Below are 72,089 nucleotides of genomic sequence, written 5' to 3' on the forward strand. Positions count from 1 at the left end.
GGGAGGGGAGGGGAGGGGGGATAGGAGAGGATAGGAAGGGCAGCAGAATACAACAGACACTAGTATGGCAGTATGTAAAAAAGTGGATGTGGAACAGATGTGAATCTGCAATATGTATACGGGGTAAAAATGGGAGTTCATAATCTGCTTGAATCAAATGTATGAAATATTATATGTCAAGAGCTTTGTAATGTTTTGAACAACTAATAATAAATATAGGGAAAAAACAAAGAGCTCATAGAATCAACACCTAAAAAACACAAATAATCCAAATGAATAAATGGGTCATGGAACTAAACAGACACTTCTGAAAAGAAGTGTCAAATGGTCAACAAATATATGAAAAAGTTGTCAAATGGTCAACAAATATATGAAAAAGTGATCAACATTTCTAACAATAAGACAAATGCAAATTAGAACAACATTGAAATTTTATTTTATTCCAGGAAGAGTGGCAATTATCAAGAATACAAGTAACAATGTTGGTGAATATTTTGGGAACAGGGTACTCTGTTGTTGTTGGCCCTGCAAATTGGGACATCCGCTCTGTAAAGTATTATGGGGATTCCTCAAACACTAGAAATGAACTACAATTTGGCCCAGTTATCTTACACCTTGGCATCTATCCAAAAGATTTAAAATCAGTATTCTAAAATGATGCAGCCATAGCAGTGTTTATAGCAGCACAATTCACAATTGCTTACTATTGTTTTCGTCACCTTTTTCACTCCCATTACTGAGAATGGGCCCAAAACAACAATTTAAGGGAGGAAAAGTTTATATGAGGGCTCCTAGTTTCAGTGTTCTCAGTTCATCATCAGCCAGCCAGCTCCATTCCTCAGGACTCCAGGTGAGACAAAACATCAAGGCAGAAGAGTGTGAAGGAGGGAAGCAGCACACATGATAATCAGAGAGAGAAAGAAAGAGAGAGAGAGAGAGAGAGAGAGAGAGAGAGAGAGAGAGAGAGAGAGAGAGAGAGAGAGAGATCTCCACTTTCCAACTGCAAATACCCCAATGCTATGCCCCCAATGACCCACCTCTTCCAGCCACACCCCACCTGCCTCCAATTACCACTCAGTTAATCCCACCCAAGGATTAATTGATTGTTAAAGCTGTCAAAATCCAGTCATTTCCCCTCTGAATGCTCTCACATTGTCTCACCCATAAACTTAAAAGTGTCACCTCACATCCAAACCATAATAGCTATGGAGTCAAACTAGGTTCCATTCAACAGATGAATGGTTAGAAAATGTGGTATATATACACAGTGGAATATTACTCAGCCATAAATAAAAATGACTTTAAGACCTTTGCTGGTAAATGAATGTATTGGAGAATATCATGGTAAGTGAAAGGTCAATCCCCCAAAGCCAAAATTCAAAATTATTCTCTGATATTTGGAAGCTGACATTCAACAAATGGTTGGGGGTAAAGATTAGTTCAGTAGAGTAGACAAAGGGTAATAAAGAGAGTGAGAGAGAAGGGGGAAAGGAAAGACAGTACAATAAATCTGATTTAAAACTTCCTTGTACTGATATGAATATACCACATTGAATCTCAATATCCTGTATATCCATAAGAACTTAATTTAAAAAATAACTATGGGCAACTGGCAGAAAGTTCAGTGAAGGCAACAGAGGAGTTGGGTAGAGGGAAGAGGAAGGAGAGGTACCACATTCTAAATTACAACAAGATATATTCCATGCCTGTATTATTATGTTAACATGGATTCTGCTGTCATGTATAACTAAAAGGAAGCCATACAAAAAGATATAATATGTTTCAGTTGTGCCAGCTTTGCCAACAGTGATAATAAGGGAAAGTACAAAGTGGCCAATAGATAAAAAATAAATAAAAATTTAAAGAAAAATCAACTTGGGGAAACCCGTGGTTAGGAGAAGAAGGCTGATTTTAATTGTCAGCATCAGCTGGGGAAGTGGCTCAGTGAAAGCAAATCCAAAAACCCTTAACCCTGTGGGTAGGAAGAATTCTGTAGATGGAAAACCGTCTTTAATGGGGAAAGTGGCTGCCACATGCAATGTAGATGCAAGTAGAGACATGTAATTGGGAATTCATAAAGGAACTTAGCAGCAGATGACTATAAAAAGTTCCCAGAGCTTGCCTGAACCAGAGAGATTTCTGTAGGTGCAAAGGAAATTTTACTTGGATAATTCAGACTCTGGATCATAAGAGAAGTTCCCATTGATACTGGCACCCCATAATAGCTTTTGGGACGATGCCTACTGCAGCCACAAAGGAGCATCTGAACTCCAAGGCAGATAGATACTCAGTATTTCATATTGATAGCAGAGATGGTGAACCTGTGCATCTTTTGTCTGTATAGCCTAAAAGTTAATTTTATCAGAGGCCCTAGAGATCCAGATGTTCTCTGCAGGAAGCGGGTGGGAGGCATGTGACTCACTTCTCAAACTCAAACTCACAGAATTCTAAACCTGGGTCAAGACTAAACCCCAATAACTGGAAATTCTAATATAGATCTGTGTATTACCCCTGCTACAGAAATACACAATTTGTCAACACCCCAATTGTGCTAAGCCACCCTATACTGAGAGAAGAAAAAACTGAGATCTTCTACAACGAGCTTTGCCTCCCAACCACAATAGCTGGAAGCTAAATGAGAAACACAGTCGTTGGACTGAACAACCCCCAACCCTCAACCCAAGGGTTACAAGTTAATACAAAGAATGAAAATCCACCTCTGCCAATTTTTGACTACTTCAGTGGAAATAAGCCCTTTATTTCTCAATAAGATTTCTCTCTCTCTCCTCTCTCTCTCTCTCTCTCTCTCTCTCTCTCTCTCTCTCTCTCTCTCTCTTCTCTCTCTCTCTCTCTCTCTCTCTTATATTTGCCTTCTTTCATTTCTTTTCTCCATACTCCCATTTTTATTTTTTAATTCTTTTAAAAATATTAACTTTGTATACTTTTTCTAACATCACTTCATCATATTTTATTAATTTTTACCATTATATATGATTTTGTTGATTATGTGGGGTGGGTATTCTCACTTTGTGGATCAGTTCAAACAAATGTATGTATATTCATGTAATTTCAATTTCACTTTAATAGCTTTCATTTGCACTTATTTATTATTCAAACTTGATTGGGCCAAGATGGGGTTCAATTACACCTGTGTACAAATTGTTTTGTGCCTACAGTTACTGGTTAGTTCGTAGCTTGGTTCATGTCCCTTGTATCTCCCTTGATTTTCACTCATTCACTCAAAGAGCCAATTTTCTTGTTCCCACTTTTTTCTTTCTTTTTTATTACTTTCAGTTTACTTTTTATTCCTTCCTTGTAAAGTCATCATCTTCTACCTCCTGCCTCTTTTCTGATAACTTCTAATAATAATTCAAATTCTCTGTCATCTTCTCCATCCTATTTTTTCTTAATGAAGTATAATTTAAATAAAAAGTAGAATTATATAATTTGTGTAATTCCTACCCCACCCATGTTGCTCTGATTATTTTTTTTAAATATTTATTTTTTAGGTGTAGATGGACACAGCACAATACCTTTATTTTTATGTGGTGCTGAGGATTGAACCCGGGCCCCACCTGTGCTAGGCAAGCACTCCACCGCTGAGCCACAATCCCAGCCCCTGTTCTGATTATTAATATAGTCAATGACATAGTAAACACAGGATGCTGAATGTCAAAATTAATGTATTTGAGAATAAAAAGACACAGGATCAGTGCAATAAAGAGCTGGTTATTCTAAAAGATAAATAAGATTGATAAACCATTTTCCAAGATACCCAAAGAATGATAGGGAGGACATAAATTAATTAAATTAGTGATGAAAAATGTGATATCACCAGAGACACCTCTAAAATCCATAGGATCAATAGCAACTATTTTGATAATTTATACACCAATAAACTGAAAAATCTAGAAGACATTGACAAATGTTGAGACATATATGATTGCATATATGAGCTGTGAAGATAGAGGAAAACTTAACAGACCAATATCTATCAAGTAATAAAATTGAAGTGGCAATTAAAAGCTTTCCAACAAAGAAAAGCCCAAGCACAAATGGATTCCCAGCTGATTTCTACAAGATCTTCACAGAAGAACTAACACCAGTCTTTTTCAAATTATTCTATTAAATTGCATGTGAAAGAACACAGTGGAGCGGGGCCGGGCCTGGGGTTGTGGCTCAGCAGTAGAGCACTCGCCTAGCACATTCGAGGCCCTGGGTTCAATTCTCAGCACCACATAAAAATAAATAAATAAAGATATTGTGTCCAACTTAAAAAAAAAAAACACTGCCAGTTACAGTCTTTAAGCCAGCATAACCCTGATATTAAAAGTATAAAAGATGCATCTAGGAATAAAAACCACACGCCAATATACTGATTGAACATAAATGCAAATGTCTTTAATAAAGTATTAGTAAACTGATTTAAAACCATGTTAAGAAGACCATACACTACAATCAAGAGGATTTCATCCCAGAGTTGCAAATGTGTTTAAACATGCAAATTAATAAAGATAATTCACCACTTTTTATGGTTTACATGTGAGAATTCTTCAAAAGTTCATGGGTAAGACCATGCAAGAAAGTTTTGATGTGAAATGATTGTGTTATGAGAGCCTTAACCTAATCAATGAATTAATCCCCTGAAAAGGATTAACTGAGTGGTAACTAAAGTCAGGTAGGATGTGGCTTAAGGAGGTAGATCACTGGGGTGTGTGCACTATGGTTATATATTTTGTCCTGAAGAGTGGAATCTTTCTTTCTGCTTTCTGGCCATGGTCTGAGCCACATTCATCCACCACACTATTCTATCGTGATGTTCTTCTTCACCTTGAGTCCTATGGAGTGGGGCCAGCTGTCAAAGGACTTAGACCTTTGAAAACATGAACTCCCTAATAAACTTTTCCTCCTCTAATTTTTATTGTCAGGGCTTTTTGTCCAAACCGTGGGGAGAAAAAAAACAGCTAACACACCATATAAGTGGAATTAAGAACAAGAATCATAAGGTCATCTCAATAGATGCAGAAAAGGTCTTTGATAAAATGCACTAACCATTCATTTAAATAATGCTAGAGAAACTAGGGTAGAAGACATTCAACCTCGACATTATAAAAGCTATATATGACAAAGGCAAAGTCACTATCACACTAAACAAGGATAAAAATTAAAAGTTTTCCCTCATATATCAAGAACAAGAAAAAATGTACACTTTACCATTTCTGTTTGATAGAGTTCTCAAAAGTCAAGTTAGAGAAATCAGGCAACAGAAGGAAATTAAAGGGATATAAATAGGAAAAAAAAGTCAAATTACCTATGTTTGGTGATGACATGATCCTTATTTAGAGGATCCAAAAAATTCACCAGAAGAATTCTAGACCTGATAAATTTAGCGATCTAGCAGGGTACAGGATCAACACTCATAAATCAATAGCATTTCTATACCCCAACAGAGATTCAGCTGAAATAGAATTCAAGAAAACCATCCCTTTCACAATAATCTAAAAAAAAAAAAAACCTGGGGATTAATCTAACCAAAGGGGTGAAATAGTTCTAAAAATAAAACTGACCTGTGGAACACTGAAAAAGAAATTGAGGAAGAACAAAGAAATTGCAAAGACCTTTAATGTTTTTGGATAGGCAGAATTAATGTTGTCAAAATGGCCATACTACCAAAAGCAATATCCAGATGTAATGCAATCCCCTTCAAAATACCAATGAAATTTCTTAGAGTATTCATTTGGAATAATAAGAGACTAGGAATTGCCAAAGCAATTCTGAGCAAGAAAAGCAATATAGAACACATCATAATACCCAATCTCAAATTATACTACAGAGATGAATAGCAAAAACACTTGGTATTGGCCTCAAATAGATACAAAGATCAATGGAATAGAATATAGCACAACCCACATAATTACAACCACCTTATACTTGACAAAGGTGCTCAAAATACATTAGAGAGGAAATAATGGTTTAAACAAATGGTGCTGAGAAAACCGGATACCCAAAGAAATACTGGCAAGGATGTGAGAAATAAGGTACACTGACACATAACTGCAAATTATTACAATGAGTCTGTAAAACAATATAGATATTCCTGAAAAAAACTACAAGTGGATCCAGCTATTCCACTATTTTCTGCTTATTCCAAAGAACTTAAATCAACATACTATAGTGATGCAGTCACTTCAATGTTTATAGCAGGCCAATTCATAATAGATAAATTAGGGAATTAACAAAGATGTCCATCAATAGTTGAATGCACCAAGTGCACACAACTAACTGGTAAATAGATCTTCATTTTGGAGATATAACATTGTTGATTGACTCAATGCACATAAATTTGCACACACCAAACAAAAGAAGAATTGCAATTTATTCAGAATCATTATTGAAGAATGGACACAATGACTGGATTTCCACAGTACCTTTGTCTGACTGTTCTGCAGGGTTCACACTATTTGGTTGCCAGAGGTAGACTCCTCTGGCCCAAGGTCTGTGGAAGTCTTCAGGATGTCTTGATCTCTTAAGAACCTTATATGGGGAGCAACATCCTGGGAAATGAAATAAAATAGAGTCAACTGTTGACAACTTGCTGAAAAAAGCACATAAGGTCACCAATAATAATTGAAATAATAGTTCAAACAGTTTTAATTGACATCTGATAAATGTAACTATCCAAGAGTACAATTTGAGCTTCAAATTCAGATATACATTATACAATAATAGCATACCCAGCAACTTAAATATTGTTATTTTTTTTCCTGGTGAGAATCCTGCCATTTTTGACAACAAGGACAATCCTAGAGGACATTACATTAAATGAAATAGATCAGGCACAGAAGCACAAATGCTGCAAAATCTCACTCCTTGGTGGATGTTGAAAAATTTATCTTATAGAAGTGGAGACTAGAATATCAGTTGCCAGAGGATGGGAAACAATGTTACAAATAAATATTAGGGAAAAATTCTGGGGTATGTTTTTGCAGTCTGTCACCAGAGTTAAAAATAACACAATCATGTTCAATAAAGTTAGAAGAAAGGGATTTGAATGCTATTGGAATTCACACTTTTGATCTCATTTTTACCATTGGGGCACCAAAGCACTTGAGGCATATTTGGGCATTAGCATGACATTGCAATGTAATGAGGTCTAAAACCCAATAGACTTTTGTGTGCACAAACAAAGGGTGAAATCATAGAAAGGCAGAAATAACAGTGACCAAAAGCAGAGTCTGTGGTCACTTGGCTTATGTTCAAATCCTACCTCAAAGCTGTACATACCTGTGAGAGTTAAATAAACCTCTCTGTGCCTCAATTGCTTGTTTGTTGATACAGAAGTGTTCATCTGATCCATGTAATGTTATAAGGCTGACAATGATCACATGCAGGCAGCCTTAAGAAGACTGGTGCTTCATATGTGAGCTAAAGTGTCCTGTCACCAAATGTGTGGAAGAATAAGCTCAATCTTTGACAGTGTTTGAACAAAGAGATATCAAACAGATGTCATCCTCCAGGGCAGTGGATGAAGAAAGTCTATTCTTTATTCTTTACAGGTGGATATCTGTAAAGCTCATGGAGAATATCTGTTATTTCCTGTGGCCCCATATCAGCCTGGAGGGATGAGTGGAGCAGAGTCTGTAACCTACAATTTTTTGAGTTTAGGCCTTTGAAATTTGGAGATTTTATGTGACTTCTCAGAATCACAACAGTGATGAGCAGTGAATGTGCTACAGTAATGTAGCTGTTTACCTGGGATTAATTGATACCTTAGGACTATGAACCCAGAACTCTTCTCACTCTTTCTCAAATGCTCCTCCCCTAAGGCCTCCTTGGTAAGACTGATATCCCAGAAGGGTTGACTGAGCCAAGAGTAGGGCTCAAGTCATAATCCAGTCTCCTGCCTGTTTATTATAATTACTGACCAAATATATGATTTCATCCAAATGAAGCCTATCTAAAGGTCAAGGGTAAGGTCCACACTTGTGGCCATCATCCCCCAGGGTCTTTTCGATGTCAACTACCTCACAGTGAGCCTTCCTGATGAGCAGTTGAACACCAAATGATCAGAGCCCTGTGTGGCTGGTAAACTGTTCAGAACTCAGGACATTCTAAATCAACTGCCACTGGATAGCTATGCCCAGAGTTACATTTCCATCTGATGTTCACCACTGGATGAGCTGCTATTGTGAGTTAATTGAGGAAAAGAGATACCCTGGGCTGATGCTTTGGTGGATCACTGTAGGAGGTGACTTGCCCCCATGTTTACAGACTAAGCACCTGGACCTAGGTCTGTCTAAAAACCTGTTGTACATTCACCAGTTCTGAGCAGGTATATTCTTTCTCCTGAATTTCCCCATCCCTTCTTAGATCCTGCAGGGCCAGTGTGACAGAAACTTACCTGCCTTAGAAGGGACTACCCATAACCACAGCCTGTGAAACCGAGGGTCCTATGTGGACTCTCCCTGAAGTCCACCTAGGCCCTCATTTCCTCCATTATTAGATATCCACTCCACTTACCTCACTGCACTGTCCTTTGTTGTGTCCTTGCCAGTAGTTCCCAAATACCAGGGATCATTTAGTCATAGACCACTTGGAACCAGGCCCCTAAATCTCAGGCCTTTTACCTTTCTGCAAATGTCTTCATTTAGATTTCTCTAACATTAGTTTTAAAGGTTCACATATTTATTCAGAAGAGTTTGACCTTTTATTTCCTTTCATGGGATATCTATTGCCATCCTTTTTTTTCATCTCATGAAAGCAAGGTGAGTATCTTCCCCCTAATTATCTATTCACTCAAAGATTGCACATGATATTGGCATTAGGAAATGTCCATTTTACTTAATTTAGGAAATCATTTAAGGCAACCACCTGGATAGAATAATCAAATATACAAATTGAGTGGTAAAACAAAATAATTAAAACTCAGAAGAGAAGATTGAGTGTGGGAGATGAAAAATATCAAGAGGAAAATATGTTCAGTAGAAGTTAACTGACCCTTTGAGGAAACAGCCTTCAAAATAGCCATATCAATATATCTGCACCACAGCAATTCAGGTTTCCCATCACAGACTACTCTAGGTAAGAACCTGAAAACCTCACCACTTCTCTCAAATTTCAACCACTCAGCACACCAACTGACAGTTGGTATGGAAGGTAAGATGTGCATCCCACATTACCATGATGACTGGTCATTTTTAGAATTTTCAGTGATCACATGCCACATAATGGGATGCTGCTATTCTCTAAATGTGTATTTTACGTACCCAAGTGTTTTTAATAGTGTATTTTTACTTCAACAACTGAATCCTAGACCTACACATTAATGTATTCTGTTTATGAAAACAAATCAGCAGAAATGTCCTACCATCCCCAAATATTTTTATTGATCATAAAAGCCTAGGGTGGGCTGGGGTGGTGGCTCAGTGGTAAAGCACTTACCTTGCATGCATGAGGCACTGGGTTCAATCCTCAATACCACATAAAAATAAATAAATGAAATAAAAATATTAAAAAATAATAAAAATAAATAAATAAAATCCTAGGGTGAAAGGGAGACATAGGTACAATTTTGAGAATCAGAAGAGATTCCATTCTTGGTTTGAAACACCAACCCTACCCAATTCTCAATCTTTATGAATATTCAGACATTTCAGACAGAAAAATTTTTAAATTAGTTTTAGATTCAGAAAAAATATATATTAAAAGAACTATCACTTAATATGTGAGAGATTTTCAAGTGGGGTAAATTTTAAGATTACATTCCACTTATTTTAAATTTGAAAACAAAACTATTTTCTATTTAGTACACTTTAATCCAATGATTAAAACTAGATAATTAAAATTCATTAGAATTATTGTTGGCCTTCCATGACCCCTGATGATGAATCAGTTGTTTTACTTATGGTCTGAATCTGTCATCTCATGCCACAAGAAGTCATGGTTGAAGATGACCATGATTAGGTAAAAAAAAAAAAAGTATGCAAAAAGAGGAAATTGATTTAATATGTGATACATTGTAAAAAGGGAAAAATAAGATCACATTCAATTTACTGTACCTTTTAAACAAAGCTCTGAAGATGCCGGGCTCAGAAGGGGATTAAAAGGAAAAGACTCCTTGGCAATTTAAATGAAGAAAGCACAATTCATAACAGTGAACCATTTGCATGTGATCAAATAGGCACCCTGAGAAAATGCTCCTTGGTCTACAGATCAGCTCATTGCTAGGAATCTGCAATGTGCCTGCAATTTAAACATCATTCTTAACCATGAATTCTCAAAAAGTTTCAGCATCAAAGATAAACAAATGTGACACAGCGGACACTCCACCGAGGCAGTCAGCGGCCACCATCCGGGAAAGCTGAAGGATACACCGCCACTCTCCTTCAGAGTGCGACATCAAAACAGGTTGGTGTCATTCAGCTCACCCCCCAGACAGCGGGAATTCGCATAAAATCTCTCCTAGGCTTGCCGGGAGAGGGAGTATCAAGCTGAACCTCCATAAAGACTAGGGGGAAACCAGAGACACCTGACCTCCAACCCCTCCTCCCAGTAGCAGCCAAAACGAAACCTGGCTAGCCGGAGCTGGGGGAGGGGCAAGCAGAAAAAATCAAAGTGATAGAGTGCCAGGGATCCCAGCAGCCTGCAGCAGGGCCCCGGAGATCCAGGCCAACTGATTCGCGTGGCCTGCCCTGCGGCTACAGAAGGCGTGGCACCTCAGTGAAGCCATTAATTGGCAAGCAGGGAGGTTAGGGAAGGCCATTAGGTGGAATCCCACCAGCCAAGCCCACACGGACCCTTGGGCCAAGCACGGGATCTCAGAAGGGGAAGGAAGCGGTACAGTCCCATCCCCCACAGCGGACACTCCACCGAGGCAGTCAGCGGCCACCATCCGGGAAAGCTGAAGGATACACCGCCACTCTCCTTCAGAGTGCAACATCAAAGCAGCGGACACTCCATCCAGGCAGTCAGCGGCCACCATCCAGGAAAGCTGAAGAATACACCACCACTCTCCAACAGCTTGCAACATCAAAACAGCCAGCAGCAGGACCCCGGAGATCCAGGCCAACTGATTCGCGCGGCCTGCCCCGCAGCTACAGAAGGCGTGGCGCCTCAGAGAAGCCATTAATTAGCAAGCAGGGAGGTTAGGGACTGCCATTAGGTGGAATCCCGCCAGCCAAGCCCACCGCCCACGCCCGGAACAGGCCCAGCGACCTGCCAGCATTGTAGTCACGACACCCCAATTGGAATAGGGACAGAGCAGAGCCGCCTTCCACTCCCGGAACAGGCCCAGAGAGCCGCCAGCGTGGTAGACACGTCACCCCAATAGGAGTAGGGGCACAGCCGCCGCCCGCACCTGCAAGGGAGACTTTTCAAGTATACAAGAGCAACATAAATAAATAGGGGGTAAATTTCAAAACACAACAGTTGCACCAAGCAGAAAGAAACGCGAGCAGTATGAAAAGACAAGGAAAGAAAGGACCACAAGCAATGCAGGTCAACTCAACTTTAGAAGAGGTAATAGCTGCAACAGATGGAATATCAGATAAAGAGTTCAGGATATATATGCTTCAGATGATCTGGAGTCTTAAGGAAGACATGAGACAGCAAAATCAGACAATGAAAGATCACATTGACAAACAAATCCAGGAAGTAAAAGATCAATTTCATAGGGAGATAGAGGTAATAAAAAACAAACAAATTGAAATTCTAGAAATGCAGGAAACAATAAACCAACTTAAAAACTCAATTGAGAATACTACCAGCAGAGTAGATCACTTAGAAGAGAGAACATCAGACAATGAAGACAAAGTATTTCAACTGGAAAAGAACATAGACAGCTCAGCAAGTCTGCTAAGAAACCATGAGCAGAACATCCAAGAATTATGGGACAATATCAAAAGACCAAATTTAAGAGTCATTGGGATACAGGAAGGCACAGAGCTCCATTCCAAAGGAATAAACAGTCTATTCAGTGAAATAATACGAGAAAACTTCCCAGAATTGAAGATTGAGACAGAATCCCAAATCCTAGAAGCCTACAGGACGCCGAATGTGCAAAATCATTAGAGATCCACACCTAGACACATTATAATGAAGATGTCCAACATACAGAATAAGGAGAGAATTTTAAAAGCTGCAAGAGAAAGAAAGCAGATTACATTTAGGGGTAAACCAATCAGGATAACAGCTGATCTCTCAACACAGACTCTGAAAGCTAGAAGATCCTGGAATAACATATTTCAAACACTGAAAGACAATGGGCTCCAACCAAGAATCGTGTATCCGGCGAAATTAAGCTTCAGGTTAGAAGATGAAATTAAAACCTTCCACAATAAACAAAAGTTAAAAGAATTCGCAGCTAGAAAACCATCTCTTCAAAAAATCCTTGGCAAAACATTACAGGAAGAGGAAATGGAAAATAACATTGAAAACCAACAATGGGAGGTAGGACAGTAAAGGGGGGAAAGTAGTCAAAGAGGATAACAAATCAGGTTTAGTAACATCAATAAACAAATATGGATAGAAGAACAAACCATATCTCAATAATAACCCTAAATGTTAATGGCTTAAACTCACCAATTAAGAGACACAGGCTAGTAGAATGGATCAAAAAACAAGACCCAACAATATGCTGTCTACAGGAGACGCAATTGATAGGAAAAGATATACATAGACTGAAGGTGAAAGGTTGGGAAAAATCATATCACTCATATGGACCGCGGAAACAAGCAGGAGTGTCCATAATCATATCTAATAAAATAGATTTCAAGCCAAAGCTAATCAAAAGGGATATAGAAGGACACTTCATACTGCTCAAGGGAACCATACACCAACAAGACATAACAATCATAAATATATATGCCCCAAATAATGGTGCAGCTGTGTTCATCAAGCAAACTCTTCTCAAGTTCAAGAGTCTAATAGACCACCATACAATAATCATGGGAGACTTCAACACACCTCTCTCACCACTGGACAGATCTTCCAAACAAAAAGTTAAATAAGGAAACTATAGAACTCAATAACACAATTAACAACCTAGACTTAATTGACATATATAGACTATACCACCCAACATCAAGTAGCTACACTTTTTTCTCAGCAGCACATGGAACCTTCTCAAAAATAGACCATATACTATGTCACAGGGCAACTCTTAGACAATACAAAGGGGTAGAGATAATACCATGCATCTTATCTGATCATAATGGAATGAAACTGAAAATCAATGATAAAAGAAGAAAGGAAAAAGCAAGCATCACCTGGAGAATGAACAATAGGTTGCTGAGTGATCAATGGGTTTTAGAAGACATCAAGGAGGAAATTAAAAAATTCCTAGAGTTAAATGAAAACACAGACACAACATATCGGAATCTATGGGACACATTGAAAGCAGTTCTAAGAGGAAAATTCATTGCTTGGAGTTCATTCCTCAAAAAAAGAAAAAACCAACAAATAAATGATCTCATACTTCATCTCAAAATCCTAGAAAAAGAAGAGCAAAACAACAGCAAAAGAAGTAGAAGGCAAGAAATAATTAAAATCAGAGCTGAAATTAATGAAATTGAAACAAAAGAAACAATTGAAAAAATTGACAAAACTAAAAGCTGGTTCTTTGAAAAAATAAATAAAATTGACAGACCCTTAGCCATGCTAACGAAGAGAAGAAGAGAGAGAACCCAAATTACTAGCATACGGGATGAAAAAGGCAATATCACAACAGACACTTCAGAAATACAGAAGATAATCAGAAATTACTTTGAATCCTTATACTCCAATAAAATAGAAGATAGTGAAGGCATAGATAAATTCCTTGAGTCTTATGATCTGCCCAGATTGAGCCAGGAGGATATAGACAACCTAAACAGACCAATAACAATAGAGGAAATAGAAGAAACCATCAAAAGACTACCAACTAAGAAAAGCCCAGGACCGGATGGGTATACAGCAGAGTTTTACAAAACCTTTAAAGAGGAACTAACACCAATACTTTTCAAGCTATTTCAGGAAATAGAAAAAGAGGGAGAACTTCCAAATTCATTCTACGAGGCCAACATCACCCTGATTCCGAAACCAGACAAAGACACATCAAAGAAGGAAAACTACAGACCAATATCTCTAATGAACCTTGACGCAAAAATCCTCAATAAAATTCTGGCGAATCGGATTCAAATACATATCAAAAAAATTATACATCATGATCAAGTAGGATTCATCCCTGGGATGCAAGGCTGGTTCAATATACGGAAATCAATAAATGTTATTCACCACATCAATAGACTTAAAAATAAGAACCATATGATCATCTCAATAGATGCAGAAAAAGCATTCGACAAAGTACAGCATCCCTTTATGTTCAAAACGCTAGAAAAATTAGGGATAACAGGATCATACCTCAACATTGTAAAAGCAATCTATGATAAGCCACAGGCCAGCATCATTCTGAATGGAGAAAAATTGAAGGCATTCCCTCTAAGATCTGGTACAAGACAGGGATGCCCTCTCTCACCACTTCTGTTCAACATAGTCCTCGAAACACTGGCCAGAGCAATTAGACAGTCAAAAGAAATTAAAGGCATAAAAATAGGAAAAGAAGAACTTAAATTATCACTATTTGCAGATGATATGATTCTATACCTAGCAGACCCAAAAGGGTCTACAAAGAAGCTATTAGAGCTAATAAATGAATTCAGCAAAGTGGCAGGATATAAGATCAACACGCATAAATCAAAGGCATTCCTGTATATCAGCGACAAATCCTCTGAAACGGAAATGAGGACAACTACTCCATTCACAATATCCCCCCAAAAAATAAAATACTTGGGAATCAACCTAACAAAAGAGGTGAAAGATTTATACAATGAAAATTACAGAACCCTAAAGAAAGACATAGAAGAAGACCTTAGAAGATGGAAAAACATACCCTGCTCATGGATAGGCAGAACTAACATCATCAAAATGGCGATATTACCAAAAGTTCTCTATAAGTTCAATGCAATGCCAATCAAAATCCCAACAGCATATCTTGTAGAAATAGATAAAAGAATCATGAAATTCATATGGAATAATAAAAGACCCAGAATAGCAAAAACAATACTAAGCAGGAAGTGTGAATCAGGCGGTATAGCGATACCAGACTTCAAACTATACTACAGAGCAATAGTAACAAAAACAGCATGGTACTGGTACCAAAACAGGCGGGTGGACCAATGGTACAGAATAGAGGACACAGTAACCAATCCACAAAACTACAACTATCTTATATTTGATAAAGGGGCTAAAAGCATGCAATGGAGGAAGGATAGCATCTTCAACAAATGGTGCTGGGAAAACTGGAAATCCATTTGCACCAAAATGAATCTGAATCCCTATCTCTCGCCGTGCACAAAAGTTAACTCAAAATGGATCAAGGAGCTTGATATTAAATCAGAGACACGGCATCTGATAGAAGAAAAAGTTGGTTATGATCTACACGCTGTGGGATCGGGCTCCAAATTCCTCAACAGGACACCCATAGCGCTAGAGTTAACAAATAGAATCAACAAATGGGACTTACTCAAACTAAAAAGTTTTTTCTCAGCAAAAGAAACAATAAGAGAGATAAATAGGGAGCCTACATCCTGGGAACAAATCTTTACTCCACACACTTCAGATAGAGCCCTAATAACCAGAATATACAAAGAACTCAAAAAATTAGACAATAAGATAACAAATAACCCAATCAATAAATGGGCCAAGGACCTGAACAGACACTTCTCAGAGGAGGACATACAATCAATCAACAAGTACATGAAAAAATGCTCACCATCGCTAGCAGTCAGAGAAATGCAAATCAAAACTACCCTAAGATACCATCTCACTCCAGTAAGACTGGCAGCCATTAGGAAGTCAAACAACAATAAGTGCTGGAGAGGATGCGGGGAAAAGGGCACTCTTGTTCATTGCTGGTGGGACTGCAAATTGGTGCAGCCAATTTGGAAAGCAGTATGGAGATTTCTCGGAAAGCTGGGAATGGAACCACCATTTGACCCAGCTATTCCCCTTCTCGGTCTATTCCCTAAAGCCCTAACAAGAGCATGCTACAGGGACACTGCTACATCGATGTTCATAGCAGCTCAATTCACGATAGCAAGACTGTGGAACCAGCCTAGATGCCCTTCAATAGATGAATGGATAAAAAAAATGTGGCATTTATACACTATGGAGTATTACTCTGCATTAAAAAATGACAAAATTATAGAATTTGGAGGGAAATGGATGGCATTAGAGCAGATTATGCTAAGTGAAGCTAGTCAATCTTTAAAAAACAAATACCAAATGACTCCTTCGATATAAGGGGTGTAAACAAGGACAGGGTAGGGACGAAGAGCTTGAGAAGAATATTTACAGTAAACAGGGATGAGAGGTGGGAGGGAAAGGGAGTGAGAAGGGAAATTGCATGGAAATGGAAGGCGATCCTCAGGGTTATACAAAATGTCATATAAGAGGTAAGGAGGGGTAAGTCAAGAGAATACAAATGGAAGACATGATTTACAGTAGAAGGGGTAGAGAGAGAAAAGGGGAGGGGAGGGGAGGGGAGGGGAGGGGGGATAGTAGACAATAGGACAGACAGCAGAATACATCAGACACTAGAAAGGCAATATGTCAATCAATGGAAGGGTAACTGATGTGATACAGCAATTTGTATACGGGGTAAAAGCGGGAGTTCATAATCCACTTGAATCAAACCGTGTAATATGATGTATTAAGAACTATGTAATGTTATGAACGACCAATAAAAAAAAAACAAAAGATGAAACATAATCCCAGATTTCATTAAAATGAAAAAACAAAACAAAAAAAAAAAAACTCTGCTTTTCCTTTTTCCAAGGCTACAACATCACCATCAGTGCTCTTGTCCATGCAGAAGACAATTTAGCAGATCCTGGGGATCAGTATGAGGATAATGGGACCAGAAATCTGCAAGTAATTTATTTCCTATCTGTCTCTCTTATTTATTCTTTCTTATTTATAAACTCTTTGTAGCTCTTCCAAATTTCCTCTTTCCAACTCTTATGACTTTTCTAAAGGTGATTTTCTCATGCAGATCTTTGTCACAAACAGAATGTTACAAAAGAATGCTCAAAGTCAGTAGGTCTACTAACTCTTTTTCCTATGTCATCAAACTATAAAATAATACATATTTTCTGTTTATTTATATTTCATACCCATTCCTCAATGTTTGTTAAATCTTTCTGCACTATCTTTCTTAGTCTTGCCCTGGTTTCTGACATCAGGCTGCACCACTGAATCATGCTGAGGAGACCTGCATGGCCATGCATTGAGTTAGGTTGGGGCCTCAGAAAAACTGCATTCTTCCCTGGTGCATGGGACACAAACAAGCCTGGCTCTTCTCTAGCCAACTCTGCACAACTGGTTTCTCCTGCCCTTGCTGGCTCTGAGCATGAATGAATGTACCCTTCTTTTCCTATGTCAAGATTACACAATTAGAAAACAATTCTCCTAATAAAAATCTGGTTCCAGAAATCCTGTCCTGACTAAAATGTGGGTTCAAGGAAGCCAGAAGGATAGGAAGAGGAAATGTGAGTGTGGAGAGAATGGGAGAGAGAGCAGAAATCAAATAAGTGCAAATATTCTCCATTGCTTTCTTAACTTTTTTTGTTGCACTTTATTCAATCCATCAGAAGCAAGGAGGGCACTGAAGTGGCCCCTATTGCATGTGACCACGACTATGCAAGGCGAGGTAAAATTATGGTTAAAATCATTGCAGGAAGCTGTCTGAGGATGAAGCTACAGAGGGTAGGGCTGGAGGAGCAGGGTCCTTGCTCCACCCTGTGTCATCACAGGTGCTGCTCCTCAGGGTCCCAGATGTGTGCTACTCAGCCTTTATACCCAAATGTCCTAGAGAACCCTTCCAATTGCTTCATGTTCACTCTCTAGGGGAGCAGCCTCAGAAGGTTCTGAAGGTGAATGTCCATGGGAATTTGCTCCCGAGGACATTCATAGACACTCTCTGCCCACAGACAACACCTCAGCTTTGAGCAGCATACCAGCCTCAGTGCTCCCTGACCATTTCTAAAGGGAGATCAGGGCCCAAAGTCATATTGCATAACCTGGGGAAAATTGTGTTCCTGGCCATTCTCTGTGACCAACAACTCTTCCCAAGTGACCCCTCACCTGGTTCTGTGTTACAGATTGTTCTAGGAACACCTGAGAGAACAGCAATTTTTGGTTCAGGGGCTCAGAAGAGGTGAAGCTTACAGTACAAAGAAGCTGGAATTAGCCACCAGGACATGGTGCAGAAGCTGCTGCCTTGCTGGTTTTCCTCTCTCACAGGGATAATAGTCTGTATTATATAGAACTGTACAGATTTATGCTTACTTTGTTAAATAAATTTAATGATAATATTTAATGTTAGATTTTTATATTAAATAACATTTACTTGGTAACAGTAGCTACTTAAACCCATTCTATAAAATAGAATACTTCACAGGAAAACACACTAAATAGAGATAGTTTTCCTTGAGGTTGATCTTAATGAATTATAAAGCAGTTACCCTAGTGTATCCCTATCAACATCACTCCTGTCCTCCCATACCCTCATTTTCCCATTTTATTTTAAAATTTATGTTGGTATTATAGCATTTATTAAACAAATGCTATGGGTTAATGGAAACAACAAGGAATCAAATACTTAAAATGCAAACTATCAAAATCCCAACTAAAACCCAAAAATGTTTAAGTAATGTATTCATTAGCTAACTAAAAGCCCAGAAATTCAAGACACCTAATAACAATAACATACTATAAAACAATTGGCAATTTTCAGTTATCAAATTGTGGATTTTGCATATTGTATCCTTTTCTCAATTAAGAAAAAAATTATTTGTAAATGTTATATTGCATACATATAATGTAAGATGGAAAAATACATTATAAACTCATAATCATGACTATAAATACATTATTTTACATGTTTCTCATAGGCAATAGTTTGGTTATGGTACATATAGAGCATAAAAACTACTAAGATAATAAAGAATAACAAAAGTAATACTGTCAGAAAAAAGTCTTAAAAACTACATACTTTAATAAGAAATAAATTAAATAAGCAATGATAATACTGAGAACCATTTTTTGCAGTCAGATTTCAAAATCATACTACTTTTCAGTTGATCCAATATGTTAACTAAATGTTCAAAAGTTTGTTCACAGCCAACATTACTCTTTAATATCACACATCTATTATTTCATACATTTACTTCCTTCCCCATAAAAGCCCTTTGATAAACATCTAAAATGTCCAGGTTAACATAGTTGGAATGAAGCTGGATCAAATACAGTTATCATTTTAAAATATCACCTCAAGTGTTTGAGTGTCACAAATTTATTCAACCAGCCAAACAAATGAAAATCAAAGTGGCACAACATATATTGTAAATAAATCAAAACAATGGCATGTATAACAGAAAGACAGAGCAGTGGCACATTAAACCAAAGCTAGCTGAATACAAAGTGACTGTCTATTGCAGAGGACATAAACTGAAAATGGTTCCAAGTGAAACAACCTGATGGAGAGGTCACCATGAAGCTGCCAACTGAGCTTCTGCTGACACTGACTGTGAAGACAAGAAAGTATTAAAGAGGGAACGAGTAGATGAGCTGGAATTTGTCACTGGAGATTTGCCACCTCTGATACTGAGCAGTTAATGATTTACTCAAGTGTTTAAATATAGGCTTTATATGCAAATTGTTTCAACTATAAAACTGTACTTCGTGAGACATTGGAAGCTTAACCTGAAACATAGTTCAGTATTCATATGCACAATGGTGCTCCTTTTTCACATTCTTTTAAAGTTAAAAAAAGGTGGTAAAAAGGGCATATGTGGGAAGATGGAGGGAGATTGTTGAAGCTAGCAAAGATGGACTATGCAAGTTATCTGGTATGCTATCAATAAGTCTGACTGAATTTGGGTCATTTAAAAACACTGTTGTCCGGAATGAAAATCACAAAAATTCATATTTGTGAAAAAATTTGATATGTGTAATCATTATCTCCACTATGAAAAACTCAACACATTCCCCCTTCTTCTAACAGAATAAGGCTCTAATTTTGTCTGTCAACTGGTATTCAGATCACACATAATTTTTATCTCAAAATTCTTTGGGTTAGCATTGAAGTACAACTGAAAGCACTCAATTATGATATGTTTTTAAAAACTTACTAGTCAGATATTAGAAAAGTTATCAATTTTGTTACAGTATCATATTTGGCAAATTCACATCAAGGTAATGTGGCCCAAATCATATAATTCAAGCCCTCAACTCATTTGTCCCCTCACATCTTCTTTCACATATGGGCAACTGAATAACATGCATCATTAACTTTTTTGTTTTTAATTTTTTTTAGTTGTATATGGACTCAATGCCTTTGTTTGTTTTTATGTGGTGCTAGGATTGAACCCAGTGCCTCACACTTGTGAGGCAAGGGCTCTTTACCACTGAGCTAAATCACGCATTAACTTTTAATCTGATCTTATAAGACACTGGACTAAATGACCACCAAGGAAAACAAGGCACATTTTTTTACACTTATTCTAATACTTAAAAACTAAAAATGATGAAAATGTTCTTTTGGTCTTTTCATTTAATGAAATAAAGGTTTTCATTATTCTTTTTCTTGTTTAATAACACTTGAAAGTATAAAATGCTACCCCTCCAAAAATTTATATATTTTATTCTTCACCAGCACCCTTGTATAGTAAAAGTATCTATTATATGTTCATATGTTTCAGTGCACTACAGTTTTATCTACAATTTAATTACTTGCACACAGCAAATATGCAAGCATGGATTTTACATTCTTAATAATTTTTTTCATATAAGGGAAGTTTAAAAAAATACTTGAACAGTTTGCCCAGTAATGTGACACATAATGCATGTACCTTATTCTCAAACATTTTTGAGGTGATGTAAAATAAAACTTCTATAATTTTAACTTAGATATTCATCTTTTAAAATAGTATTGCAATTTTGTTCTTTGCATTACTTTTCAAAACTCCCGAGGTTTTACTGTCATGGCACACTCTCTCTTTTAATACTTCAAATTTGGCAAGCAATATAAAAAGGCTGCAACTTCTGCCCTTGGAGGGCACTTCAGTGACTGAACAGTATTCAGAAATCAAATTTAAAATACTTTTTGAATCATTTCACCAATGACTTACCTGACCAAAGAAGATTCATGCATGATGCATCATCACACAGTTTGTTCAGAGAGAGTGTGACTTCACTATGAGAAGAAAAGATTCCTAGAAGTCTCTCACAGTAACTGCTTCTGTCACTGAGTTAGGGGCCATCTGTTTTCCTCTTTAAGGAGGCCTTCTTGCCATTTGCTTGGCGGTGGCACATTGAAAGATGATGAGTGCTGTGGGATGAATTGGGCCTTATTGCTTTACTTCTATTCTGTGCAGTTTCTAGAACCACTTTCACCCAAACAGAGGAAAAAAAGCTGAGTTGGAGGACAACAATTTGTCTTGTTTTGATTAGATGGTAAGGCAACCAGACAAGTGCCTCAGCTCACAACACTGATCACAGGTAAGCAAAGGCAATTATCAGTTAACTGATCAGCAGGCAGCCATGGTAGAGTCATCACTGGGTGAAGAGTTCAGAGGTTAGTTGCCAGTTCAGAAGTTCATAGGTTAGTTGCCAGTGGCAATACATTTTAAAAATAAATAATAAATAAATAAATAAATAAAGCAATTGTGTCCATCTACCACTAAAGAAAGAAAGAAAGAAAGAAAGAAAGAAAGAAAGAAAGAAAGAAAGAAAGAAAGAAAGAAAGAAATTAAAAGGAAAACACTATAGGGATTTTTTTTTTTGACTGATTACATCATGCCTTGGAACTTTAGTAGCCACCGCACCACTGGCTACAATAGGGTACTCAAGGATTGATGTAGTGGGTACCAACCTTGTAAGGGTATTTATAGGGTGTGTAGATGGAACCCAGGCTCAGTCGTGGAGGGACTATTGCAGCAGTATAGTGAGGAGTTCACTTTAGCATGATAGAGGTCTGTATTTGTCCCATCACAGGCAGTATAATAGGGCCAGCTGAGTAGAATACTCAGGGCAGCTGGTGGGAGGACAGGCACAGTCCCTGTTATAATGCTTGGGGCAGACTGGGCTGTTGCCACAAGAGAAAAGGCAAGGGCTGGTGATTTCATGTTGTCATCTCTGCAGGTGCCATTCAGAATCAGGAGCTCAATAGTTGCATCTTCTTCAGGCTGTCTTCTCCTTCTGCTGCAGACAACAGAAGTTTCTGCACTTCTTCAACTGCTCTCTTCAGTTCTATTCATGCTCTGTTCTGAGCATCTTCCACAGTGATTAGTACATGTAAATGTTCAGTTAGATGCTCTCAATTGGGTTTGCATCTATTTTGCTCCTCTTCCTTTTTCGCATTGAACCTTTGCATCAGACCATTATTTTACATCCAGTTTCTGCTTCAAGCTGTTTAGCTGTAAATTCTCTGGGTTCAAAGAGTCTCCTCCCAAAATTAAAATCTGGGTATTCTTTTATAGGTACATAAAATTTTCTTGTAATTGAACAATTGGTCACACAACATCAGGTAATTCTGCACTCCTTTTCTCTGAACTCCCATGTACTATGTCATTGTACATGCCTTCCTATATTTCCTATATAGTTTTTTCGTCCAACCAGCTGCTGGATGGCGTTGAAGATCCCACGGAAGTTGAGCAGGCTGCTCAATTGCTTCTTGTTGTTCATTAGCTGCATCAGGTAATCTGGGGTGGGTTTCAGCTTCTTTTCTATTTCCATTTCCCTACCGTATCCCAGGATGAGAAGTTCACTCTGCCTGCAGCCCCCGCTGCCAGCGCTGGAGCGCGAGAATGTGGGTGGGGGTGAGCCCTGGAGACTTGGCGTCCAGATCTGTGCAAGCTCCAGCACAGGGCCCAGCGCTGAATCTGCAGCAGCCGGCTCTGTGCTCCCGCCAGCAGCCCACACTTTCCTCTGCCCTAGGTGCTCTGGCGACCCTAAGCCATCTGGGCGGAGTTCCCTTGCGAGGCCAGCTGCAGAGGATGGCCACTGCAGGTGCAGGACCAAGCTGCTTCCATGTTGTGTTCAAAATCCAAATATAACATTTAATATTTTTCATGCTTTTACAAAAGTAGACCCTAAATTAGCTTTGGCCACATGTAGTCATACTTTTGAAATTATTTGTCATATATTAAAAATTCCCTTCAATTTCAATCAAGATGAAAATCCAAATACTGGAACCAGTAGTATAAAGCCCCAAAATAAACACAATCAAAAAAGTTCCTATCCAAGACACACATTTTTTTTTTTTAAACCAGGGATTGAAACCAGAGGGGCTTTACCACTGAGTCACATCGTCAAGCTTTTTCCTGTATGTCTCTTTTTTTTTGAGAGCAGCTGAATGATTTGGTGTGTGGGTGGAGATATGGTTAGTATAATACAGAGAACATATGGGAAAAGTATAAAATGGTATTTAATGGCAGTACTTATCTCATTAGGGCAATAATCAAGGATATTGCTAATGTTTATGGTATTTGCTTTTCTATAGAACATAAGCCAAAGCCATAAACTTGAACTTGAGTTATATACATAATACATTAACAACCTTAAGAAAAATACATTTTTTCATAAGTAACATGGCATTTTAAAATATTGGAAACAGTATCTGTGCTGATTTGTATTTTGACTTAGTGGAACAAGAAAAGAACAACATTCAATTTGGGAGGGGTATATTAAAATAAAGCTCTTAAAATTCAAAATATCTTCCTCTCCCTGTGTACTTACCACAGGCTATATATTGTCTTGAGAAGATTCATTGAGAAAAATGTCAAAAAAAATCTTTTTTAAAAAAAATATTTATTATTTTTTTTTTAGTTTTCGGCAGGCACAACATCCCTGTTTGTATGTGGTGCTGAGGATCGAACCTGGGCCGCACGCATGCCAGGCGAGCGTGCTACCACTTGAGCCACATCCCCAGCCCTCAAATACATCTTTATAATTTGGAAGGAACTAATGTGAAAGCAAATTGGAAGGTGAGATTTCATCTTGTTTTAAAATAAGTACTCTTTTTTTCTTATAGAAAAAATTAAATCAGTTTATTACAAAAGTATATCTAACCTATACTTTTTGCAGCTTTCAGAAGAAGTCCGGTACTTTGTTTATACAAAGTCTATGAAGTCAATAGAAGTCATCTAATCCTAAATTGTGATATATTCCATTCAAGTCCTTGGCATAATCCCTCATCATTAAGAGCACAGCATGCCTGCATATGCTACTGATGATATTTAATAGAAGTTAGCTTCAAAAACTGGGAGATTTCTGCTACAGTCATGCATTCTTTATCATGTTTAAAAATTAGTAATCCATTTTTCTTACATCCTCATTCACTAATATTATGTAGAGTTCTTTAATTACAGAAATCCTCTGTATTGTCCACAACTACTATTACAAACTCCATGTTAGTATAAGTATTCCAGGAAGAACAAAGAGATTCTTGGCCACCAATATTCCACATTAGGGAATCTCATTACTACTCACTATCTCTTCTACCTTACTTCCTATTGTAGGGGATGTATGTACAACTTCCTTCATAGAAAACTGTTAAAGGATGGTAGTTTTCCCTGCATTGTCCAAGCCTACAATGATAATTTTATTACCCTGGCGATTGAATAGCCTCCATTTTCTGTTGAAAAGAATTCTCATTCTTGTGCAGCAGACTCCATCTACCTGAGTCTGGCCTGGCCTCCCCTGGCTGAGGCTAAAGGGTAGAGAGAAGCACTGGAACATTTGCCTCTGCTGCTGTTGCCATTCCCACACGGGTCACTGATCTACTTCCAGGGAACCAGAGGCAGGCTAACACCCAGGACACTCTGCTCTGAGCAAGGCTCTGCTACTGCTGTTGCCACCTGCACCTGGACGTTGCAGCCACTTTGTCTGCCATGGCCTTGTGGGCCCTGGTACTCCCCTAGCTCCTCTTGGGCGACAGCAGCCTGGATTTTCTTCTTGTTCCTAAGGTTTGGAATTTTTTTCTGATTACTTCATTGGGAATATTGTGCATTCCTTTAGTTTGTATTTTGGAAACATCAATGATTCTTAGATCTGGTCTCTTAATGTTATCCCAGATTTCTTAAATATTCTGGTCATGGTTATGCAACATCTTTTCTTTATTGTTGACTCCATGTTTAAGATTATATACTTGGTCTTCAAAGTCTGACATTATGCCTTTAAAGTGGCCTGATCTATTGTTAATGATTTCCATAGGATTTTAAAATGATTTATTGAGTCTTTCATCTCCAGAATTTCTATTTGGTTCTTTTTAAGAATCTCTCTCTCTCCTTATTGAAATGATCTTTCACTTCCTGTATTTTCCATCTAGTTCATTCCTTACATATTCTTTTAGCTCACTGAACGTTTTAACTATGAACTTTCTAAATTTTTTCTCCATTATTTCCTCTATTGTGATGTTAATGGGATCAGATGTTGAAGTACTGTGGGCTATTTGGAGATAGTTTGCTCCTTTGCTTTTTTACCTATATGTCTATCCATCTGCCAGGATGATTATTGCTTCTACTTTTATTCAAGGGACTATTTAGTGAGCTACTTTCTCTTAAGAGAACCAGGTTGGGCGAATATCCAGGTGTTCATATCTACTACACCCAATGTATATCCTCTGCTATTCTCAGCATCAGCACCACTTTGAGAGAGGTCACTAAATTCTGTTTATAAAATCACTTCAGAAAATATCTAATCAACTATGATATCATACACTAATCAACCTTAGGAGAAAAAAAAAAACTAGTTGAAAATGTTCTTCACAGTTCTTCTAACCCCAGGTACAAAATCGTAGTAATGATCTGGAATTTGTTGATAAATTAACTATTAAAGATTGCAAAATTAGTATTACCTGACATAGTGAAGAAGAGGAGAGGAGAGGGGGAAAAAGTGAAGAAGAGGAGAGGAAAGGGGGAAAAAAGAAAAGATCCTTAGGTGAATCTTCATTACTAAGCATTTATTTGACTACAAAATAGCTTGATCTCAGTGCACACAAATTTTTCTGTGAACAAGTGGTTTTCAGGAATGTCCTGAAGCAAAGAGTGAATAGATACTCTTTACATCTCATCCTCAAGGACTGAAGGGGCTAATAGTGAAGCTGACACAGGTGGCCTCAATCCTTAGCACCAATGTGCACTCACTGAAGGATGACAATAATTCTGACACAGGGAGAAAGGTGTGAGGTTCCCAGAGGGAAACAGGCAGTTACATCTCCATGAAAAAGAACAGGATGTGTCAGCCCAATCTTGCAGATTTCATTCCCCCTGAGAGAGAAATGACATTGTGAGGGGGACCCCAGAGGAGTGATGGGGTAGTGAACACCCCTAGCCCCTCTTCCCCATCAGCTAGAGAAAAGCCATGGGGGCCACCATAGCAAACAGTGCCAGAAGACTGGGTTGAGCCCCCTAGTGGCCATATTGTATGCTCCAGACCAGTTTAGCAGGACCTCTTAGCAGGCCCCAAGACCATCCCAGTCTCAAAGGAGAACCTCTGAGGTCATGTGGGATGCCTACTAATTTACACACCTGACTCCACCTGTCCAAATCTACATTATGGCTAAAGATCCTTTGTCATACAATCGGTATTATCTGACTCCATCCTCATTACTCATGGGAACTTGAAAACTGACAGCAAAATAAAAACTCAGACACCAATCTGAGCATTGAGAAATGAGTATTATTGAATCATGCATTTATTCAGTGAAATGCTTGTAAATAGTTTAAGTTTCACAAGAAATGACTAATCAATTTAAAATGCAGGTAGTATTGAAAGAGAAAAATCTGAAGTGTGTGATTAACTTGTTCATTATTCTTCATGCAATTAGTTGTTCTTCCCAATTATTGCCATGTCCACAATACTATTTTGCCCTCTTCAGGGTCAGTGGATGATTACCTGGAAACTATGTATAATAGTACCTACCTCAGTCCAGGTCATTGAACTCAGAACCTCATTCTTCCTGAATGTATGACAGAAGGCAGAACTCTGGGGCATCTTCACAATGACCTGAATGCCTCTGCTCTCCCTGTCTGCATGAGTACCAAACCCAGGCCCTGTAACTAGATTCATCTCTGTCCCCAAAATACCAAGCCTGTCCCTGACACTGAGTTCCACCCTGAGAATGCTTCAGGTGGTAAAGCACCAAGAATGAGCTTAAGAATCCTCACCATTTCACTCCTGGGATCTGCTAAGTCTCTTTTTTTTTTCTGAATTAGAGGTGTCACCCACATCAACAGAGAGAGAGAGAGAGAGAGAGAGAGAGAGAGAGAGAGAGAGAGAGAGAGGAGCAGGCAGCACTACAGAGAGAACCAGCAGGAGCCAGACCATCCCTGAAGACTAGAGCAGCTTTTCACTCCCCACAGATTCTCTGACTCTAAGCTGGTCACAGACCCTAGAAATTATCACCTGCAGGATGAGCTGGGCTCCTGGAGAACCCCAGACCATGGTTAGGGACAAAAGTGAGCTGTGTGGGACACAAGCCCTGGTGCCCAGCCTGGCCCAAACATTACCCTTCCCATCCTAGTCATGCTGTGCCACAAAGAGCTCAGAATCAAAATTCAGGACACCTGGATCAACTTCTGCCCTTGATTAAGTTGGTGTCTGTCCTCATCAACAATTGAGGCTCTCTGGGCTTCAGTGTTACCTGATGTGAAATGGGGACACCTATTGACCTTAGAAGAATTATTTTTCAGAAATAAATGACACAATGCATGATAGAGTCTTACTGATTATATCTGGATTTTCTTTCTTTCTTTCTTTCGTTCTTTCTTTCTTTCTTTCTTTCTTTCTTTCTTTCTTTCTATTTCTTTTTTGGTATCAGGGTTTGAACCCAGGGACACTCAATCACTAAGCCACCTTTCCAGCTCTTCTATGTATTTTATTTAGAATCCAGTTCTCACTGAGTTGCTTAGGGTCTCACTAATTTGCAGATGCTGGCTTTGAACTCACAACCCTCCTGCCTCAGACATCTGAGATACTATAATTACAGGCGCATACCATCATGCTCACTTCTGTTATTTTTAATTTGTTCTTTCAGAAGAGTTGTAGATAGATCTGTCTCTCCTTTTCCTGAAGAAAACAGCACTAAGGAGGAAACTGTGAACCTGGGATAGAGTCACAGGAATTGCACTTGCTTCAACTGCCTAAACATCACAGATTCTATCACTGGGTGTTGTGCTGGACAGGGCTGGGTAGCGGCAATTGACACAGAGTAAGGGTGTGTGAAGCTGAGAGGGAAGGACCCAAAGAGTCTCCTTTACCAGAGGATATAGCAGAGCTAAAATAAGGAGAAGCCAGGAAAAATGCTAGAGTTGTCCAGAGGGTCCCAAGAGGGAGGCCACCCCAGGGATCAACAAGTGTCTAGGGACAATCCTTTGACTGGAAGCAAGGACAGGCCATTCTATGCCTAGGCTGAAGTGACCATGTTTTGAGGGTCAGACTTACAAAATGTCAGTGTCATAGCACCAAGAGCACTTGTAGGAGTTGGGGTTCTGTTGGGAGCCGGCGACCGCACCCTGAAAATGGCGCTGGCTTCCTGCTTCTGATGACTTAGTGGTTAGAGTTGTTAGAAGTAAACAACTCCTTGTAAGGCTGTGGGGCTGGGCTCTTGCCTGCTTCCGCTGCGCTGTACCTATTAGACTTTTCCACGTAGTGCTAGTTCATTGGCGAGGCTGGGTACTTAAGCTAGGGCAGACAGACCGCTTGCTCTCTTGTTCCTGTTTTCTCATCATGATTCAAAGGTCCTGAGTAAACTGCTGAAAGAAGAATCCTGTGTCGTGTTTCCCTTGCTGGCGAGGGGTCACGACAGGTTTCAGTGAGGGTCTCACCAGGGAAATGAGCTAGAGGAGTCTGACATGTCATCCTGAGCAGCTCCAACAGGGCTCTGAGTTACTGGGGTGAACACCCCAAGTTCAGGTGCTCCAGGAAGGTGCTCAATGTGAGAAGGTGGTGATCCCACATCCCTGTGTTCTTCATTTAGGATGGCTGCCTAGGTCTACTGACCACTCTTAGGGTATTGTTCCTTACTATGTAGCAGTGGTCCAAGGCCTGAATCCTATTTTCAGGGCATGTTTGGGACACTTGCCCACTCCTTCCTAGCTTCTGTCCCAAAGTCCAGGCAGATTTGGCATTAGAGCTGCAGCTCAAGTTGGGGAAGGGCCTCTCAGGATCTTGTCCCTGGATGAACAATCCACAGCCTCCTTTAGAAGACTCTAAAGAGTGATGGAAAAGCTTTATCATATGAGTAGGAGCACAGTATGATGTGAACTCTCTTCTGCTTCTGGTTAAAGCTCTGATCATGAGGCCTCTTTGGTTCTGTGACATTGTTCTCCTGACTGGAGGGACACCTGACTGTTCTATGTGACCCCTAATGCTGATGAAATTCACTGAGACAATTGGGACTTAGTGCATTTGTTCAGACAGGTCTAGTTTCTGGCATTTTAAGTACATTTTGTACTACAATGAAGCAATGAGAACAAAAAAATTTACAGTGCCCGTTGCCAGTCTACCGTAGAAAGAAGGTCAAAGATGGGAGCAAATATCACCTATGAAATGAAACTAGATGTTGTGGAGAAACTACCAAAGCAGGTGATTGCTTAAAAACAGACTGCCAGATATTAGCTCATTTCACAAAAATCGTAATAACAGTGTCACATTATAATGAAATGACAATGAAAGGACACAAGTGAATTGGGTGACAGTAGGAACACTAGGTGAGAGGTCCATGGTCCACCTTCTGCTGAGTGAGGTGTTATCAGTGGTCTCAGCAGGACCACCTCAGTTCAGGCCAGGATATTGGAAGGTTAACAGCCTTAATGAGGTAGGCCCAGGAAATATCATACTGTGCTCCTACTCAAATGATAAAATTGTCCCATCAGCAAGAACACACTAGCCTATCCCCAAAAGAGCACAAGAGTTTTTTTTTGTCTTCCAGAATGTTCATTTGCTTACTCTGTTTTTATCCCATTACCTTAATATTGAGATCCTCTTAACACATCTTTTATCTTAGAGAATGCTGTGATGAGATAAGAAAGAAAACAGAACAAAAATTTGATTAATACGTATTCAATGATATTTATGTAGAAAAGGAAAACATACTTTTTACCCATACATTTTTCACCTCTGAAAGGATTATGTGATTAACACTTCTGTTTAACTGGCCTGTGTTCATTTTCTTTTTTTAAAAATTTATTTGTTTTTTATTTTTAATTGATTTTTTAAAAAAATAAATGATAGCAGAATGCATTATAATTCTTACTACACATATCTACCACAATTTTTCATATCTCTGGTTGTATATAAAGTATGTTGACACCAATTTGTGTCTTCATACATGTACTTTGGATAATGATGTCCATCACATTCCATCATCCTTGCTAACCCCCTGCCCACTCCTTTTCCCTCCCACTCCTCTGCCCTATCTAGAGTTCATCTATTTCTCCCAAGCTCCCTCTCCCTACCCCACTATGAATCAGCCTTCTTATATCAGAGAAAACACCCAGCATTTGTTTTTTTGGGGGATTGGCTAGCTTCACAATGCCATCCATTTACCTGCAAATGCCATGATTTTATTCTCTTTTATTGCTTTGTTCATTTCTGTATTTACCTGCATATCCATGGAGTACTAGAAAATGTTCTGCAGTCAATAATGCTCCTCCTCACCCCTATTCTGGAGTGACCACCCAATTCCTCTTTCATGGTCAAGATCAGTCAGTACTCTAGCTTGAATAATGATTCCCAGTCATGACTTGGCAAAAGGAGACACTGTGTGATTTCATCACAACCACTGAGAATCTCCTGGGGACTAGTCCTCCTTCTGGAATTGAGACTCCACACTATAAGAGCTTAATGTAAGTTACAGAGATGAGAGGCGAACATTGTGTTAGGAGGTCACTAGGGATAATAGTGGGGGATAATGGAGGGTGGAGTCACTCCCATTTCTACACCTAAATTGCTGCTGCAGGAATCCTGACTCTAGGACAAAAAGCACTATATAGTAGACACTGATTTAGAACAATTATAACACCCTGGAGGACATTGTCAGTTCTTTGAAGTGTGGCAACATAGCTGGCTTTGTCACTGAGTCCTCAAACATTCTTCAACTTCATGTTATATCCAAGGCTGCCTGTCAGTTTCCCTCTGATCACTGTAATAACTATCTTCATGTTCTTTCACTAACATTATTGTGATTAATTTATTTGTCTTAATTATTTCCCCCATTTCAGTGTGTTTCTTTTTTAAACAAAATTCACATTTTGTTTAGATTGAAATAAAGTACACAAAACAGATTTTATTCACCAAAAATAACAGCAATATTTTCTGTATCATTTCTAGATAAATCATGAAATATTTACTTTGTATGTATTTCAGGTTTTGCTTATAAATCTAGATGAGGTAGTAGATATAGTCATGAAGAAAGATAAGTTGCCCATATCAGCAGCCTCTGATTCTGTCTTGACTGCGAAGCAGAAGTGTTCAACATTTACCTGCTAAAATGAAGGAGTAGGGTTATGAAGATGAAGGATCAATAAAGGAATATAAATAGCAACCACCAGATGTGGAACAACTAGGGCAGGCTCTTGTACTCAAACTTTAAGTGTAACTTGTTCTTTAAGTTTATTTAATAAAGACAAAATCTATACTGAAATATCTTTGGGGAGCTCATGAATCTCTGGTTAATTCCCTTAATTATCCATTACAGATTTTAACATACTTAAAACTCCTAATAGTCAAAGATCAACAGTAGGCCTCATTGTAACATTTCATAAGATGTATTCTTTTCTTATATCGCCTCAAAATTATTTTTTCAAAATTGATAACAATACTTGTCAACTAGATCCATGGTAATAAAGCATTTTATAATCTAAAAGATTTACTAAAACAATTCTAGAGTGCTACATATGAGCAGAGGTAACACAGAAGTGAAATGTGATACTTCCAATGGGGTTTTCTGGAAGAACAGACAAGTTTTCAAAGCATGAGAGCTCAAACAGTTGCCATGTATATAGGCAGAATACTAATGGCTAGTGTATTCATGAAAGGCCTGTAGGCAAATATATTCTTTGTAGGCAAAGATACATTAAGTGACTTACATATACCTTAGGCCTCCCACAGTGAAGCTCTGCTAAAAGCATGTTGGGATTAGGAAAGTCACTTCTGTACATGTCAGCATGGCATGGTGCTCCTCTGATGAATTGAATTTGAGCTGTCCCATGACTGAGTCAATACCCATAGTAAATCCCCACTTGTCAGTTAATGGTAGTTGAAATTTCACAGCCAAAATTTGTACATCAGCTTCATAAGGCAAGAAGCCCACAAATTCCTCTCTCAAGTTAGGAGAGTCGTCTACAAACCTCACCAACACGGGAAAGTGCTCTTCCCCTGCTATGTCCACCACATCATCAGTGATAATGGAAAAGAAGTGTGAGTCTCTCACTTCCTGAGGATTTCTTCCCTAATGCAGCTCTCACAGATCTCCAGCATCAGCTTCTGCTGTGTTTTTGAACAGAACAATGTGTTAACTGCTGTGATCTCAAAGCATTTTCTCAGGACCTCTTCACCAGAATTTATCTGACTTTCCAACAGGGCCTGAAAGTTATCAGGAGTCAAGGGATGTTGAGGGAACTGCCCTTCTGGAATTGACTGTGGGGAGCTTGAGGATGCAGAGAAACCCCTCCTGAATTGTTTCAGAGAACTGCATCTACTTTATTGTGCAGCAAAAATAGCTTATATAGTGAGTATGTGCCAATTTACATATAACAGTCATGATAGGCCAGAGTTGATGTATAACATATCATTTTACAAGGGTCCAGACACCAAGAGTTCAGAAAATGCCATTCAGGCTGAACTTGTACCAATAGCGGAGTAACTTCCTGTCAAAGGAGCATTTCTTCCTGTCAAAGGAATGGCGCTTGCCAGTGTTCTGACAGCACTCTGTCCCAAAACATAGCGTTCTGTTAGGAATTCCCTGTTGTACAATGAGCAAGATAAGCATTCCTTCATGTAGGTTCAAAGTTAGGCCCTGCAAAAAGGGACCTTCTGAGATTTCATCAGCTTCATGCCCATCCAGAAGTATATTTTGTTTTCCCATAAGAATCAAAATTTCAAATAAAGACTTTAAGTATTCTTTGTTTTCTTCCTCTTCAAGGGTTAAAGTTAAAATATCTTCATCCTGTTCATCAGCCCCTTCTTCTGCACTGGGGTTCTGAGCATTGCTATTGTCTGTTTCTTTATGTTTTTTTTTTTTTTTTCCTGCTCAGAACAATTTTTTTTTTCTGCTTCAGTGTCCTGATTTCATCTTCACCCATTTCTTTTATTCACTTTCTATGTCTACTATGTGGATTGTTCAAATGTGTGGTAAGATAAAATATTGTTTGTATTGCATTATCTTGAAGAACTGTCCTATGAGGATTAGTTCTACAGATCATGGAGGTCTCACAGTGTTTGGCACATAATCAATAATGTTTATATTTAGTCGATCAGGTGTTTTATCTTCCAAGTCAGCTCTCCTACAATTCTCCACTAAATTCTGACATCTAGTCAGACCCTGAGGAAACCTGAAGAAGACTAGGTCTGACTGAGAGCTCTTCTGCACGCAGTTGGGGCAGTGCAGAAGTTTGGCATCAGCATCATCACCAGCCTGCCAGCTGCCCAGCCTTCCCCTCCCAGCCTCCTCAGGGCAGCCACCTGCCTGTCAGGGTCCCAAAGAGGAGCCAGGCCAGCAAGCCGGCTCAGCAGGGCCAGCGTGAGGGGAGTAGCTGAGTGTCAGGGTAGTTCTTTTTCTTTCTTCTTCTTTTTTAAAAAATATCTTTTAGTTGTTGATGGACCTTTTATCTATGTATGTATGTATGTATCTATCATCTATCTATCTATCTATCTATCTATCTATCTATCTATCATCTATCTATCGTGCTGAGAATTGAACCCATTGCCTCACACATTGCTAGGTAAGCACTCTACCACTGAGTCACAACCTTAGCCCCAAAGTGTCAGGGTATTTCTAATGCAAAACATATGCATGAAACCAGACACATGAGCTGATGGAGGCTAATTTTTCTCCTCCAAAAACAAGTCTGATATGTGACTGTTATTTTCCAGTGCTTACCAATTCCATGTGGGACATGGAATATTTCTCAGTTTCTGTTCCACCATCCTTAGTGTCTTAGGCTTGCTTTCTTGTTGACTTATGACCTCAAGGTGACCATTGCAACTCCACCTATCACACCCATATTCAAGAGACCGAATGATGCAAAAGACAGTGTGTTTCCTTTCTTCATAAATGCAGAAGTGCTCTGAGAAGAAGCCCAATTTACTGTCTTCCATGCCATGGACCTGCTTTGGACTACATAGTCAATCCTTGCTGCCTTGAATTTAGAAGAAGTGTCTGAATATTCGAGAAATAAAAAAAAAGCAAAGGTGCGAGCAGCTGAGACTGCAAGCTAAATTTGTCTAAACCACAACTCCCACCAGAAACAAGGAAACTCAGAGGAGCAGAGGCTTGTCATGTTCCACAGATTTCCTGGGATGAAATGTGGTGCAAATCACAGTGGATTTGAGTAAACACTGGTTCTGAATGGTGTCGCCTGTGTCATTTGTCCTGTATTCACCACCACCATAGGTGTCTCAACACCTGCAGCTGGCACCAAGGAGAGCCAGTTCCTGAGTACTGTGTCACTCCACCCGAAGCTATGGGCCACAGATCATGACCACCCACCATGTGGAGAAATGTTCAGATACATCTGAGCTGGGTATTGACCCTCCTTATTCAAAGAGATGTTCATCATTTTCTGTAGTATGAGCCTGACATGGGAAGGGACATACACACAAGGGAAATTACTCCTCTGGGGACAGCGGGCCTAGGATTGAGGATTCCTAGAATTGAGAAGTATGTTCTGAATCCACACATCAGCCAAGGTTGTCTCTGAGCAACTAGAAACCAGCATGGAGATTCCACCTGACAAAGCCACATGAGGAAGGACTGGGCCTGAAATTCAGGGGCATTAGTTCATGCTGGAAGTTAGTGACCAAGACCTGAGACCTGAAGTGGAAGTTTTCATTTTTTTTACAACATAGTCTTTGACACTCACAAAGAAAATTTTGGGTTCTGTGTAACTTTTAGGCTCTTATACAATTTCTCTGTTAAGGTGACAGAAGTCCTGGCTCCTCATCTCACCCTGGACCACCATTCATGCTGAATCTGTAACTGTTGGGCAGTATTGAAGCACAGAGTGTGGACCCTGTCCAGAGCATGCTGGAGATGGGAAGCACAGCACCTAAGATCTTAATGAGGAGCTCACAACAGGGACAGAGTTATAGCACCACAGTGGACTTCTAAAAATTTCATGGATATTTGATCAGGAAGGAATTTAATTCATACTATGCAGTTCAAGAGCTAAGGACTGGGACACACATCTGACTAAGCCTCTTACTGTTATCAGTAGACTGGGTTCAGATAACATGGACAGACTCACTTCTGAACTCAGAGTGGCCAGGCCATCCCTGAAGCAAGGTGAAGATACAGACTAAGGTAGATGTGTCTGCCCAGACTATGAGACTAACAAGGAAAAGAGACTTCTGTGGGTAGAGGGTAGGTCTGCAAGCTTGCCTTTCTCCTTTCTGTATACCTGAGGCTGAACCCTGCTTTGGACACTACAACCTCCTCCAGCAGCAGTCCTGAGCTTGGTCTAATTTTACTATAATAGGTAGCTTTCCCTGCAAGGGGATAAGAGAGCCCTGGGTAGAAATCAGCCCAGGTTGGGCCTAAAAAAGCAGGTTAAGGACACTTCCACCATGCTTGTTTGCCTCTCCTCCCCAATCTCCATGCTTATTGCACAGGTGCTGCCCCAGGGTCTCAGCCCACCCACCAGGCCCAAGGATATGGACTCACCCTGGCCCTGATTCTACTCAGCAGGGCTCAGCCTATTATTGGCAAGATACCTAGAACCTGCAGCAGGATTGGGGGACTGTGAGGATAAAATCCACACTGTGCTCACTATATTGTGTGGTTTGCTGGAGTGTTTAGAGGCTCCATCTTCCAGCAGCTCATGAGCCACATGGGCTCATGTTGATGCCATTGGCCATCCTGTGAGTCCTCAAAATTTCTGAGCTCTTTTAGTTGTGGTGAAAAGATAGTCTCTCTCAGGAAGTGTCAGGCCCACACATCCGCAGTTATTTGATCCTTAACAAAGGTGCCAAAAACATACACTGGAGAAAAGACAGGCTGGGAAAGCTGGTTATCCACATATACAAGAGTAAAACTAGACTCTTATCTCTCACCCTGCACAAAAGTCAAAATGGATCAAAGACTTAAGTATCAGACCAGAAACTATGCAACATAGGGTCAATACTCAAGAATATAGGCACTGGCAATGACTTTCTCAATAGGACCCCTAAAGCTCAGGAAATAATATAAAGGGTTAATAAACAGAATGGAATAAATTTATAAAGCTTTTGTATAGCAAATGAAACAATTAGGAATTTGAATAGAAAACCTGCAGAATGGGGAAAAATCTTTGCTAGCTACTCTTCTGACACAGTATTAATAGCTAGAATATATAAAGAGCTCAGAAAACTTTCAGAAAAAAATACAAATAGCCAACAAATATGTGAAAAAACATTAGGAATTTGGAAAATGCAGATCAAAAACAATGAAATTTTATTTCACATTAATTAAAATGGCAGTCAACAAGAATACAAATGATAATAAATAATGGCAAAGGTGTGGAGAAAAAGGAAAACTTTTACAGGTTGGTGGGATTGTAAATTAGTACAACCACTTTAGAAATCAGTGGTACAGAACAGAATGCACAGACTAGACATAAAACCACCATAATATCCAGCTAAGCCACTCCTCAATATTTATCTTAAAGAATGAAAACATCATACAATATTGATACATGCATACCCATGTTCATAGCAGCACAATTCACAATAGCCAAACTATGGGACCAACCTAGGTGTCCATCAAAAGATGAATGGATAAATAAAATGTGATTATATATATATATATATATATATATACACACACACACACACACACACACACAGACAGAGAGACACACACAATGCAGTTTTATTCGGCCACTAAAAATAAAATTATTTTATTGTTATATTATTATATTATTTTTGGGGAGATGTATGGAACTAGAGATCATTATATTAAGTGAAATAAGCCAAAAAAGAAGGTCAAGGGTTATGTTTTCTGTGATATATGGACATTAAAGAGGAAAAGAAAGGTAGAAGGGAAAGAGATGAAAAGCAAAAGGATATCAATAGAGGAAAGGAACTAGGTGGTGTGGAGTGATGTTGGCCAAATTACATTGTTATCTTGTGTGCATCTACAAATATGTAAAACAAATCCCATCATTATGTACAAGTATAATGCACCACCAATGAAACAATAAAAAAGAAGGAAGAGGCACCTGGAGGTGAACAGAAGGGACCAGGGGCCTGTCCTGAGATGGAGATGGAAACTTGACTGAGGAGAGGAAGCAAAGCAGATTACCCAGCTCCATTTCCCTAAAGGCTGGGATCTTCCCTATGAATCCACCAGGGGGCAGTCAGGGACTGGAGAGCAGTTGCTGTGGTTTACCACAAACAGTAGTGAGTTTCACAACAGGTGCTTTTATGTGATTATATCTAAAGTAATAGGATGCCAGTCCTAAATATGTTGTACAACAAAAAATTACCTTTTAGAAGGCCTATTAATAACACCAGGTCTCAGCATCAAAATACAGTCCCTAATTTTTTTTTTTTTTTTTTCTGAAGCAGAAGACTTAAGAATATTTGGACACACATCCTAACTGAGAAGGCCAGAGGATGCTGAGCAGGTGAGGAGGATGTGTGGTGCTCCCAATCATATCTCTTCCTGAAAAGGGAAGAGACTGGATCTCTCCTGCCATGGTACTATGTCCTCAAGGACATCCCACACAGCACACAGAAGTCCGAAGAATCATCAGGTGACATTTACAAAATCTCCACTATTGGAAGGTTAGGAACATCCCAAAGTAGCTTTAATTCCTAGGGCTGTCACAGGTTCCATCTGTCCTGGTTCAGAAAACACACATCAAACAATTTTAATTCTCCAACTGAACTTTTCTGAACTGGAAGGCAGAAGTGTCCAGAGTCCAAGGCAGCTAAGGGTAAGGGGAGGAGATGCAGGAGCTGGAAACAGATTTGCATGGAGGCACCTCCCTGATCTGAGTCAGGGGAGGGGATAAGAGAGGTCTGGGGAGCAAGGCCCAGAGCTGGGGGCTCAGGAGGCAACATTCTCAGGGCATCAACACCATGGCTTGGTCTTTGCTTGTCCTCACCCTCCTCTCCCAAGGCACAGGTGACACCTCCAGGGAAAGGACACAAGGAAATCTGGGCTAATGTTGTGTCTTCTTCAGCTCTGTCTCACCTGGGACCAGCACTGACATACCAGAATGTGTTTTTCTCTCTTTTCAGGATCCTGGTCTCAGTCTGCTCTGACTCAGCCTCCATCAGCCTCTGGGTCTGCAGGACAGACAGTCACCATCTCCTGCACTGGAACCAGCAATGATATTGGGAGATATAATTATGTCTCCTGGTATCAAAATCTCCCGGGATCATCCCCCACACTCCTGATTTATAGAGTCACTAATCGTCCTTCTGGGATACCTGATCGCTTCTCTGGCTCCAAGTCTGGAAACACAGCCTCTCTGACCATTTCTAGACTTCAGCCTGAGGATGAGGCTGATTATTACTGCTGCTCATATACAAGCAGCAGCACTTTACACAGTGCTCCAAGTTCATGGGGAAGTGGGTCTAAAATCTGCCCTGAGTTCACATTTTCCTCTTCACTCTGAAGATGCTTCCTCAGTCCTGCACAGAGAGGGCTACATTGCACAGGGCCCTGAGAATTCACTTCTTTATCAGTTCCACTTTTGTTCTACCATAAAGTGCAAAAGGAAACATAATTTCTTAAGAACAACAAGAGCTTTTTATTTGCTGTGTGATGTTGTACCTAAATGTGCAACTTTTTTCACATCCTTACAGTAAGGGCAGAATAATATGAAGATGCCTATTTGGTTCAGTCCCAGTAGTTCTCAGGGAAAACCTCACTCTTGATGCCTCCTACTTCCATATTGTGCAGACCTGCCTGGAATCCCTTCTGCAAAAACTCTGCATTCACCATGCTGTAGTCAGTGTCTCCCTATTTGCTCTTAACAGTGTCTCTGCTGGTGAAGTAACAACCACTGAGAACATCTGAGGATATTACTGAGGGAATGAGGACAAAAGAAAAGATGCTGTCTTTCTTTTAGTCATAGACATTTGTCATCATAGTCAAGTGAGGTGTCCCACACAGAATTTAAGTGGAGACTGTGTTCTTAATCAGGATTCTCTCTTCCCTTAGAAACCTGAAACCCTGTGCTGGATGTGTCCTGCAGGTGAACTGTCTCTCAGTAGGCTTGTCTTGTCCTGAGAGGGTCCTTTTTTAAAAAAATTTTTTTATTAGTTGTTCAAAACATTACAAAGCTCTTGATAAATCATATTTCATACATTTGATTCAAGCGGATTATGAACTTCCATTTTTACCCCGTATACATATTGCAGATTCACATCAGTTACACATCCACTTTTTTACATATTGCCATACTAGTGTCTATTGTATTCTGCTGCCCTTCCTATCCTCTACTATTCCCCCTCCCCTCCCCTTTCCTCCCCTCCCATCTTCTCTCTCTACCCCATCTACTATAATTCATTTCTATCTCTTGTTTTTTTCCCCTTTCCCCGCACTTCCTCTTATATGTAATTTTGTATAACAATGAGGGTCTCCTTCCTTTACCATGCAATTTCCCTTCTCTCTCCCTTTCCCTCCCCCCTCTTGTCCCTGTTTAATGGTTATCTTCTTCTCATGGTCTTCCTCCCTGCTCTGTTCTTAGTTGCTCTCCTTATTTCAAAGATGACATTTGGCATTTGCTTTTTAGGGATTGGCTAGCTTCACTTAGCATAATCTGCTCTAGTGCCATCCATTTCCCTGCAAATTCTATGATTTTGTCATTTTTTAGTACTGCATAATACTCCATGGTGTATAAATGCCACATTTTTTATCCATTCATCTATTGAAGGGCATCTGGGTTGGTTCCACAGTCTAGCTATTGTGAATTGTGCTGCTGTGAACATCAATGTGGCAGTATCCCTGTAGTATGCTCTTTTAAGGTCTTCAGGGAATAGTCTGAGAAGGGCAATAGCTGGGTCAAATGGTGGTTCCATTCCCAGCTTTACAAGAAATCTCCATACTGCTTTCCAAATTGGCCGCACCAATTTGCAGTCCCACCAGCAATGTACAAGAGTACCCTTTTCCCCACATCCTCGCCAGCACTTGTTGTTGTTTGACTTCATAATGGCTGCCAATCTTACTGGAGTGAGATGGTATCTTAGGGTGGTTTTGATTTGCATTTCTCTGACTGCTAGAGATGGTGAGCATTTTTTCGTGTACTTGTTGATTGATTGTATGTCCTCCTCTGAGAAGTGTCTGTTCAGGTCCTTGGCCCATTTGTTGATTGGGTTATTTGTTATCTTATTTTTTAATTTTTTGAGTTGTTTGTATACTCTAGATATTAGGGCTCTATCTGAAGTGTGAGGAGTAAAGATTTGTTCCCAGGATGTAGGCTCCCTATTTACCTCTCTTATTGTTTCTCTTGCTGAGAAAAAACTTTTTAGATTAAGTAAGTCCCATTTGTTGATTCTTGTTATTAAATCTTATGCTATGGGTGTCCTATTAAGGAATTTGGAGCCCGACCCCACAACTTTTTCTTCTATCATACGCAGAGTCTCTGATTTGATATCAAGCTCCTTGATCCATGGCGAGACAAGGGGATTCAGTTTCATTTTGTTGCATATGGATTTCCAGTTTTCCCAGCACCATTTGTTGAAGATGCTATCATTCCTCCATTGCATGCTTTTAGCCCCTTTATCAAATACAAGATAGTTGTAACTTTGTGCATTAGTCTCTGTGTCCTCTATTCTGTACCATTGCTCCACTTGCCTGTTTTGGTACCAGTACAGTGCTGTTTTTGTTACTATTGCTCTGTAGTATAGTTTGAAATCTGATATCGCTATACCGCCTGATTCACACTTCCTGCTTAGAGTTGCTTTTGCTATTCTGGGTTTTCTATTTTTCTATATGTATTTCATGTTTGCTTTATCTATTTCTACAAGAAATGCCATTGGGATTTTGATTGACATTGCATTAAACCTATAGAGAACTTTTGGTAATATCGCCATTTTGATGATGTTAGTTCTGCCTATCCATGAACAAGGTATATTTTTTCATCTTCTAAGATCTTCTTCTATTTCTCTCTTTAGGGTTCTGTAGTTTTCATTGTATAAGTCTTTCACCTCTTTTGTTAGGTTGATTCCCAAAATTTTATTTTTTTTTGAGGATATTGTGAATGGGGTATTTTTTCTTATTTCCATTTCAGAAGTTATGTCTCTGATATACAGGAATGCCTTTGATTTATGCGTGTTGATTTTATATCCTGCCACTTTGCTGAATTCATTTATTAGTTCTAGTAGTTTCTTTGTAGACCCTTTTGGGTCTTCTAGGTATGGAATCATGTCATCCACAAATAGTGATAATTTAAGTTCTTCTTTTCCTATTTTTATGCCTTTAATTTCTTTTGTCTGTCTAGTTTCTCTGGCCAGTATTTCAAGAACTATATTGACTAGAAGTGGTGATAGAGGGCATCCCTGTCTTGTTCCAGATTTTAGAGGGAATGCCTTCAATTTTTCTCCATTCAGAATGATGCTACCCTGAGGCTTATCATAGATAGCTTTTACAATGTTGAGGTAAGTTCCTGTTATCCCTAGTTCTTCTAGTGTTTTGAACATAAAGGGATGCTGTACTTTGTCGAATGCATTTTCTGCATCTATCGAGATGATCATATGGTCCTTATCTTTAAGTCTATTGATGTGGTGAATAACATTTATTGATTTCTATATATTGAACCATCCTTGCATCCCAGGGATGAATCCTACTTGATTATGGTGCACAATTTTTTTGGTGTGTTTTTGTATCCAATTCGTCAGAATTTTATTGAGGATTTTTGCATCTAGGTTCATGTAGTTTTCTTTCTTTGAGGTGTCTTTGTCTGGTTTCAGAATCATGGTGATGTTGGCCTCATAGAATGAATTTGGAAGAGCTCCCTCTTTTTCTATTTTCTGAAATAACTTGAAAAGTATTGCTAGTAATTCTTCTTTAAAGGTTTTATAAAACTCCGCTGTATACCCATCCATTCCTGGGGTTTTCTTGGTTGGTAGTCTTTTGATGGCTTCTTCTATTTCATCCATTGATATTGGTCAGTTCAAATTGTGTGTATCCTCCTGACTCAGTCTGGGCAAATCATATGACTTAAGAAATTTATTGATGTCTTCACTATCTTCTAGTTTATTGGAATATAGGTTTTTGAAATAATTTCTAATTGTCTTCTGTATTTCTGTAGCATCTGTTGTGATATTGCCTTTTTAATCCTGTATGTTAGTAATTTGAGTTTTCTCTCTTCTTCTCTTCTTTAGCATGGCTAAGTGTCTGTCGATATTATTTATTTTTTTGAGAACAAACTTTTAGTTTTGTCAAATTTTTCAATAGTTTCTTTTGTTTCAATTTCGTTGATTTCCGCTCTGAATTTAATTATTTCTTGCCTTCTGCTACATTTACTGTTGTTTTGCTCTTCCTTTTCTAGGGCTTTGAGATGAAATGTGAGCTCACTTATTTGTTGTTTTTTTCTTTTTTTGAGGAATGACCTCCAGGCAATGAATTTCCCTCTTAAAACTGCTTTCATTGTGTCCCGATATGTTGTGTCTGTATTTTCATTTATCTCTAAGAAGTTTTTGATTTCCTCCTTTATGTCTTCTGTAACCCATTGATCATTCAGTAACATATTGTTCATTTTCCATGTGATGTATGATTTTTCCTTCCTTCTTTTATCTTTGATTTCCAGTTTCATTCCATTATGATCAGATAAAATGCATGGTATTATCTCCACCCCTTTATATTTATGAGGGTTTCCCTATGGCATAATATATGGTCTATTTTTGAGAAGGATCCATGTGCTACTGAGAAAAAAGTATATCCACTTGATGATGGTTGATATGTTCTATATATGTCAGTTAAGTCTAGGTTATTAATTGTGATATTGATTTCTATAGTTTCTTTATTCAACTGTGATTTTTTATGCTTGGTGTCCTGTATGCATATACAGTTTTTACATCCATTTCCTTTTTTATATCTGTTAAGTTTTCTATAATTATTTAATTCAGCAGGTTTCTCATTCCCTTGTTTTGAACCTCTACACCTTCCTCTATCCCGATGACTCTTGAGTTTGTTTTTTTTTTATGTTATCCTATATCTCTTGGATGTTTTTCTCATGATTTTTTACCAGCCTTTCTGAGTTGGCTAGACTCTTTTCATGATGATATATTTTGTCTTCATTATTCGACGTTCTGGCTTCTACTTGCTCCACTCTGTTAGTGATACTCTCATGTGAGTTTTTAATTTGGTTTATAGTTTCCTTCATTTCTAGGATTATTGTTTGATTTTTTTTATAATCTCCATCTCCTGATAAAGATGCTTATTTGCTTCTTTTATCTGTTTATGTAATTCATTTTCAATGTGTTCTTTCATTGTTTGAATTTGCTGTCTCATGTCCTCTTTAAGATTCCATTCCATCTGTCTAAGGTATTCCTTGAGTCCTTTATTTGACCATTTTTCTGATGCCTCTAGGTCCTCCTGTATATTTAGGCTGTCCTGCATTGTTTGTACTCCTTTACTTTCTTGCTTTTTCATGCTGCTCATGTTTCTTCTTGCTCTGTTTGACTGTTGAGTTACTGTTTACTCCTATAAATTTATTTGGTTTTGTGTATCTCTGGGGTCTCTCTTTTGTGATGGGAGACTATACCTAGAGGTGATGAGTTTTGTTGCACTTTAAAGCAGATTCTTCATTTCTTAAACTGTGTACAGATTCTGATGGCATATATTAGTCTGCGGTTTGGTCTTGGGACTTATATTTAGGTCGAATGATGTGATGGTATTGAGGTTAGCATCTCTTGGCAACCGTGGAGTGTTGCTCTATGATGAGGGATATTAACAGGAGAATGGTCTGGAGTATTTGGGGGTAGCTAGGGACTTGGTAGCACTATATAATGCCTCGGAACATTTACCTATACATATTTAGTAAATTACACATAAACATCGTTGTGATGCTTGGGGGAAAAGGTATTAGAAGGGGAGGGAAGAAGTCACTAAAGGGAATGAGAGTGAACAGGTAGAATTCAAGGAAAGGGGAATAAGGAAATTGAAAAGAAATGAAAAGACAAAAGAAAAAAAATAGAAAATAAAAAATGAAAAAATTAATAAAAATAATTAAAAAATAAAAATAAAAAAATAATAAAATAATAAACAAAAATAAAATAAAAAGAAAAAAACGAATAATAAGAAAAATTTAAAAATGCAGTCTTAGAGTTCGAATAACTTCTCTTCCAGCAGGTGGATCTTAGCCATGACATTTGGGTCTTTCTTTATTGTGAGATTTGCAGGGGTCAGCTGAGTTTCAGTTAACAGTCTACATATCAATTCTAGTCCATATTCTTTTGTATCACCTCTGAAATCAGAACAATGCAAGGGTAGCTCAGAATTGAGCCTGATTTGCAGGATGATTTTTCCAAGCACATTTCCACGACCTTCCCACTATGTGTGTGTCCTTGGGCCTTCCCTTCCAGTCTTCTGCCCGTTTCCTATGACAGAGGCCAGGATCCCACAAATACTAAGAGGACACAGAGTAATGAAGTAGTGGAATTAAGCAACACCTTTTTGGGAAATCAGCTCCTCAAATGAGGAAGGAAAGCCCCCACAGTCTCTGCTGCCACCACTGTGAACACAGACAATTTTCCAAGTCAAGATCAAGTAGAATGGAGAAAAGGAAAATCCCTAAGAAAAAGAAAGTGTGGACATTCCAAGTTTCTCAGAGCATGAAGAATTTCTTTTCTTCTCTAGGAGACACAAAAGTGGGGTGTCACTGTGTCCTGCACAGCAAGGGATGAGTAAACCAAACAAATGTGTGAACTGGCTGGAAAATTAAAAGTCTGAAATAATATTTAGAGATAAAGACATGGAAAATAGTTTCACAGCAGGGGTTTTGTGGGAAGATCATTCCTGAGGAGTCTGTCCCCAACAAAGAGAAAAAGTCTGCTAATATGTTATTTATAGCAAAACAAATCAAAGGGGGATTTATTGTGAGGAACAGTTTTGCAAGATAAACAAAAAGGGAGAGGCTGTAGGGAAACTGGATTGATTGGAGACATATCACTTGAGCAGTAATTCTTCTTCCTCCAGGCAGCTGGTGCCTGAAGGCTATTCGGGCTCCCTGATATTTTTTTCTGTCACTGGAAAGTTGCATTTGAACATAGGGCTGTCTGAACCAATAAATTCCATGTTATCACAGAATTCTCTTTGAGAAGAAGTTGCCAAGGTAATGGAGAGGCCTCAGATCTGTGAGATAACACCAAGAGTTCTCTGAGGGTTCAGAGAACTCAACCCCAAGAGGTCACTTAAAAATGGATCAGATAAGCCGACAATTCATTTGCAGCTCCCAATATCAGGGCATATCCTAAAATTCAGCCATGTCCCAGGATGTGTGAGTGCAGACTCAGGGTAGAAGTGGAAAACTCTCCAATGTGGCATTTTTAATGTTCTTCTGACTCCTCCAGTCTGCCTTCTGTGATTTGCTCTCCTAGGTAGTCACAAAGATTTCCATGTGTGCTGTTTGAGGTTTAATTGCTGGATTCAGTCTGAAAAGATAGTGTATGCTTACTCCATCCTAAATGGAATCTGAAAACAATAATGATACTTACACTTAGGAAATGAAATCAACCTGAACCACAGGCCACACAGAACACAGAATGATGGAAAGCACTTTAATGAATGCAGGACTCTTTGTCACACTTGTGTGGTTTTTATTTTATATCTTTGAGATAAGTCTGCTTAGTCATGCCAAATTCATGGGGTAGGATGGATTAACCATGAAAATAATATAAATAACTGCTTCTCTTGGACTGGACACATAAGTTAAAAGTAAATTGAATGTAATCTTCAGGTAAGAATGAAATCTATAGTAAAATTTAAAGATGTTTAAACTAGGTGAAATAAGCTAGGAACAGAAATAAAAAAAACTACATGATTTCAATTATATGTGTAATCTATAAGAGAAGGACAAAGACTCATAGAGGTGGAGAGTAAAATGGTCTTCTCCCCATTTCTTATGACAGAGGCCAGGATCCCATAACTACTAAGAGGACACAGAGTAATGAAGTAGTGGAATTAAGCGACACTCTCTTGGGAAATCATCTCCTCAAATGAGAAAGGAAAGCCCCCACAGTCTCTGTTGCCACCACTGTGAACACAGACAATTTCCCAAGTCAAGATCAAGTAGAATGGAGAAAAGAAAAACCCCAAGAAAAAGAAAGTGTGGACATTCAAAGTTTGTCAGAGCATGAGGAATTTCTTTTTTTCTCTAGGAGACACAAGAGTGGGTGAGGAATGGAAGGGAAAGGGATATATTGTGATTTAGTAAAAGGAGAAAAATTTTCAGACAGAAGAAATAATTTCCAGTGGTCTACTGCATAGTATGGTGACTATACTTTATACTAATAGATTATGTATTTCAAAACAGAGTAAAGTATAACTTAAATATTCTCCTCAAATAAAAGTGATTTTAAAATTTCTGAATAGAGAATCACGTAGAAATGGAAAGAGAATAAGTGATTTCTTTTACAAGTAGGCAGAGTGGATGAATATGTTGAGGGAGAAAGCATTTGAAATGACTGCTAATGGTAATAAATTTTTTCTTCTTGGTTGATGAAAGTGCCCTAAAATTTATTTTGGCAATTGTTGCACAATTCAGAACACAGTAAGAGGCATTAGAGTGTCTACGTGAAATAATTGGATTGTTGATATATAAGCTACAATTCAATAAAGTTGGTTTACAAAACAAAGTGAGGTAAATTCATTAGCCTGAATTAATCATTCAACAATTTATCCATTTGTAACCATAACACACTGTACCAGATAGTATAAACTAAAATATAAAATATAAATTAAAATATAAAATATTTGGATAGGCAAGGTGGTGCATGCCTATAATCCAAGCAGCTTGAGAGAGCAACTCAGTGAGACCCAGTCTATCACACAATATTAAAAAAAAAAAAAAAAACTGAGGATGTGCCTTAGTGGTTCAGTAACCCTAGTTTCAATTCCCACAACCAAAAAATAAAATAAGGTGAAATCAAATAATTTTAAATAAATAGCTCCTGTTTTAATAAAAATGGCCCACTTTTCAACATGTTTCCTTCCCATTTTGCCTTCATCTCCTTGTAGATCCCTACACAAGAAGAAGGATTCATGGAATTAACTTCTGAGACTGAGATTCAGACACTTAGCAAGAACTGGTCATTAATTGGGTATGATCAAACAGGAATGAAACTGCAGAATCAGGTCAGGAAAATGGCCCTTGGTGGGGCACCCAGTTTCCTTCATGAGACTCCTTCCCAGTGACCACTGGTTGATCCATATGGCATGTGGTGAGTGACCAGGGAGTGACTCAAATACTGATAGAATTTGATGCTGCATGTGCTTCCACTCATAGCACAGAGGAGGGGCAGAAACACAGCTGCCTCTGGGGAGATCCCCCAACAACAACCATAGCAGGTGTTTCCTGGGTGGACAGACTTGTTTCCTCACAGTAGAGAGATCTTGGAGGATGAGCACCAGAAGAGGGCACTGTGACGCAGGCCTGGAGGGTGACAGACACAGTGAGATCTCAGCAGAGACACTGAAGAGCTAGGTGCTCACAGAGATGATGGAGTTCAGCAAATCTTTTTTTCTGTTCAAGCAAGAATAGACAATTTATGTTTCTGATCCTTAGGAAATCTAAAGTCAGGGAGATTATATCTGCTCATCTGAACTCTTCAGGATAGAGATGTAAAAGTGTATAGAGTTCAGGAAAGGCCAGAGTGGGCTGAGGAGAGGCAGATGCAGGAAGCAGATTTGCATTGAGGACCTCCTTCATTTCTCTGAGGCAATGAAGCAGATAAATAAGTCTGGAGGTGCCAGGTCCAGTGCTAGAGTCTCAGGAGGGAGTGCTCTGGGGCACCACCACCATGGCCTGGACTCTGCTTGTCCTCACACTCCTCAATCAGGGTACTTGTATGAAATTTGCAGAAAAGGGGGCCTTGGGGACATCTGGGCTAAGGTTTTTGTCTCTTCCTACTCAGTTTTACCTTGGCCAGAGTTTGATTCAACATCATGAGTTTTCTCTTCTTTTCAGGTTTCTGGGCCCAGTCTGCTCTGACTCAGCCTCCCTCAGTCTCTGGAACTCCTGGACAGTCAGTCACCATCACTTGTGCTGGAACCAGCAGTGACATTGGGAAATATAATTATGTCTCCTGGTACCAAAATCGTCCAGGAACAACCCATAAACTCCTGATTTATGGTGTTAGTAATAGGCCCTCAGGGATCCCTGCTCGCTTCTCTGGCTCCAAGTCTGGCAACACAGCCTCTCTGACCATCTCTGGGCTGCAGCTGGTGGATGAGGCTGATTACTACTGCTGTTCGTATGCAGGCAATGAAAATTACCACAGTGGGCCACTTTGAAGGAGAAGTGAGACCAAAACCTCCCTTAATGACAAAAACTCCTTACTCTGATGAGGCTTCCTGCAACACTGACTAAAAATTCATTTCCCATTCAGCTGTCCTCTAGTCCCATGGTGAGATAACGAACAAAACATACTCCAGTTTATGTTCTTGGTACAGTGACAGCATACTCTGCTCAGTGTAAAGTGGTCTCAGGGGATGTGTGTCTCTCCAAATTCTTCATTTTGCTTGAAGAGAGGGTCAAGTCCAAACCTATAGGTACAATTCCTACAGTTATCAGGGAAATCTTCATTGTCAGTGCCTCCACGTACCTCTATGGTGCAGGCCTGCCTTGGTGAAGTTGGGTATCAATGACATTGTTTTATTCATTTCATATCCACCAACTTCATTCAGGGCGACCCTGGATGGGTGATCTCCTTTTTGCCTTTTCTTGAAGGAAGTTCAACTGAGACTAGTCTTAATAATGTTGCCAAGGGAGTGAGACAGAGTAAGTGCAGGTTTTCATCAATATCCATCATTTCTAAACCCATAGGTAAGAAACTGAACAGGAGAGATTGAGAGTAGTATCTCCTTCTTTTATAGAATCGAAAGTCAATAGACCCCTGTACCTGAATTTTCTTTTGGATAGTATGACCTCCTAACTAAAGGAATCATTTTTTCTATAATGAAAAGGTATTTGGTGAGTGAGAACACCATTCCTCAGGATTTTCAATGTACATTATTTCCACAATGTATCAACCCAATGACTAGATAGAACCTCAATTAAAATGAAACCCTAATTATATTAGACATTTGGTCCACAATGATATTTACATCATGACAAACTAAATGAATCAAAAATATAAGTAAACATTGTTTTTAGTACCCCTAGCCTGGTGAACTTTATTGCTTACCAATACCATATACTGTAGAATATGTTATTTGCCCTTGTGATTGCAAGGCTCCTCAGTATTACAATCAAGTTACAGCACACATGTAGCTACACTGAGAAAAGATCAAAATTGAAAACTGGAAGTATGAATTTTATTGGTTGTAATATGCCATGACCAGTATAGCCAGGGGCACATGGGTGTATTGTACTACTTGACCAGGAGCATATGGGTGAAATCCAGCTGCCAGTCAAAGCAAGGGAGATGTTCTCTTACATGGTGTAAAGGGAAGGCAGGTGGGTAGAGATTGGAGGTGACATTGTTTTTTGGACAGATTTCACAGGAGGCAGAGAGGGTAGAGAGAAATTGTAGGTCCTCTGGAGAAAGTTTAAGGTGAGAAGTGAGAAACTGTTTTGAAGATGTGGTGTTAGGTAAAAGAGGTTGTGAAGGAAGGTAAGCATCTGTTGAGTGTCAGGTGGGGAAGAGTCAATCGGGGACAATCAAGGCATAGGACCACAGGTGGAGCGATATATATATATATATATATATATATATATATATATATATATCCCATTATTTGGTTAAAGACTATGCAAAGTATTATTTTTTGTACTCAATAAATTACAGGGCTAGAAACATTTATGTAGTTTTTCTGCAGTTGTAGTTTTCAGTCGCAATGTGCAACGTTTAGGAGTTTTGTGTAGCTCTCAAGAAAGTCTGTTTTTTAAAGTTACTGTTAAGTGGGCAGCTTTGGAATTAGTGGAGCTGGTGAAACATTGTGGTTGTCTAGCAGGAGAGTTCCTTTATTCCCAGGAACTATGTACCGTGAGATCAAGGTCAAGGCTGATAAGACTCTTCTGCACAGCCTTCTCTCGAAGGACATTGCCATAGCAGCTAGTCATCCTGCAAACTTGCAAAGGAACATTCACAGGAACTCGGCTTTCCAAAGACATGAAGTCATCAGAGACCCCCATCTCAGACACTTCTCTTCCATTCTCTGTCACCACTGACCACAGTAAGATATATGTACATTAATATATATATATATATATATATATATATATATATATATATATGTGTGTGTGTGTGTGTGTGTGTGTGTGTGTGTGTTTGTTTGTGTATTTATATGTAAATATATTTCCAGGAATTCTTTAAACAGCTGGTGGAGGCCCCAGATAAGATAGAACAGTCATCAATATTCACCAGTTTGCCAAAAAATTTCCAGTGTTAGCAATGAAATTTCCAATCCTGACATCTTTATGTTAACTCCAATATTATGACATTTCCATACTCACCATTGCACTTTGCATGCTTTGGATGTGATGATTCATCATGCATCAACATCTTCCTATGCTTTTTCCAATAATTAAATTATACATGTATATATTTTTTAAAAAAATATGAGGAAAATGCCTACCTACTATGGATAAGTGAATTTGAACATTTAAAGTTTTCATATTTCAAAATACCTGCCAATGTTTCACTCTTCAATGCCATAGGGAACTCGGCATTCAGTCCAATTCCCACTTTCCTTAGGGAATACCATGGCTAAGAGCCAAGGCTGCATCTTTGTCTCATTCATGGAACCTCAGTTCAGGATACAAGTTCTAACTTCCCATGGGTACATTATGGTTCCTATCTTAAGCTAATCTATAAAAGCTTTGCAATACTATTTGCATTTATTTATTGTATATACCATGCAGTCTCCTACCTGGGAGATAGTTGTGGACTACCCATCAATCCTGTTTTCAGTTTTTTTTTTCATTTTCTTTAGCATCAAATTCATGTGTCTGCATTATAGAGGCAATACCAGAAGCTCATAAGTGATCCAGTTGCTTTCCCAACCTCATTCCTCTCAAAAACCTCCTTTATTCTACCTTATCTGTGGTGTTCTCTCTATTTCCCTGGTTAAACAATGTGTGCTTTTATTGCTGAACCCATCTGTACCTGTGTACATGTCTAGACTGAGGACCAAGAAGACACAGGAACAGAACCAAGGGAGCTTTATGCCATGCTCTTGGGAATGCACTCCTAGAAGAAGAAGATCGGGTTCTTCTTCCCTCTGCTGTTACTGCTGTCAGTGGAGCAGAATGTCCTGGTGGCTGGGTTTTGAAATGGATAGTAGGAAGACAAAAGAAACAAAACATGATTTTTCAGTCTTATTCTGACCCTCTGGAGTCACCTTTCTCAGGATGTAACAGTAAACATTTGGTTTGTTCTATCTCATGTAGGGCCTCTTTCAGTCCCAGGATTGCATGGAGTCCAAGCCAAGGAGAAAACAGGACAAGCAGAAAGCTCACCTCTGGGTAAGTTGCACCTCAGTATCCTTTCTCCCTACCTTGCCTTCTATGACTTGTATTTCAGGGTTCACACACAGCTGCTCCACACATTCTTGGCAGAATTTCATTTTAACTGCATTGATAGAGAGACCGGAGAACACATGCTTACTTCATCTTACCTGCAAAAGAGAAAAGATTCATACTGTTTTCAATATGAAATTTTTATTAATATAAACCAAAAAATTGAAACTACAGAGACTAAAAAGCATTTCATAATTTTTTTAATGAGAAACATTAGGAAGAAACATTTTCTCAGTGGTTCTGTTTTTCCTGTGTTTCAAGTTTCAAAGTCAGTTTTATCCTGGACAGAGGAACACACAAAAATGTAGAAAAACATATCTCTGTGACTCAAAAAATCAAAACAGATGAATTGGAATGAATTTTCAAGCAATTATGGAATTTGCCATGAAACCACATGACTGTTGTTTGGATATGGATCCCTTATTTTGTGCCATCGCTTATTTTTGTGCCATCTCTCTGTAGAAACCCCATATTGGTAATGCCATTAATAGTGTTCATTTCAGAATTTTAGTTCAGACACTTGTCCATATGTTCAGATGTTTATATTGCAATCACACAATATGCTTCACGTGAAAACAGGTGTACATCTCAGATTAGGTTACTTTAAGAATAAATATTCTTCCTACTGTCATTGAGAAGTCCTGTCAGATTTTCTTTCATTAGTTGGCACGGTGGCTAAGAGCCTGACACAAGAGGATCAGGAGCTCAAAGCAAGCCTCAACAACTTTGTGAGGTTCTAAGTTAGTTAGTGAGACCCTGTCTCAAATATAAAAAGTGTTAGGGCTGTGGCTCAGTGATTAAGCACCCCTGGGTTCCACTGCTAGTATGAAAAAAAAATTGCTTTCTTTCAGGCAAGGTATAGCCAGATATGGTGGTGGGCACCTATAGTCCCAGTGCTTGGCAGGCTGAATCTAGAGGATCACTTGAGCCCAAGTTCATGGTCAGCCTAGAAAACAGCAACACACCCATAGGAAACACACACCCACAACACACATGAACACACAAACACAATATGTCTCCCAGTCTAATATTCTTTACCCAATGTGTTAGCTAAATGAACTCTAGAAGAAAGAGTACATGTGTTTTAATTCCAACTACTTTGGAACCTCTGGTCAAGTCTTCTTTTGCTATTCTATCCAACATATTATCTAAAAAATGGAGGAAGCACTAAACATATAGTTTCAGAGATTTTCACAACTTCACATGTAATTTTTAAAATTTGTTTTAGGATACAAATGAACGTGGGTATTTTTCAAAAACAATCCAGCCACAGTATAAGAGAACGGGGTTCAAGGTGCCACAAAAGTGAAGAAAAATAGTTCTATATTTGTGAAAACTCCAATTTATTGTGGAACTTATAGACAGAAGTGTGATCCTAGGCAAGAACAAGACCCAGTGGAGAGTAGATGAGACCACAGTCATTGGCTCATCCTGTGGAGTTTTCAAAAAGCCAAACCTAGGAAACATTCCTTGCCAAAGGCCATGATGTTATCAGCCTTGACTCTCATTGCTGTTGCTAACAGTTATTGGATATCTCAGGACAATGGCTGTCCTGGTTACAACAGGATAATAGCAGAATATTTTTAGCAGTGCAACAGTAAGATAGCTGCAAATTGTTTCCAGCTCTGTAAATTTTTAGTGCACAAAGAAGCATATGACTACTCATAAGCCTTGAAAAATTTACAATGCCCCTATAGTTTAGCTTCCTGATTATAAGACCTTATATAAAAAACTTGCAGAGTTGGTTCTGGGTTGTTGTTTTTCCATCAGAGGGCACTGGCCAACCAGGCCCCAGCTTTCCATAAAAATGTCTCTGTGTTTTCTTTGTATGTTTTTCTCCAACTCCAGTTGCCTCTACTCATGATTCATTTGTTGATGTTATGCAGGTTGTGGCACAGACAGTTCTAAAATTGCACACAGTACAATTTAATGGGGAATCTTACTGACAGAAGCATATTCAGAGACAAGAGGAAGACCTAGTTGATCTCTTTCTTCTCTCCATCAGTGCATGTTGCTCACACCTGAACAGAAAAATCATGGCCAGAAAATATGTATGAGGAGACATGTCTGGATCTATATTCCTCCACAGTACCTGGGACTCACAGGAGCACACCGCAGCCCTGTGGTTACAAATATGAGCACAATTTCTGCGTTGGGACACACTTCTAGTGCCACCCTCATGCCAAGCACCTTGACTCACTTCTCGATCACACAGCCTGGGCAACAACAGGGGCCAGCTCTGTCCTCATGGTTGGAGGCTCTTGTGCTTCCCTTTGCCATCAGTACAACTTGGCTCCTTCTGATCAGAACATAAAAGGTACATTTGCAGGCAACATCACAATATCTGTAACAGGAGGCCCTAGTGTGTCCACTTACCAAAAGAGTCCCTGTTAACTAAGCTGGGCTCCTGGTGACAGTCAAGCCATAATGGAAATAGCAGTGAACCAAAGAGCACATGGGACCTGCTTTGCAGCCCAGCTCTTCCTCTCCCTGATGTGGTCATGTTCTGTCTGATAGAGCCAGGACCTGAATTCCAAGACCTGGATCAACTTGACACCATTGTTTTCACTTCTCCTGGTCTTTACCTATTGTGAAGTGGGGAAGTGTGTACTAATATTTAGGGGAAAAAAACTACACATAGTGACACAAAGAATAAAAGAGTTCTTAATTCAAAAGAGATATCCTAGGTCTTGTTAAGTGGCACAGTCATTGGAGCCCTCTCCTTCCTCTGAGGAAATCTGACAAATGGACTCAGCAAACCAAATATTTTGTGAGGTGGGTCTGAAGTTCCCCAGGAGAGACCAGAAAAATTTGCAGAAGTTCTCTATCACAAACTAGAGTTTCATTGCATAATCATCACAAATTTTATGCCAATTTTTTGTTGCAAAAAGTGGGATGTGACCATTATGAGAAGATTTTTTTTAGTTCGTTAGTATTACTTAAAAACCATTTATTACTAAATTGTCTTTGATGCAAGATTATGATACACAGACTACTCATGATTATACATTAATGGTGAAAATTTTGTGGTGAAATACAAAGTATATATGTGTGATGAAGTATAATAATTTTAGTAAAAATGATGATGGTGAGGAGGAGGAGGAGGAAGAAAAGGAGGAGGAGCAGGATAAGGGAAGTAGAGATGGAAGAGGAGGACAAGGATGTTTGTGGTGGCATAAGCACACAGATGAGCTGTGGTGCCAAACATCCTGTGTTCCAGTAGCCCCACACATGCTGTGATGGGAGAAGGAGTAACATCAGTTTTGATGCCTATTTTTATGTATCATAAGGAAATTTACCTTAGGCCTACCACTTAGGTTTCTCTGAACCAGGATCCTCTGTAGTAGGGCTGCAGTTTATTCTGCATTTTCCCCTCTTCTATCAAAACACATGGACCAGAAACAGATTTTGTATTTGGACACTCAATTACATAAGCTGTTCATGACCCATCTTGGAGAACATTGAAGAGACCACCTCTCTGCACTGTGCTGAGAAGGACAGGGTGGGTGAGGCTGCCACAAATTGAGGCTGTAATCCGTACCCATACCCTTTCAGATGACAGGGGCTTAAGGGTCACCTGGATGAGGTAAGCCCCTACTCTGAAGCTCCTACACTGGCAGGGGGCAGCAGAACTGCTACAAGGAGAAATCAAAACACAAGTTGCAAATGCCCAGGGTAACCCAAGAGGAAGGCCAGCCTTGGAGGTCAACAGGTATCCAAGGAACAGTCCTCAGATTGAAAGTCAGGAGAGTTCATCCTATGGCCTTGGACTTTAGTGACCAAAGGTTGTGAGGGTCAGACTTTCAACCCAGAATCACAGAAGTTGGTCATAGGAGGAAATGCACTGGAGAAAATGGTCCCAGGTATCAGGCTGGGAAGTTGCTAGAGGGCTCTACATTTGCTGTGGAGACTACATGACGTGCAGGTGTTCTACCAGCAAGCTCATTCTGAGAGGATGGATATTCCAGCCTGGGTTCTTCAGCTACATCAGTTGCCTGAGTCTCTTACCCACTTACAGGGCATAATCCCTTGCTGTCCAGTAGTGGTCCCGGGGCTGATACCTTTCTCATAAGCATTTGCAGAGACACCTGGTCCTCCACACTGGCCTCTTCTTCTACCTCCAAGTACATTAGCTCTGAAGATGGCAGCTCTTCTGATCAGTTGCAATCTCAATATTTGGGGAGACTTCAGGAATTTTCCCTGGAAAATTATTTAGAACACTACGATGAAGTCACAGCACTGACCATGGGACTGTCCATGGTTCACTGAGAGGGTTCTCCCTATAGGTAGAACCTACGATCCAGTGATCAGCTCCGTGTACCTGTGACCATGATGACATCCAAAGACCACAAGTCAAAATCTCAACTCTCAGACAGGTCTGGTGTCTGGCCTTTTTAACAAGATTACATAAAACACTGATAAAAGATTAATAAAAGAGAGCTTTCCTGTTCCAATTCCTTGTCTATTCCAAAAAGGAGGATGCCATAGAAAGGAGAAAACACCTGATGTAAAATGAGATGAGAAGCTGTGATGAATAAAAACACTATTTCCCAAGCTCAATATCCCATGTGAAAAAATTTACTCAAAGGCTTATACTGCAGGATTGAATACAAATGATAACGATGGGAGAAAAGTGCAGCTGAGAGACACATGAAGAGGTGGAGGAAGGTGAGCATCCATGAGTCACCTACAGCTGAGTAAGGTGTTATCACTGGTCTCTTTTTACAGATACCATAACAGTCCCTGGCCAGACTCTTGGAAGGTCAACAGCCCTGCTGAGCTGGGCCCAGGAAACACTGAAGCCCAGGAGGTCTGGGACTTTTGTCATGGTATCAATTCCAGGAAGGAGGCTCTGATATGGGACCAGGAGTCCAAGGCTGATTTTCTGCTCCTAGAAGCATCTGGAGGAATTTGGGGCTCCATTATCCTTCCTTAGTCTCTTTTTTTTTTACCCCACAGCTGATGAAAATATTCTTCAATTGTCCTCAATGAAGATCCCATGGGGAGTAGTAAGCATAAGCACCAAATATTCATTGTCTCAAAGGAGCTGAGAAGGAATGAGAGAGCCTGGGGAGCCCAGTTGTGCTGTTGGTCTCAGGAGACAGACTTCTGGGAAATTTCCACCATGGACTGTACCCCTCCTCCTCACCCTTGTCTCTGTCTGCACAGGTGATGTGCTAGGCACATCATCCTGTGTGAATGCTCCCATAGGACCGTGAGCTGGGTCCATGCCAAACCATGGCTCAGTCCAACATTGTCATTGGGTCTCTTCTAATGAGTTCATCATTCTCAGGTCCCCCTCTCATCTCTCTCTATATATTTTTTAAAATTTTTAAATTTGTTTTAATTAGTTATACATGACAGTAGAATGCATTTATGCACTTTGATATATATATATGGGATATAATTTTTCATTTTCGGAGTATACATGTTGTAGAATCATATTGGTCATGCAGTCACCTACATACATAAAGTAATAATGTCTGTTTCACTCTACTATCTTTCCTATCCCTGCATCTCCTCCCCTCCCCTCCCTTCACTTCCCTCTACCTAATCTAACATAATACTATTCTCTATCATCCCCTGCTGACTTATTGTAAATTAGCATACATGTATTAGAGAAATCTTTGGCCTTTGGGTTTTTGGGATTGGTGTACTTTGCTTAGCATGATATTCTCCAACTCCAACCATTTGCTGACAAATGCCATGATTTCATTCTTCTTAAAGGTGAGAAATATTTCATTGAGTATATATACCACATTTTCTTTATCCATTCATCTGTTGAAGGACACATAGGTTGGTTCCATAGTTTAGCTATTGTGAATTGAGCTGCTATAAACATTGTCTTACAGATTCCATCACCTCCTACTTACGACAAAGTCACCTTTAGGGTGAGTATCCCCCTGTCAGAGGGCCACAGTCACCTGCTCTGGAAAAAATGTTCTAAGGCACATGTTCACTGGTACCAGCAAAAGACAATTCAGTCCCCTGATGCTGCGCCCCTCCCCTGACTCAGGCAATGGCAAGGCCCTACTGAGGTGGATGGCGCAAGGCGTCCATCCTCTGGAGGAGCGCAGTATGTTTCTGGGAATGGGCTGATTTGTTTTTGTATTCCTTTAATAAGTATAGTTGTGATTTCTCATATGACCATTAAGTATGAAGGAAAAATCATGACTTTCCCAATTAATGCAACTACTTCTAAAGCATAGATCTGTTTGCTCTAAATGCAATGATTCAGCTGTGGAGTGTAAATTGTTAATGTCTAAAGAAAAACTCCCTGTATTCCTGTCAAGGAAGTTTTTGAGAAATTAAATTAAAATCTAGAGAAGAAAAATTAATGTTAAGAAGATAGATTAGTACTTAGTACTGGGCAACTTGTTCTTGTTCCTGTGCACAATGGTTTGTGCTCTTACTTTTGTTTGATTAAAAGTAATAACAAATCAACCACTTGCTGTAACCATGGCACCGGTTCCAGTCAGTAAGTCAAGAAACAATAGTCAAGGTATAGGCCAATAGTTTGGGACATTTGTAACTATTATTAAAAGTTAACTAAGCAGAAACAGCTCAAAACAAAACGCGAACTGAAAGTACAAATGCTTGCTTATGCATAAGCCAAGATACATTCTTCTATTCTAATTGTAACTACGTAATATTTTGTTTCTTTGAATAATGATTACTGTTTTGTAACCACAAAGTACTGTAAGCCTGCCAAAATGAAAAGTATATATGATCAACTTCACAAGTAAAGATTGGGATCAACACCTTCACTTTGGTGTCTGTGTTGTTTCTCCACCCCCTCTTTCGCCGACTCCTCACCATCCGTTCGTCTCCTGAGACCCCCTGTTGGAGCTGGTCTCCGACACCCTGAATTAGTGATTTATGAAGATGGCAAATGGCTTTCAGGGATCCCTGACCAATTCTCTGGTTTCAGGTCAGAAAACATAGCCGCCCTGACCATCAGCAGGACCCAGGCTGGAGATGAGGCAGATTATTATTGTCAAAGGTGGGAGAGCAATCCTGAAACCCACAGTGACTCAGCAGATGAAGAAGTGAGACACAAACCCCTTTCTTTTCTGTGTCACATTCTTATAACCCCCAGGAGGACAGGTGTTAAAGTCATAAACTGGTCTTGCCAGCTCACTCAGATCTAAGGCCCTAGGATGCCCTTTCTTTCTAGCATCCAGGTAGGCTCTGCAGAGGGGAACAGGAGTGGATATAAAGGTGACATAACCAGGGTGTTCTGGTGTTTTTTAATTTTATTTTTATTTTTTTTTAGGTGTGTGGTCTGTGTCAGGGATAAGAGGACCTAAGTGGAAGGACAGACAGAAGGCATCATCAGACCTGTTGTTGTTGCTGTTGTTGTTTTTGGAAAGAGTACTGGGGATTGAACTCGGGGCACTCAACAACTTGGCCATATCCCCAGCTCTATTTTGTATTTTATTTTGAGACATGGTCTCATTGAGTTGCTAAGCACCTCGCCATAGCTGAGGCTGGCTTTGAAATTTTGATCCTCCTGTCTCAGCCGCCTGGGCCTTTGGGACTTCAGGCATTTGCCACTATGCCAGGCCTGGCTCTATTCTTGATCCCTGAATTTACATTTAGTGTAGACTGGGAAACTTGAGGTCCATATGTCCCAGATTAATCCCAGTAGTGCCGAACTCTTGATAAGCTCCTGGAGCCACAGGTTCCTATGAAGCTTATGATTCTGAACACAGCAAACCAGTGTAGTGGTCCTTATGGTAGCCCTCTGCAAGACCAACTACCCATTCCCACACAGAGGGCAATTCAGATCTGATGACAGCCTGAGGTCAAGGTGCCTGGCTCTGCCTCTCTAGGGATCCAACTTCACCTAACTACAGATATCATGGCTCCAACTGTCCTTTCAGCCACCAGGTGATCATGGTATGCCTTCTTACACCCCAGGGAAACACAGTCAGTAATACATTCAACCAAGTGTTTTATGCCATACCTGGAAAATTTCTTAACTGATGTTGCACTTGTTAATAGTTCCTAGAAATGCCTAGGTAATGCAGAATTTCACACAGGCAAACTTCTTTTCCACAGGCTGTCCAGAAACATAGAATAAAGAAAATTCTGGGAAATATTTCAAAATATAAAGCACACAGTCCACCAACTGGTTATTGCAACCTACACAATTTATAATCCACATAATGTCCAAAGAAAGATGATATCATGATCCATTCTCCCATGAAACTATGCTAGTTAAAACCATAAACATGGCTGGAGTTGTGGCTCAGTGATAGGGCACTAGCCTTGCATGCCTGAGGCTCTGGGTTCAATCCTCAGCACCACATAAAATATTTGATAAAATAAAGATATTGTGTCCATCTACTACTAAAACATAAATTTAAAAACCATAAACATGTTCACTCTTTCACCATAAGATTATGCAAAATTCTTTCTGACTTTTGGATGACATAATTCTTCCCAGAACTGATCCACATTACATTTTAAAACACTTATCTCTAAGACAAAGAAATAAAGTTAGCATGTTTTATGTTGGAAGATAAGAGGAAGGGGGTGTAGGGCATGACTTGCTGCCCACTTCCCAGTCTTGGGGCTGCACATGTGGCTGGGATGGCTCCTAGAAATCAGCCAGGAGGTGGTGCTGTGGGTGGTGATGGAAAAAACAGATCACCTCCAGAATAGGTCCAGGACTCTTCCGCCCTTGTGGACAGTTCATGCCTCCCCTTAGGGACTATGGGATGGGTGTACACATGAACTGGCTCCACCTCTCTGACTTTTATCCTGATTGGCTCCTGTGCAGTATATAAGTTGTGTGTACTTCCTCAATAAATGAGATCCTGCTTCGACTTGTCTCCCTGGTGCCTCTGATTGTCCCCTGGAGAGGGAGGGCTGGATGCATGTCACCAGTCGACCTTTACCTTTCTTGGCTCGTCCTGGTCGGGGAGTGCTTTCCCTGCTTCTCCTGCTGGTCAGGAGGAAATGGGGGCTAAAAACCCTGACAAAGGGGGATGAGAAAACAGAAATATTTGGCTAAACTGTATCTACATATTCATGTTAAATACTTGAAACTCCTTGTGACTGGTCCCAAGGTCATAGCTGATACTCATATGACTCTTCACTATCTATTCCACATCACCTGAACCTTCAGCAGACACCTCCATTCCCCAGTATGAGGACCCAACGTTTATTCCTCACATCCCTGGTCCCTTTTCATCCCTGCATTAATGAGGATATGGTGACTTTCTATTTTTAATCAAGAATCATTGGTGAACAGAGAACTGCCTACATTTGATCCATATTCTTTGTGCTATGGCTTTAGTGTCTCAACCAACACTGAGGTTGAAATTCAGTCCGCATTGTGAGATAGTTAGAGGGTAGAAATGTAATCCGACTATATATTTAGAAGTGAGACCTTTGAAAGTTAATCAAGGTTAAATGAAGGAATAGAGCAGAGTTTTAATCCAATGGTACTGTGGCTTTAGATGAGGAAGAGAAACCTGAGCAACGATTCTGTCTTGCCACTTCAGGACTCTGCAGAGTCTCTGTCAGCAGAAAGACACCAGAGACCAAATATATGCTGGTGCCATGTTCCTGGACATATAGAATATGGAGCTAAATAAACCTTTTTACCTCCTAAGTTATCAGTCTGTAATCAGTGATTACCTCAAAAAAAGGACTAAGAAAATCAGAAATGGGCAATAAGATCTTTGTCAGTAACCAATACATAAAAATTTAGAAACATAGACTGGAGGACCTTAGAGAAAAAGGCTAGAAAAAGTTCAAAATCTGAAAATGGAAAGTTATGGGTGATTCTGTTGAGGAACCAGAAGACTAAAGTATTAGGAAAAGTTATAACTTCTTAGAGATTGGCTATGTGGTCATGACCAGAACACTGATACATTTGTGGACAGATGAAGATATCATGCTGATGAGGGCTTAGATGGAAAGGAGCAGTGGGTTTTCAAGAACTGGAAGCAAGACCATCTTTATTATGGAAAAGCAAGGAATCATGCTGAACTGATTATTTTTGGACCAATTGTTTAAAGTTCCCACCTTAACTTATGTTGAATTTTACCCTAATTATCAGATATTAAGAAGATGGAAACAATGTGATCATGATATTTGGAAGTGGTAACTTTGGGGGAAATTAAGTGAGATGGAAATTAGATGAGATGGTAAGTGTGGGGCATGGTTCTAAAAACAAGCAGGAGAAACCTGAGCAAGGATGAGTCTTATCAAGTCTTATCTATCTGTATCTATCACCATATAATGCCTTATACCATCTTGAGACTCTGCAGAGTGTCCCCAACAGTAAGTAAGAAGGGCCTCACCAGAGCTTGCCAGAGATGACCCAGAACAGTCCAGACTTCAAATCCGTGAGTGGCTACTGAATATTAGAATGCCTCTCCACCCAGATACCCAGGGTATGAACCACCTGCCCAGGTGTCACTGAACCTCAGTTCTGCTCCTTCTCCATCTTAGACACATAAACTCCATCACACAGTGATCACTATTAGATCTGTCTGACATGATGACTGCTGGTTCACACAGTTTTGGATGTGTGATCCCTTGAAGTCCCATGTAACCTTGCTTCTGCCAGGACCTGGAATTGCAAGATCTGGTTTTCAAAAGATGCATAATTCCTGTAATAGATAACATGGTCTTAATCCAGAACTCCATATTCAGCATGTAAATTCTTCTAGAGGACACTAACCTAAACACAATGTTTGTGCTCTCATGCCAACTTCAAAATTATCACAGAGACTACTGGATACAATTTCCCACACAGATAGGCAACTGACCCCCTTGTGTGACACATAGAGATCATTCCTGCTCTGGAATCCACACCTACTCATCATTGTCTCTTAATATTAGAATTGGACCAATATCCCCAAAGCTGTTTGTGCAAATCTTAGAAGTTTTGAGGGTTTCTCCTCCTATTGGTGGGAAGGGTAAAATCAAATAATTTTGTGGAAGATTATTTGTGGAAACATTATTTTGTGGAAGATTTTTCCATTATTTTGGCTTGGAAAGCTCCAAACAGCTAAACCCTAAATATTTGAGCTAATATGGAGAAAGAAAATTTATTATGATATCTTTCTCTCACTCTCTGGAATGCATGTCTCTGCAAATCATTCAATATACTTGCCAATCTGTACTCATCCAATACAGTTTCAATGAAATAGTAGAGTTCCAGGAGTTTCTTCTGGTTGTCACAATGGTCCAAGCACACATGGAGAGTGAATGAAGTACAGAGGTAAAATGCATATATGCAGCGATGTGCATTTCCTGTGAATCCACACCATTTTTGACCCTGCATTCTTAGAGGAATAGAGAGGAATTCAACTTCCCCATCAACTGTGCATTCCATGCACCTGAAGACATGTTACTCTGGTCTAGCACAGTCCACCATTCATTGAGTAATGGATAGTAAGGTGACTTTCTGTATGGATATGCAGAAATCTACTTCTACCTTGCAGAATTCATTCAAACGTTTTTGTAGGCAACTCATAAATTAAATCAATATTAAAACTAACCGTAACCATGATTCCCTTGGATCTTTAAGGTGGCACTATTTTATCCTACTCCCCATCCAAAGATATGCTATTTTTATTTTTTAAAAATTTTTTTTTTAAAGAGAGAGAGAGAGAGAGAGAGAGAGAGAGAGAGAGAGAGAATTTTTTTAAATATTTATTTTTTAGTTTTCGGCAGACACAACATCTTTGTTTGTATGTGGTGCTGAGGATAGAACCCGGGCCACACGCATGCCAGGCGAGTGCGCTACCGCTTGAGCCACATCCCCAGCCCAATATGCTATTATGCTATTTTTAATTTGCAAATTTTAATAGGGTAGAAATAGGGGAAGACTCATTGTGTAGCATGAATATAATGGTTCTGGCATGAAATGGTTTAATGTTTCCCAGTCATATAGTCCATGTTGCAAACATCATATCTGCCCTGGCAGTGAGATGGCACCATTGAAAAACATAAAGAAGCAGGCATTGTGGTGCCCATGAACCTTTAGAAATATAGGCAGCAGCTATATTTTGCTCTCCCTGAATTTAAAGTGCTCTCTTATGCTGGGGATGTTCTTTGGGGACACTTCTTGCAGTGCATTTTGCCTGAAAAAAATGGTTCACATCTAAAATTGAGGGTTGAAATGGGTCTTAGCATAGTTCCTCTTGAACTTTCTTCATAAATTCTGAGGGTTTAGAAACAACAAGAAACAAGTTGGCCATATATCTACTACATCAAAAGATGATGAATCATCCCCATTTTTCTCTGCAGATTAGACCTCAGGACAGCCACTTGGAATCATTCTTCATAGATATACCTAACTTGCTTCTGATGGTTATGCATAGTCACATGACCAGTTATTTCAGAGTACTATTATCACTATTTCTATCAATGGATGGAAATGTTGCCCAGACTATGAAATCAGCTTATGAAGGTGTTTTTCCTGAGCTGAGGGTGGATCTTCAGGGCAGATCTCTCCTGTGTCTCTGAGGCCAAGGCCTGCTCTGGAAAACACAGAGCTCCTCTAGGAACTGTCCTTGATTCTAGCTGATTTGCATAATAGACAGGGATCCCCAGTAAAGGGATGAGGCTGGCTTAGGAGGAAGGCAGGCCAGTCTGAGCCTCAGGAAGCAATATCGAGGAGGCCTCTACTATGAGCTGGACTCCCCTTCACTGTGCAGGTTCTGCCCCAGGGATGCTGCCCACCCACACCTCAGGTGTTTGTGATCAGCCTAACCCTGATTCTGAGCTCTCTGGGCCCTGCCTGTGGTGAGCAGGTGCTCAGTATCCTGATGCAGGAGAAGGGGCTAAATGGATGAGGTTTCCACACTGTGATTATTGGCTTGTGTGAGCCTAAGGGGCTGCAACTGCCTGTAAGATGGACAGGCTTCTTCATGAGTCAGAGGCTTCATTCACCTCCCAGACTCATAGGCTATTGGAACTAAGATTGAAGTGGGTGGGGTGAGGACCCAAAGATTCCCTAGAGAGAGAACAGACTAGGCAGACAGAGAAACTTCTGGAAGATCCCTTTATTATTATTCCCACTGCTTTTTTCCCCCCTGGCAGTCTTCATAGCCTCCTAAGAGATGACTCAGTACAACTACTCAGCAACATTGACCTCCAGGTAGAAAGCTAGAACCATATGCTCTGAAGGTATATTAGGGAATAAATGTGCACATTGTTACCAACAAAAACCAGGTTCGCCCCTGTGCTGCTCATCTATGATGACAGCATATGGCCCCCATACAACTCTGACCAATCTCTTGGCTCCAATTTGGGAAACACAGCCAATCTGACCATCAGTGGGGCCAAGTTGGAGACAAGAGTGACTATTTCTATGCCATAGTAAGTGGCAGTGAGTGCCACTCACACTGGTTCACAATAATACAGATACACACTTGGGGCAGGCTCTTCCTCACCCAGGGCTGAGTCTCACTCATCCTATGAACAATGACCATGACTTTGGTCTCCACTCACTCACCTGGTTTCTCACTATGGCTAAATTACAGAGCAGCATAGATGTCTATTGGAAATGTGTCAGGGACTAGAAGGACATTCTCCTTCAAAGATTAGCCTGACAGCCCCCTGGGAGACATCCTGCCCGGAAGGCATCCTGCAGCTACCTATCTCCCTGGAACATCCTGTGGTTATCAGGATCATCAGACATCTTGCAGCTGGCAGTTTTACCACCCACATCCAGCAATTGCAGAGACCTTCCCCATCCCTAGCATATGAATACCCACCCAGCAATTGCTGATTAGAGAGCTTCCCCATCCCCAGCATATAAATACCCCTGTGTGAACAATAAAAGTTTGCAGCTTGATCAGAACTTTTGTCTTGCTGTCACCTTTCGTGTCTCTTGTCCCTTCATTCCTCCCCATCTAGGTTCGCTGCCCACGTTGATGTGTCCTGCCAGACGGGACAGAAATGTGGTTTCCTCAAGGAATTAGTTAGATCTTATATGCAAAGTCTTGTCACTTCCATAAAACACCTTGAAGAAACTAGTTCACAGATTTCGGGATGGAAGGACTCCAGAGAGCCATTAGATACAAGCACTCTCTTCCCTCCATTTCACTGTGGAGTGTGTCAGAAGGGACACCTGGTTTCTGACCCTCCTCTCAGAATTTGGCATTGGGTTAAGACAAAAAATTATGAGCCTAATAGTATGGAGTCCTCAGGATGAGAAGGGCTTATGTGCCCAGAAAAGAAGTTGGTGATTGATGTAAGATCACCCAATTGCCCATGCCATTAGGCAGTGCCCCATGTCTCTTAGATTTGATCAAGGACAAATCCCCCTCATTCCCACAACCAAGGTGATATGCTCATAAGTCTCCCAATTCTGATCAAAATTAAATACTGAGCAGCACAAAACAGGCACATGTTTGTCATTAAAGAGATAAATTCTGGATTGGAATGACACTTTTATGCAAAGACAAATCATTGAAAGAGATCAGAATCTAGCTGGTTGTGGTGGCACATGCTTATAATTTCAGTGGCTAGGGAGGCTGAGGCAGAAGGATCACAAGTTCAAAGCTGGCCTCAGCAAAAGAGAGGTGCTAAGCAACTCAGTGAGATCTTGTCTCTAAATAAAATACAAAATAGGGCTGGGTATGTGGGGGGGGGAGAGAGAGAGAGAGAGAGAGAGAATGCAAGCACACAGTCAGAAGGTAGAACAGGTGTATGACCATGATATTTGCAAAGCCATATTTAGATTTGTCCTATATATGAAAGGAAACACCTAATATTATTATATCCAGGATGGATTCTTCATTAGGACACATGGTTTTAAAAGGTTACTCCAGGTCTTTCAGATCACATAGATGAGCCATTATGGACATTTTAAAAAAGCAAAATAAAACGTATCTACATACATCTTCCAGACTTGCATATGAACTGATGTCTTATTTGTAGAAATGCTGGACCACAAAGGAAAAAACAAACTACAAATAATTTACTGCACAAACTACTACTGATTATTAAATTTACCTTTAATTTGAATAGACCCTGAGTTGACAATAAATGACATTTTGTATATTAATACATAGGGCCTAAGTGATAATTCAGGGAAATGTTTGGGTAAATATCCATGAAATGACTGCTATAGTTGCTTTTAATCTGGATATTTGGTCTTTGGGAATGGTGCAGGGAGCTGGACACACTTCCAATAATCTGTCCAGGCTCCTGTGAGGGGTAGCATCAGCCCCTACATGCAGCCGATTAATCAGAGGATGAAGCTTCAGTATCCTAATATTTTGACTGAGGATATTTCCACACACCAAGGAGATAAGCTCATTGAAATAGATCAGAATCTAGCTGGACAAATCCCAGGATGAGAAAATGAGGGGGATTTGCCCAGGATAAGCCTTGTATATCCAGGGAAGGTAATTATTGGGAGTCTAGATGCTTTTGTTTTTCTCATTTCCTCCCTGAGTGACATAGGAATTGTCACTCCGTTTCTCAGCCCCCCTTTTTTCCCTCCCTATGAAGTATACTTCCAATATTCCATGCTTTCAAGCCAGGGAATTTGTGGCTTGTCAAGGAAACACTGCTGTGTCACTCATCAGACACTAGGAGACACTCAACACCTGTCCCAGCTCAGGAGGCACAGGCTGTAGCCTAAGTTCCCACCTGGCTGCATGGTAGGTACAGGGTAGAGGGTAGGAACCAGCAACCACCTCTGGGTATATCAAGTCCCATGTAAGCAGGGCTGTGATTAGAGGAACCCACTGTGTCTCATCTCTCCCTGGACTTGAGATTCATTATATGCTACAAAGATGCATTGAACTGAGTTTATTACTTGGAAATTTTACCATCAACAATTCTGACTGTGAATTTGCCCTGCCATCAAAATTCTCCTTAGGAGATACTATTATCTTGGACTAAACAGGTTGCAGTCCTCGTCTCCTCACATTGCCACTTTCTTCTCCCATCATCACACACCCAGACTCTTCCCCACTTCATGGATTCTGCTGTCCCTGCACATGTGCTGTGATTTCTCACCAGTCCTGAGGGCAGCTCCAGTGACACATCTGCAGGGGAGTTCCAGCCTCAGGTTATATCCCAGCCTGCCTGTCACTCTCTCTAATCACTGTATTAATTACCTGCCTATCATTACTGCTGAATGTTTTTTTTTCACCAGCATTGTTTTAGTTAATTGATTTATTTTTGTTAATTGTTTTCCTAGTGGGTTGTAGATATTTTTTAAATGCAAGAATACATGCACTAAAACTGACTCATGAGCACGTGGAGGCTAATTTTTTCTCTTGCAAAAGCAAAGTACTTAGAAATAAATACTTATGAATAAACAAAACAAAACAACTAAGGCATGATGTTTTCTGGCTTCCTTACTCACTTTTTTATTTTGGGACCTGGGGCCTTTTCCAGCTTCTCTTCCACCGTCCTTACCAAATTAGCCTTCCATTTTTTGTTGTTTACTAAAGACCCTAGATGGCTCTTGCAGCTCCAGCAATCACACCTGAATTTAAGGAGCAAAATGATGCAATGACCAACATATTTCTCTCCCTCACAAGTGCAGGCTTGCATTGACAAGGAACTCTGGCCAACTGAGTGCTCCATGCCACGGTTGTGTGTTGTACTACATGGTCAATGCTGGATGTTTATTTTGGAAAAAGTGTCTGGATTTTCAAGAAAGAGAGAAGACTAAGCACAGGCTCTAGTGGGTGGGACAGACTATTAAACTGCACACTAGGTGTATCCAAAGCAAAGCCAGAAGGTAGAAACTCCTAGAGCAAAGGATGCATCATGTTCCTGCTGAATTCCCAGCATGGAAGTAGGTGGAGACCACAGTGGGTCTGAATAGACATTGGTGTGAAGGGGCTCCTGTCTGTGTCTGTGCTTCTCACAACTCACTCATATTGACTCTGCACCTGCAGCTGACACTAAGAAGAGCCAGTTCCTGAGTCCAGTGTTACCCAGCACCAGGACCTGGAACCACTTCCTTTGACCACTCACCACCCTAAAAATATGCAGTGATAACTCAGGTGGGTTTTAACCTTCCTCTACCAAATGCACCTGTTCATATTTTTCTGTGTAATGTGAGCCTCTCCTTCCTCATCCTAAAACCGGTAACATCCATAGGAAGAAGGTGAATTCCCTCCCTTGGCCAAAGATCAAGAAAACCTGGGCCTGAGGGGCAAGTTTTGAATCTGCACCTGGACCAAGGATGCCATGACATGCAGCAACTAGTGTAGAGTGGCCACTAGGGGGCAGTTGAGAATCACCTGACAAAGCTCCCTAGGCTTGGGCTGGGGTTGGGCTTCAGGATTCAAAAGTGCAAGAAGGTTAGTAGTAACCACAACCTGAGATGTAGAGGAAAAGGTGTCATATTTCTACAATATCATCTTTGAAGCAAGTACAATTTTTTTGGTCTTCATTTCTCTCATTCCAACTCTTCCAAAATTTTCCTATTTTAGATGTTTGCACAGGAAACCTTCCTGCTTTTCCTGACACCTCCTTCCCTTCCCCAAACACCAGATCTTACCATAGAAGGGAGATTTCACATGCAGGAGGGTTAGTGACCATGACATGAGACCTGGAGGAAATGCTGGATTTTTCTCCAGTATGGGGAATAACATTGATGTACATGTTCATTGATATCTGTGTCTCCCGGAAGGCTCTTCTCTTTGAAGACAGTCCCTGTTGATATGGCAGAGGTCTAGTATTCCTCAGGCCACCATTCTTGCTGAAGCTCTGTAACTGTTAGTATTGTAGGGGAGGTAAAGAACCCGCCTACAGTCATTAGGACATGTGAGCCTGAGAACCCAAGATCTGTCTGAGGCCTTCACATCAAGGACAGAGTGATATTTACCTCACTGGACCTTTAAGATACCAGGTACATTTATGGAAGAATTTGACTGACCCACATGGCTTTAGGGGCTGTATCTGGGACAGAATCCCATAGCTGCAGAAACCTCTTATTGTCAACCTTATAGTTTGTTCTGATGACAAAGACAGACTCATCTTTCTATAATAAGGTCAGCTCAGATTCCTGGCTAGAAAATAGTCTGGGATGGAGACATGGCCAAGAAGTTGAGTCTAGAAAGTAAAGGAGCATTTTGTGAGCTGAGGGTAGTTCTTCAGGGATGCCCCTCCCACTCTTTGGCTCCCTGGGGATGGGCCCTTCTCTGGACACCACATAACTTCCTCCAGTAGCAGCCCTGACCTGGGCTGATTTGCATAACAGTCAGCTGTCCCCAACAAGGGAATAAAGAGGCCTTGGGGGAACACAGACCAGCCTGGGACTCAAGAAGCAGCCACAGGGACACCATGACTTGGAAGGCCCTTCTCATCAGCCTCCTGGCTCATTACACAGGTGCTGCTCCCAGGCCCCAATATACATATCAGCCCAAGGCTCCTGTATAACTAACCTGGACTATTTCTGAGCTCAGCAGAGCTCTGTCTGTGGTGGGCAGGATGCTCAGGACCTGCTTCAGGATGAGACTTCAGGCTGAAATTCCAACACTGTGCACTCTGGCTTGGAGGAAAGGGGTTGGGCTTGCTCATGGATTCAAATCTCCATTCCTCAGTCAGGCTCATGGGCCACTATGACTGATTTTGATGCCAGAGGATTCACTTTGTTGCACATATTTCCTGAAGTTCTTTCAGGCTAGAGGAAAACTGAGCATCTCATGGGAAGTGTCTGTCACCATTAGTCCCCTCTCTTCTTTTATTTCCTTATAGGTTCTGTAGCCTCTTATGTGCTGACTCAGCCATCATCAGTATCGGTGACCCCAGGACAGACGGCCAAAATGACCTGTGGAGGAAACAACATTGGTAGTAACTATGTGCACTGGTACCAGCAGAAGCCAGCACAGTCCCCGCTGCTTGTCATCTATGGTACTAACAACCGGCCCTCAGGGATCCCTGACAGATTCTCTGGCTCCAAATCTGGGAACACAGCCACCCTGACCATCAGTGGGGCCCAGTCTGGAGATGAGGCTGACTATTACTGTCAGGTGTGGGATGGCAATGATGCTCACAGTGACACAGGCAGACAGGGAAGTGAGACAAAAACCTGCCACTAGCAGGGCACCAAAGGCCCTTCCTGCTTGCTCTGATTAGCCTGACAACAGAGAGCATGCCACATGCTGTGTAGGAAGTCTCCTCCCATCTGGGTCTAGATAGTCCTAAGAGATTAGGGGAAGCCTCCTGTACCTCCCCAGGATCAGTTGATTTCAGAACTTGATCAACTCATTCTTATCAACTTGATCTGCCAATCCCAAAGGCCACAGGAAGTCATCAGTCATACAAAACTGCATGTTAGCATTAAGTAGAATTTCACTGTGGCAGGGTCTTATTTATGGTTAACTAGGGGAAGAACAGGGCATGGTTCTAGTGTTGAAAAATGTGTCCTGGGGAGTTTTAAGGTAGATTTGTCAAGAAGAATTTTGATGAGTATTCATGTAACCAGTGTTGTACTGGGGAGGGTTGGTATGCACTAGGCTTGGGGGATTTTGCTGTGGGTGTTGATTAGTAAACCTCTATTTGACAAGATAGCTGTGTTGCAGTAATTCACTTGCAGGTCAGCATGGGAAAACAAAGAAGAAGAAGAAGCAGAGCAAGCAAAGCAGCAGCAGAAAAAAAAGTCCTTTATTGTGTACAAGCAATCTTTTTATAGTATTGTGAACAAAAAAGGCAGCCTTCCAATATCAATAAATCAGGTCTTTCAGCTAATTAAACATAGCATACAGAAGTTTTACTTTCTAATCAGAAGTGACCCGCTTCTCATGGCTAATCTATTCTCGGCTCTGAGTATGTTGAGCTCTGCTCTTTGTTAATAACAGATAATAAAATTTTTCTCAGCGCCCTCCTAGCCCACTTGGCAGAACATCCCGTTTGCAGGCAAGTCCTCCCAAGGACAGTAGACACCTCGTTTGCAAGCATGTCTGCTGTTACCTTATCTAAACCTTGAAGGAGCCTCTTGTTTGCAAGCAGGCCCTCCCAAGGACAGCAGACACCTCGTTTGCAAGCATGTCCGCTGTTACTTATCTATACCTTGACAGAATATCCCGTTTGCAGGTAGACTCCATCAAGAACAGTAATAGTAACGCAGTTACATTTGATTCTCTA

The 72,089-nt window shown here is 40.0% G+C and overlaps 2 pseudogenes and 1 gene segment (V, D, J or C); 1 reads left to right on the top strand and 2 right to left on the bottom strand.

The window, feature by feature from the left end:
* Positions 1 to 21,861: 21,861 nt before the first annotated feature.
* Positions 21,862 to 22,848, bottom strand: LOC113177876 (KH domain-containing RNA-binding protein QKI pseudogene; annotated as a pseudogene).
* A 1,390-nt stretch (positions 22,849 to 24,238) lies between these two features.
* On the bottom strand, positions 24,239 to 24,753 carry LOC113177877 (ADP-ribosylation factor-like protein 5A pseudogene; annotated as a pseudogene).
* Positions 24,754 to 48,273: 23,520 nt separating this feature from the next.
* Positions 48,274 to 48,766, top strand: LOC113176974 (immunoglobulin lambda variable 2-8-like). The segment is given in 2 exon segments: positions 48,274 to 48,313; positions 48,441 to 48,766. Coding segments are annotated over 2 exon segments (366 nt in total).
* Positions 48,767 to 72,089: the final 23,323 nt, after the last annotated feature.

Source organism: Urocitellus parryii, chromosome 3 (assembly GCF_045843805.1).
Source record: "Urocitellus parryii isolate mUroPar1 chromosome 3, mUroPar1.hap1, whole genome shotgun sequence".
Classification (NCBI taxonomy): Eukaryota; Metazoa; Chordata; class Mammalia; order Rodentia; family Sciuridae; genus Urocitellus; species Urocitellus parryii.